Here is a 64,410-nt window from a genome sequence, read left to right as displayed (position 1 = left end):
CATTACAGAAGCAGCTTTTCCTCTCCTGGAATTGACACCTCCTCATCTATTATTGGGAGTGGACTACATCCACCCTGATTGAATTGGCCCTGTCAACACTGGTTCTCCACTTGCGAAGTAACTCCCTGCTCTCCATGTGTCAGTATATAATGCCTGCATCTGTAACTTTCACTCTATGCATCCGAAGAAGTGAGGTTTTTACCCACGAAAGCTTATGCCCAAATAAATCTGTTAGTCTTTAAGGTGCCACCAGACTCCTTCTTGTCAGTGTTCATTCAGTAAGAGGAGTGAATGTCAGAGGGATTAGACAAACATTTATCTCCTCCTCCCGCTGCCACTCAGCTCTTTGTTATTTGTCCAGGTGGGTAGGAAACTTCAGATCCATTACACTCCTGTAGTGGCTAAGGGAATGATTGTGTTGGTTTTAATCAATGACAACATTAACTGGCATACTTTAAACAAACACAAAAATGGAAATCCAAAAACCTTCAGTTTATTCACTACTATTAAAAGGCTAATTACTATTTTATTTCAAGAGATGACAGATCAGACCGAAAGAACAAGCTGTGTGAAATGAAGGAAGTAGTGCAGAGATGTATTTTGGAAAGCAGAAGCGACTCTCTAAAACCTCACAATTTGAGAGGAAAATACTCGTTTTAGGAGTATAGCTTGTCCCAGATGTGTACCACCCATTTCCACCCCTTTTCTGTTTTAAAGTATCTGGAAACGATTCTGATCTCAAACCAAATTAATATTGTAATTGTGTTTACTTGGGTGAAGTTACTCTTGTTTACACTGAGGCACAGTGTAGGCTAGCAGATACAGCACTAGACCCTCCTGGAATATAACATTGTGGCAGTTATCACCAGATGGTGCTGTTACACAGAATCTTACAAGATCATCGTCCAGTGTGCGAGTAAATGTTCAGTCTTAGGAAGATGTGTGTGATGTTCGTTTTGTTATGCAAGGTTCTGGCTAGAGGGAGCTGTGAGAGCAGCCTGAGCATTTTCTCTCTCCCTTTGGCTCTGCTTGAAGTCAATATTTGAAGCAAAGTTGCTTCCTGGAAACTGGGCCATGGTTTTGGCTGAAATTCCTGAAAAAGGGGATTACTCTGCATGCTGTTTGTGACCATCACTGCTCCAGGACTGGAGTATATATGTATATAAAACATGTTACACTTAAGGCTTATCTACACAGACACACTCAGGAGACCTGAGTTCTATTCCTGCCTCTTCCACCAGCCTGCTGGGTGACATTGGGCAAGTTACTTTCCTCACTGTGCCTCACTTTCCTCTCTCTGTAAAATGGGTTGATACTGCCCTCCTTTGTAAAGTGTTTTGAGCTGTATAGATGTAAAGCACTATGTAAGAGCTAAGTATTACTTATATTATTGCTGACAAGACAGGTGAATTAGGCCCTTTGGACCAAATACTTCTCACACAAGTGCATTTTCCTTTGGCTTCAACAGGAGTTTTACCGATACAGATCAGACCATTTAGCCTTCTGTCTTAGGGCACGTCTTCACTAGCAATGCTAAAGCACTGCTGCGGCAGCGCTCCCAGCGCTGGGGCACTGTCTACACTGGCGCGTTACAGCACTGAAACTTGCTGCACTCAGGGGGGTGTTTTTACACATCCCATGAGCGAGAAAGTTGCAGCGCTGTAAAGTGCCAGTGTAGACAAGGCCTTAGTACCACTTTTCACTACTGTCAAAGCTTGAAGTGGGCAACACAGGAGTTTAAGGAACACGTAAACCAGCATAATCCAAATCCTAGAATGCTAAAAAAAGACCCACAAATTTGCAAGAGACAGAAATGTTTAAAGTGTGCCCAGAAGATTTCAAACACCTAATAATGCTTTTAACTTCTGTACAGTTATTATAGGCTAGTGGTGTTCTACCTTCCTCAAAGTGTAATCAGTATGCCAAGTGTTTTCAAGTAATGCCAGAGAACTGACATTCAGAGAGACATGACAGCTTCTGATGGGAGCTAAGATCAGGCCTACTCAGTCAAAGGGGCAAGGAGTGTCATAGCCAGGGGAAGAAGTGTTACAGAAGGGCTTTGCGTGTGGGGCGGGGCCGTCCTTACCCATACGCAAAGTACGCAGCTGTGTGCTGCTCCAGCCCCTGCTCTGCCTCTTCCCCATGGCCCCCGCCCTACCTCTGCTCGGCCCCAGCCCCGCCCCCAGCCCCGCCCCCACTCCGCCCCTTCCCCTGAGGACTGCAGTAGGGGTCGGGTCTGCACTCACGGGGCAGCGGTAAGTGAAGCGACCCAGCCCCAACCTGCTCTGCGCTGCCGGCTCCCAGCCGCGCTGCTGGTGAGTGCTGGGGGGCGGTTCCCCCCCAACCCCCCAAGCCCCAAGGCTGGGAGCCAGGGGAGCAGAGCAGAGCGGGCTGGGGCCGGGTGACTCCACTTCCTGCTGCCCCATGAGTGCGGGGTCGGGCCCGCCTGCAATCAACGGGCAGCAGGAAGTGAAGCGACCCGGCCCCAACCCACTCCGCTGGCTCGTGCTGGGGGGTGGTTTCCCCCCTGCCCCCAAGCCTGCTCCTGCCCCCCCCGCAGAGGCCTGGGGCCAGCCCCCCCTCCCCCCCTGGGGGGCCGGGGGCCCCCCCCCCCCCCCCCCGGGGGGGGGGGGGGGGGGGAGGGGGCTGCGTAGGGCACCAAAATGGCTAGGGACGGCCCTGGGGGCAGAGATAAGGCACATGGGGAAATTCCAAGTACTGCCCAACAAACAAACAAAAACTGAAAACCAATCCGGCAGCCTAGACATAGACAGGAGGATTTATATGTGGAGAAAAGGGTCAGAGAGAAGTGTTCTCACAACAGCAGGTATTAGGAACATTCCATAGCTTTTCCCATCAACCTAGATGGCAAAGCTATAGGACACCAATGGTAAACCATTGCTTTGGCCAGCACCACGTAATTTTAAATCAAACTATTTGCCAGTTTCCAGGGAAGAAGGATTGAATGGAGAAACCATCATCCATACCAAGATGAGCTTTGTATTTACTTCAAACATGCTGGTTCATTGAAACATACATTTTGCAATCCACTTATAGCCTCTTGTCCCAGAATGGAATCTTACTTTATCACCAGAGCGCCACTTAGCTCCACTGTTGCTAACGGCTGGTCAGCATTTTCCACCCTCACTTTGTTATATCCCCCACCCAAAGACAACATGGCATATACATAAGCTTGGAAGGATTTGATTTTTATTGATCAATGTCTGTAAATGTCAATTTTACCATACACAAACATATGAAAAAAATATTTCCATTGATAACTGAAATCAGCAAAGTAAGTTCTCAAGCAGCATTTTTCTTATCAGGGTTTGATTTAAGGATATTTATTTTGTATATTTCAACATATGATGTTGACAATTTATTTTAATGGCTATGAAGCTTTAACTTTTTGATTCTCTATGTCTACTCTTGATTATTGTCTCCCCTCACCCCCATTTTCTGACCCACCCCCATAATTTCCTGCAATTGTCAATATTTAAATCTATAGAAATCAAAAAATGCTTAAAACCCATAATTTTGTGCACCTGTAAAAAATATCACTAAAGTAGGAAAAAACACAAATAAACATCAATATTATATAAAAAAAAAAATCAAATTCTGCCAAGCCTATGTATGCAAGAACTATGGCTTGAAGCCATAGTTAACATTGTCAGTGTAATTAATTAAAGCTAGTCTTGAGTTAAAGGGGAACATAAGACCAAGTGGGTTTACTCCTTCATTCTACCCAGGAAAAGCTTCCATTGACTAGGGATCAGGCCCACTGTAAGTTCAGTGACTTCAAAAGTAACTGAAAACCAGTGTTTCTTTTTTAAAAAAATGAGGTTGCTGCAATTCATTAGTAAAGAAATAAGGCTCTTAATATTTTCTAGTCACAATTTAAAGGAGACAAGACAGAGAACAGCAATGCAAATGACAGTATCACTAATACATATTAACAACTTCTGCAAGAATGGTTAAAGGGAGACGTTACAATGTATGCCACATATGCATACCACAAACACAAATTCAACTTGATCTTGGTCTGCTGATGCAAAATCAGGAGCATGAGACCTCATATCTTCCTGCAGATTAATAGCCCCCCCCCCCCCAAGTAACCACCATAAAAAGTAATAAACAAATTAAATTATACAAAAAGCCAAAACCAAGAGAACATTACATAGTATTAACAAGACGGAAATTTAGTGTTAAGGCTGAAATTTTCTCTTCCCCCTCCCTACAGAAGGGGTATCGATATCAGGTGATCTTACATGTCACATATGCTACAATACTTAAGCAGGCATTGGTTAAAATCGAATTTCAGCCTTACCTCTGAATTTCTATACATTTGTGGGCTAGTGTCAACCTCTTTATGGTGATATTAACACTGATTTTTGTGGTGTAACAATTGAAAAGATCACACAGAACAGACAGCAAACAGAACTCTGAAGCAAAATTTTCTCCATTCTTTCACGGGATGCCAAGCAGGATTGGATTCACCGCTGACTTCCATATCAGCTGAACAACTTTCACCCTGAAAAAGAAAATCAATCATAATCACAAGGACTCTTCTACACATAGTCATGGTTTCAGCTGTCAAGAAAAAGAAAAGCCTTTTGAAATCTAATACATTTTAATAACAACATGTAGGTTATAAAATACTTTTGAAAAGCACTTCATGAAATCCAGATTCCTCGGTGAACACTTCTTATTATCCAGTTATGAAAGCAAACCATGACTGATGGGTCTTAAAAAATATATAATTAGCCAAAACCTTCTCTGTGAAGTGGCAGATATACCAAATCCATCCCCTCACATTTTTCATGATTTCATACATCAAATAAATACCTGGGATGAAAAAGGGAAAGATTTACAGTGGGGTTTTTTCTTACAATTATCTCAGAACTCCTTGGACCTGATTCCCTGTTATATTCCACCAGTATTATGCTAATGAACTCAGGTGATTCTAATGGAATTATATGGGTGTTCCGTTGGAGTAAAGCGGTGGTGAATCAGGTCCTTCCTGTCTACTTCATGCACATACAAAACACGGCAGAACAGCAGTGCACGGAAATTAAGTGCTGGGTTTTGTTACAAATCCAAGAAGTGCTAGGGTTCACCTAACAAGGTTTTGGGAAGTCTTTGGATAATTTCTATCCCCATATCCACACTCCCCCCAATGGGCCTGAAGTCCTAACTGACTTTTAGATTTCTTTTGTGATAGGTGGGGATATGAGATGCTCTCCCCTTCTCCTTCAATCTCTCCAGGAGATAGCGAGCTGCCTGCATGGCTATAGCTACAATGGTAGAAAGGGAAGGGGGACAGGGAGAGAGGGTCAAACACCTCTTTCACTGACAGGAATTATGGGGGAGAGTCACTTTATTATCTAGTGTACTGGATGGCATCCCGACTTGAAGGACCAGATTTGTTCTTTACTGGGGAGCAGTTCTGGGAGTTGTTTTGTGTACAGACAAGATCCACAGGCACAGGGTACCGTGTGTGCAAGAATAAGATTAGTTTTAAAACACCAGTTTCCAAGTGGAGCTGATGAATTTAATGAGCCCCAAAATGAAGGGCTCATGAAGATTAACAGATTTTAAGGTGAGAGAAACATTTATAATCTAGTTTGACTTCCTGCATAACACAGGCCATAGAATTTCATACAGTGATTCCTGAAACAAGTTCAATGGTTTGTTATTGAACTACAGCGTCTGAGGCAAGCCAGGAGGATACCAAATAGACTACTGTTTGGACCATCTTTACTAACTGTCTAGCTATGACAGCATACAGCTGTCTGATACAGACAGCAGCACCTGTGTGCCTACACATATTTTGGTTTGCAGCATAGACAACTCTATTACAGATCATGGTCATGACATAGGCTATAACATATTTCCTTTACCTAATTCTATAACCATTTTATCCCACCCAAAACAACGGTATGAGAACACAAATACACTATATGTGCCAGATGACTGTGGACCGGCATCTTAGACAAGAGGTTCCTAGAAGACCAATGGCTGGCTAATCCAGAAAGCCACACCCATTAATGAGGTGAAGGGCAGCAAATGCGGAAGCCGATGCTCACCATGATGGGAAATTTAAGGTGGGGGTGTGTCAGGGTTTCCCCCCCACACACACACTTTGAACTCTGGGGTGCAGATGTGGGGACCCGCATGAAAGACCCCCTAAATTTATATTCTACCAGCTTAGGTTAAAACTTCCCCAAGGCACAAATTCCTTTCCTTGTCCTTGGATGGTATTGCTGCCACCACCAAGTGATTTACACAAAAATTCAGGGAAGGGTCACTTGGAATCCCTACTTCCCCAAAATATCCCCCCAAACCCCTTCACCCCCTTTCCTGGGGCGGCTTGAGAATAATATACCAACCAATTGCCTTAGAAATGTGAACACAGACCAGACCCTTTGTCTTCAGGACACTGAAATCAATCAGGTTCTTAAAAGAAGAACTTTATTATAAAGAAAAAAGTAAAAGAATCACACCTGCAACATCAGGATGGAAGGTAACTTTACAGGATAATAAAAAGATTTAAAACACAGAGGATTCCCCTCTGGGCTCAGCTTCACAGTTACAAAAACAGGAATAAAACTGCCTTTGTAGCATAGGAAAATTCACAAGCCCAAAACAAAAGATAACCTAACGCATTTCCTTGCCCTACATACAATTTCTGTGGTTTTAGATGGATTATTCCAGGCATATTTTCAGGAGATATTGTACCTGTGTGGCTACTCCCTCCGTCCGGAGAGGGAATAACAAAAGAGAACGACAAACAAATCCTTTCCCCCCAGATTTGAAAGTATCTTCTTTCCTCATTGGTCCTTCTGGTCAGGTGCCAACTAAGTTATTTGAACTGCTTAACCCCTTACAGGTAAGGCGATTCAGTACAGCTGCCAAGGAGGGATTTTATGCTACTCTTCCCTCTATATTTAGGACAGGGTGGAAATTCCAACTCCTGTTTCCCCCCAATAAAACAAATTTATTGTGCAAGAAACCTTCAAATGAGCTTTCATAATGAAATAATTAAAAATGGATGGAGGGAGAGAAGGAGGTGTAATGAAATATTTTTTTAAAAAACCCAAAAATTAAATGGACTCTGTCAGCTAGGTCAACATGAGAAACTTAAAATACTGGCTTCTGCAGATAACTCAGTCGTCTTTCACCTTCATTTTCCTGTTTGTTCATAATCTGGAAAAGAAAAACAAGCTTTCCTGCTTTTTCAGGTCCCAAACGATTTCTCAATTTGGAATGAATTAGTCCAAAGGAAGAAAATATTCTTTCTACACTGGCAGAAGAAGCTACTGCTGTTAAAAGTGAGATTATCACTTCAACAGTCTCTGAATCCAAGTGTTTAAGTGACTTCCACCAGTTCACTGGTGTGACTTTCTTTAAAACATCAGCAGCAAACATATATTTCTTGAATGGTTCTTATTCCCAAACTGGGTCTCTTTTATGGCCTGCTGCCATTATAGGTTTTCCCTTTTAGTGAGAGAATGGTATGGTAGATCTCAAATCAATGAAGGCTACACTCAGAAAGACCTCAAGACTTCTGGAATATGCTGCTCAAACAGTTTCATTTTTGTTTCTAATGCCTGTCCCTCCCTTCTCACATTTATCTCCAGACTTCTTCTCCTTGTCCAGATCTATTCCGTCCCCAACAATCTTCTATTCATTGAACTTTTTGAAACTTTTCACTTTTAGAGAGAGGTAAGGGATTGACTCTGTGTACACAAATTTGCAGAGGGACAAGAGGGTTGAGGTCTGTTATTTCTCACCTTTATATAGTTATTTATTTATTTATTTTAAAACATTTTTGCTGTTAACAACCATGTTATCTCTGGAGCCACAAATCCACAGTTTGAGAACTGCAAAACTAAGCATCTCTGTTGGTATCTTCTAGACTGAGCACTGAGTCCCATTAGGTAGATAGAAAGATTAATCTAAATAATCAAAACAGAAGCCCATGGAACCCCATAAGATTAGGTCCCTAATCCATGAACTATTGGAACTCATTTATAAAACTTTTCTTAACCATTACATGAATATATTGTCTGCTACTATAGAATTAGATTTTATAATACCTATTCCAGGATATCTTTGAGCTATAATGTATCTTAATTAAAACTATCTTTAGATAGGTTTTTTCCTCAAAAAGTATTTTATCAAAAAAATCCGATTTAAATAAAATAAAAAAAATAAAAAAAATAAAAATCTAAGAATCATTGATGTTTATCCACCCTGAGCAGTGTCTATTCAGCTATCCATACAACCTCACACTGGACAACGAGGATATATAGGGCTGAACCCTCAGCAGTTCCCTCTCTATCCGAACATCAAAGAACTGTCCAAATCAGAGGAGAAGGAGGGCAGGTAGTGGAAGAACTACAATTACTATACAGGGTGAGTCACCTCTTCTTCTTCTTAAAGTAGTGTGGATGCTTCACTTCAGGTGACTCCCAAGTAGTATTCCCAGAGGGAGGAGGAAGCGAGCTTCAGAATGGAGTCCACGACTGAAGACAGTACTGCATTACAAGCGCCACATCCAATCTGGCAGCATGGATCAAGGCATAATACTTAGAAAAAGCATGCACTGAGGCCCATGTAGCAGCTCTACATATCTCAGACATTGGAATGATTTTGAATAAAGCTGTGGGTGTTGCTTCTGATCTCATAGAGTGTGCTATTATCCCCAGGGTGGACAGAGCACCCGCTGTGTCATAGCAAGTTACAATACACCCAGAGATCCATCTTGAAAGTCTCTGGGTGGAGATTGAGAATCCCTTGGTTCTCTCAGCAATGGAGACAAACAGTCTAGGTGATTTCCAAAATTGCTAGCTCTTACCTAGATAGAAGGCTAATGCCCATCTAACCTCTAAGGTATGAAAGCAGGTCTCCAGCTGAGACTTATGTGGTTTTGGGAAAAACACCAGTAGATGAATGGACTGGGTAAGATGAAAATCCAATAGCACTTTAGGTAAATGGGGGTGGAGGGCTGCCATCAAGGCCCCAATTTCCCCAACCCTACAGGCCAACATGATAGCTACTAGAAAAGACCTTCTTCATAGATAAATGAAGTAAGGAGTAGGTTGCCATAGGTTCAAATGGAGGTCTTATGAGATATTTGAGTACTAGGCTGAGAACCCAAGTTGGAGTGGGATCCTTAATCCGGAGGTAGAAGCTCCTCAAAATCTTGAGGGCACAAGGTGGGTAAATATGGAAAGTCCTTCTAGTGAAGAATGAAATGCTGATATTACGGCCAGGTGAACCTTAATCGAGCTAATTGATAACCCTGATTTCTTTAGGTCCAGCAGGTAATCCAGTATGGCTGTGAACAAGGTGGATGTAGGCACAAGTCGGCGATGGTGACACCACTGGTTGGATCTTTTCCATTTCTGAAGATAAGTTATTCGAGCTGACTCCATTCTGCTGTTTAGTAATACTTGTGGTATCTCTGTTGAGCAGGTGGACTCCAATCCTATAAACCACATAAAAGCCATGCTCAGAGGCGGAGGACTCCTAGGTTGGGGTGAAGCACATGACTTGCATCCTGGGAGAGGAGATGAGGAGTGGTTGGAAGCTTGAACAACAGATGGACACACAGGTAAAGCAGGTAAGGATACCAAGCTTGGCTCAGCCATGTCAGTACTATAAAAATAAGCCTAGTCTTGTTCTGTCTGATCTTGTTCATCACTCTTAATATTAGCAGTATTGGAGCGAATGCATGGAAGTCCAACTCCCATTCATAGTCTCGGGAGAAGCTCCTCTGAGCACATGGGCTGTGACATTCTGGACTCCAGGAGAGTAAACAGCTGAGATCTGAATCTGATGGACTATATACCAGTTCCATAAATTTATAGCATCAGCGCACAGGGTGGGGGATCTTGCTCCTCCCTGTTTGCTGATATAAAACATGCAAGCCACATTGTCTGTCATGATCCTGATAGATTTGCCCCGATGAGGGGTAGGAACTGAAGGCAGGCATCCCTGACTGCCCTGAATTCCAACAGGTTGATATGGAGACTGGTTTCTCAGGCCATTCAGGTATGCTCCCCAACCCAATAGTGATGCATCCATTCACAATTATTGTTGGACCATGGCAATGAAAGGGATGTCTGCACAGACACTGAGTTGATTTTTGCACCAATCTAAGGAGTTCTTCAACTGGAGGGGAACCGTGATCTGTTTGTCTAGGCTGTGTCAGGTTGACGAATAGGTCCTTCTGAGCCAGCCCTGGAAGCAGCGGAGGCGTAGGCTTGCATGCTCAGTCACAAAGGTGCAATCAGCCATATGATCTAGGAGCTGTAAACAGTTCCTTATTGTACAGGGGCTTCCTTGAACTGTCCCGACCAACCAGATCAGACACAGTTATGAATCTGTCTGTGGGAAGGTAAGCCCTGGCTGCCGACTAATCCAAGTACGCCCCTAAGAATTGTATTCTCTGTACAGGTGCTAATATGGATTTTTTTTAATATTTAGCTGAAGACCCAATTCCTGGAAGAGAGAAAGGGCCATCAGGATACAAGTCAGTACTGCTTCATAAGGTCAGCCCTGAGTAGCCAATTGTTCAAATATAGGAAGACTAAAATCGTTTCCCACCAAAGGTAAGCAGCTGGAATCTTTGAGAACAGGGATGTACTCAGTATTGAAAATTATCCTGGCCCATGGTAAAACGCAGGTAATTTCCTGTGGGGAGGGTGGTGTATCACTATACGGAAATAGGTGACCTGTAGGTCGAGGGCCAAAAACCAATCTCCAGCCCCTAGATAAGGAATTATAGCTGCCAGAGTCAGTATCCTGAACTTCTGAGACTTTACGAATTTGTTCAGTAGTCTTAGATCCAAGAGCCATCACCACCCTATGTCCTTCTATGGCACGAGGAAATACTTTGAGTAAAACCCTTTCCCCATGTGAGGAGATGGACTGGCTTTATTGCTCCTAAATGAAGACGATAGTGCACTTCTTGTCTCAGTATAGTCTTGTGAGAGGGGTGCCTGAAACTGGTTGAAACTATAATAAAGAACAATATTGTCAGACATATAGATGAACACAATTTGTTGAGCAAGAGTCAACATGGTTTTAGTAAAGGGAAATCATGCCTCACCAATCTACTAGAATTCTTTGAGGGGGTCAACAAGCCTGTGAACCCAGGGGATCCAGTGGATATAGTGCACTTAGATTTTCAAAAAGCCTTTGACAAAGTCCCTCACCAAAGGCATTAACGCAAAGTAAGCTGCCACTGGATAAGAGGCAAGGTGCTCTCATGGATTGGTAACTGGTTAAAAGATAGGAAACAAAGGGTAGGTATAAATGGTCAGTTTTCAGAATGGAGAGAGGTAAATAGTGGTGTCCCCCAGGCGTCTGTTCTGGGACCAGTCCTATTCAACATATTCATAAATGATCTGGAAAAAGGGGTAAACGGTGAGGTGGCAAAATTTGCAGATGATACAAAATTACTAAAGATAGTTAAGACCCAGGCAGACTATGAAGAGCTACAAAAGGATCTCTCAAAACTGGGCAACAAAATGGCAGATGTTGATAAATGCAAAGTAATGCACATTGGAAAGCATAATCCCAACTATACATATAAAATGATGTTACCACTCAAGAAAGAGATCTTGGAGTCATTGTGGATAGTTCTCTGAAAACATCCACTCAATGTGCAGCGGCAGTCAAAAAAGCGAACAAAATGCTGGGAATAATTAAGAAAGGGATAAATAATAGGACAGAAAATATCATGTTGACTCTATATAAATCCATGGTATGCCCACATCTTGAATACTGGGTGCAGATGTGGTCACCCCATCTCAAAAAAGATATATTGGAATTGAAAAAGTTTCAGAAAAGGGCAACAAAAATGATTAGGGGTATGGAACGGCTTCCGTATGAGGAGAGATGAATAAGACTGGGACTTTTCAGCTTGGAAAAGAGACGGCTAAGGGGAGATATGATTGAGGTCTATAAAATCATGACTGGTGTAGAGAAAGTAGATAAGGAAGTGTTGTTTACTACTTCTCATAACACAAGAACTAGGGGGTCACCAAATGAAATTAATAGGCAGCAGGTTTAAAACAAATAAAAGGAAGTATTTCTTCACACAACGCACAGTCAGCCTGTGGAACTCCTTGCCAGAGGATGTTGTGAAGGCCAAGACTATAACAGGGTTCAAAAAAGAACTAGATAAATTAATGGAGGATATGTCTTATCAATGGCTATTAGCCAGGATGGGCAGGAATGGTGTCCCTAGCCTCTGTTTGCCAGAAGCTGGGAATGAGTGACAGTGGATGGATCACTTGATGATTATCTGTTCTGTTCATTCCCCCTGGGGAACCTCGCATTGGCCACTGTCGGAAGACAGGATACTGGGCTAGATGGACCTTGGTCTGACCCAGTAAAGCCACTCTTATGTTCTTATGTCTTTATAACCTCAGTACACAAAAAGCATGCTGATAACAGCCCTTTTACTTAGACAGCCTAAAATGCTTCATTAGAAAGAATTCTCATTACCTTTTCTTTGGGAAGTTCTCACAACTCCATTGTTTGCAGCAGGCCTTTGATATTCAGCAGGGGAAAAGCCTTCACTCTTATAAAGTGCCTTTTCTTTGGCCCATGAAATTCCATTTAACTTTTGCTAAGATATAATTTGTTAAAAGTTGCAGTTTCCCTTCTCTTGCTTGCATTCTACAGAACAGGTCAAATGTTTAATATTTCATCATAGGGAAAACATCTTCTGCTCTGAAACGTGTCAATTTCTCTTGAAAATTATCACCCAGCTTTGCAGCTACTACAACAGCAGTGTTGTACTTGTTTATGTAAATATCACATAAAGTCTTTATACACCCCACTAAACCCTTTGTCTCAATGCTACAATCGATCATTTGTGTACGAGAACACATCCTTATGCATCTGCCTACCACCATGGCATTCCTACACGAAGAAAGACTCAGTTCCTATTTTGTTATCACAGGCATGATACTCACAGGGATTGTTACTGTGTGTTTCTGTCTTCCCAGCCTTGGCAAGTTTGGTTGAGTTCTGCTGTGCTTTGCTTTGCTCCTCTCCAGTTAGCAAGGCTTTTATTTCAGAGGGGATTTTCCCTTGGTCCATTGCCATGCACCACTGCTTGTACTGAAATATGCAAACACATTAAGCACTAACAAACTGGCAAGATCACATTAGCAGACAAAACAAAGCTGTAATCTTTACCTTCTGGTATCTTCATTTAAGGTCTACATTTACTAGTCTGGAGCCTTTTACATGATTGCTGATGAGTCAAGCACGTGTCCGTGATTGCATACCTGGCCTGAGTAAATCTTGCTTCAGTTAATAAAACTACTACTGGTGGCTGTGCTACATACTACAATACAGTAATTATTTAACTGTAAAGAACAGTGTGTGCATTTACTGGCATGACAATAGGCAGAATACTCTTCCAGCTCAGCACCTTTAAAAACAATGATTTCACATCAATCTAATGCTGGTGGATACTCAGGAGTTCTTTTCTGGTACTCTGCAAGCAAGAATTATGGGACGCTTCCCTTCCTTTCAGCCACATCATAACTGATTAAAACTTCCTCATTAGTGGGCTACAAAACATACAAACTTTTTTGGTTTTGAGGGAAAATAGAGGTTACCAACCTAACCTCTACTGGTTAAACTATAAATAAAAGCTACCAATCAAAGAAGAGAAAGTAAAGGATTGTTGTTTGACTATCAACTGATTCTTAAAGTTGATTATTTTGGGTAGCTCAGAACACAGCCTAACAAAGACTAAATTTCCAACCAATGCCTCAATTTTTCAAGCTCACTTTTGCCCACCAATTTACTGTGCCTGCAAAAGTGTACATACACCCATTTTGTGCACACAATGAGAACTGGACAGCTGAGCAACCAACTACACAAGCTACACATACAAATACTATTTTGTGCATGGAGAGTCAGCTACATGCACAAAAGCAAAAGCTGGCTGAACATGTCTACAAACTACAGATGACTCTACATATCAATATTTCAGTATGCCCCTTCCCAGCCTTTGAAATCAGACACTTTCCCAGATATAAGAAATAAGACTTTAAGATGACAAACTCATGCACAGCAGTCACCTTGCTTACCTATATCTAGTACAAATATGACTAATCTTGTAAACCTCTTCTTATACCAGGATCATATTCAACATGCAAACCAAGCAAGCACTCAACATATTTGTTCTTGTGATTTTGACATCGTATGACCTAATCGTGCTCTCATTTAAGTCAATAGCAAAACTCTCAATGACTTCAATAAGAGCAGGATCTAGCCCAAACCCAGGTTTAGGTTAGAAGAAAATTCCTTACCATTTCCAGCTCTTCTCTAAGTGCACAGATTGCTCTCTCTCTGCTTGATACCAGCTCTTCCAGATACTGGTATCTCAGCTTCTTTCTCGCTCTGCATTCTCTTGCACTCTGACGACTTCTCTCAAGTTTTGCCTTCAAATCTATTTTGGCTGGTTTACGACCTCGTTTGCCTGGTTTCTTTACTTTGCCTCCGAGCACCTATAAGGTGGCAGTAAATTAAACTTGGGGGGGGGGGGGGGGGGGGGGGGGGGGGTTAATAAGCACGAACCTCCTCCTGTTGTGGGGAGGGGAGCCTACTGCTGGGAAATTTATCGTGAAGGAATAAAAGTGGTATATAAAATCAAAGCAGCAATATTCCATCAAATTATCTGATGCCTCAAGCGTAGAACTTAGCTATTTTAGTTGATACTGGATAACAGAGGAAGAAGAGTTTACTTTTTATTTTGGGGGGCTGATGAAAGAAGTTATAAAACAGCAGCAGCAGAACAAGGACTTCTTAATGTGAAGTCACTGCTCAGGCTACCCCAATATGACCTGGAGAACCATTTTGCAGAAGCACAAAAAGATCAGTCAACTCATCAGCCAAGTCTGAGAGCCTGTTTGAGCATCAACTGCCATTATGAACCATTACATGCAGTGAGGAATCCTGTCCACTAGGGAAGTTACAGAACCCCAAAGTCAGTATGGAGTTTAGCATCTTAAATTGGCATTTATGATTATAATAATAATTCTAAAATTATTTTGTTTAATAAAATTACAAGGCTGATTTCCAAATTCACAAAATAAAAGTACTAGCCAGAAAAAAACAAATCATATACAAATCATGGCTGCAGCCAAGCTTTCTAGGGTCTCATGTAGACATAAGTCTAAATAAATAAATAAATAAATAAATAAATAAAAATCTATTCATCAATATGAGATAGCGGCACTTCTTGTTTGCAAAATACACTTTACAAAAGGAATCTCAATCTATATACACAGACTTGTGCATCTTTAAGATCAGCTCTGCAAAGTCTGACTCACGCATGACAAATTTTTGTTTTTTCGATAGATGACAAAAGTATTGTCTTCATGGAGATAGGCAGGTACAGTAGATTGTTTGTGTTGGTAAGTTTTCATGATTTTGCAAGGCTGATCTTAAATGCTTTACTGATACACAAAACAGCAATATTGTAAAAGTTAATAAATTGAGAAATATTTCATGTTACAGTTTCTCTATAATCTTGACTCCTCTCTCTCCCCTTAGGCTTTTACCAGTCCATCTAACTGTATATTCGGTTTTTTATTCTATAGATCTTCATTAAAAAGACAATAGTGGTAATGACTATGAGTTACCTAAGGCAACACAAAAGGCTTGCTCCTCAAAATCTAAAATACATTCTAAACTAAAAAGTCCTCTAACCATTGCCTCACTATAACGTTACATATAGCAACTTGAAATAATTGTATAGAGCTACAGCATATTCTTAGTTTACAACTGTATACTGTAGCATCTTCCATCTCAAAGTATATACACTTATGCTCTTTGGAGCAGGCACGGTCTTTTTGTTATGTGTTTCTACAATATCTATTATGGTGAGTTGGGGTTTCTAAATGTTACGGCAATAAAAAAATTAATAAAAAATAGTAATCATGCAGTACCACCAAAGTGCAGCCACCTCGGTGATGCAGATTATGCTACACGACAGTGAGAAGTAGTAAACGTTGGCCATGGATACCAGAACAAAGCTCTATTCTTTCAAAGAGTACCACAGAATCGTTGATGTCCTTGCAAAACAGGCAAAACACCTCAGATGTTAAAGTTTCATACCTGAAAGCACACACACATGCACGCCCACAGCAAATTATGTGACATTCTACTTATGTGCTACAGAAGAATGAAGGGCCAAGTTGACCCTGATGGGATTCGAAACCATGGTTCCAGGGAGTCTATTCTAACCCTAGTCCATCCCACCCGCATCCTCTTAGTTCTGAGTCATTTCCAAAGGAATCTATGACAGATTTTAGTTAACTGGTAATTTGGTTACATTTCCATTCTCAATGTCCTTCGTTTCTATTCCACTCCCTCTCCTGTCCCAGCACTGCCACCTCCACAGGAACTGAATGTGTACTCCATGTAAAATACCCAGCTACCATTACTGAATTAGGAGAATCTATTTTAAAATGTACATTTCAAATACCTCAGTGTGCAGAAAGGAATAATTTTTCTACCATTTACTCCTCAATTCCCCTCCCAACATATTTTGCTTCTAATGCAAAAGGCGGCACCTAGACTTCTTTCAAACCCAGCATTGGTGCTATTACATGGAGTTGCCCTGCAAATGTTTTGCTAGGCATACAGTCCACGCTACCAACCAAAGAGAAACTCTCACTGTAGGGTGATTAGAATCCTTCAGTTTGATGAGCAGAGCACTGGGGGTTTCCTCTACACCCAATACCTTCATGGATCACTGGTTTGATTTTCCCAGATTTCAAAAACCTGTGATGAATACACCAGTTAGTACTGCACCTTTAGCTTGCGATTCAGACATAGCAACTTACGCACGCACTGTATTTTTCTTATAGGCAAGTGTTCAAATGTTACAGCACGTTTTTATTGCACAACACAAACATTGTAGAACAAGTGATATCTGTGATTATCAAAGCAAGTTTGTTTTGCAGCATCACGCAGTAAAAACAATTTATCACTAAGTGAACTCATGTTCTATAATGAAAAGTGGATTAGACAATAGAACTCATTCTTTATGTAGTGAAATGATTCAGCGATCACTTGGCAGCCTAATCCTATCCCCTCATATACTGCCTTTTCTAATTTATTCAGAAGTGGCTGCCTGCCCTGAGCAAACAGGGGAACACAGCGTACTTCATGAACTTCTATTGATTTTGAAACAAATATAATGCAGTCATAAGATCAGAAGAAAATTCAAACCCTTTGTCAAGTTTGAGCTGCAGAATGTTATTTTAATTGTAAATTCCCTGCACCCTTCCTATGACAGAAGACTCCAAAGCATATTATTTAAGATTTCCTATTTTAAATTCAAATAAAAAATGCCAATGGAACAAAATTCATTCTCACATTCCAACATCGATCTCACTAGGCTATACCTGTGGTCAATTTGGCCCAAGGCACATAAAGTTCTGCAAGCACCTTGTCAGACACATTTATAATAATTGGCTGGTTTCCGTGCAAACTAAATGTTTTGCTCTACTGCAATAACTAAGGCTTGGTTGCGTATTCCAATATGGGTTACTTGTATAATGCTTTATATGTTTAAATTGCTACAGGAGTTATATATTATATTAAATAAATAAATAAGAAGGGCCCCAGGCACTCAGAGTACATTATCTTTTTTATCCATCATCCGAAACACGATCATGGGACTGGTACATTAATCTTCCCAAAGGAGGTTCCACAGTTTCTGGATATTACATTATCCCAGAGATCACATCTTAATGATCTAAGCATCAGGTTTGAAACACTTAAGACTCTATGGAACCATGCATTTAGATCACTGCAAAGTTGAGAGAGAGAGAGAGAGAGTGTCTGTCTCTCTTAAATCCAAGGTCCTGTCTGCTCTGAATGAACATTAAGGATCCCCTGATTCTTTCCATAAGAAGAGAGATTTGCCTTTGTGTTCTTAAGCAAAAGCTCACCTCTCACACTGTTGTGCAATGTGCTACTTGGCTGCTGCCATCTTTCCCAGGAGTAGCTGCATTCAATTTCAGTGACACTGTACATCAGGGGTAGGCAACCAGTGGCATTCACACTGCCCGGGTCCTGGCCACTGGTCCGGGGGGCTCTGCATTTTAATTTAATTTTAAATGAAGCTTCTTAAACATTTTAAAAACCTTATTTACTTATATAACTTAACTATTGTATGTAATTATAGACTTCTAGAAAGAGACCTTCTAAAAATGTTAAAATGTATTACTGGCACGCGAAACCTTAAATTAGAGTGAATAAATGAAGACTCGGCACACCACTTCTGAAAGATTGCCGACCCCTGCTGTACATTTACAGTTTATGAAGCAGTTAGCTTATCCTTTCACCTTGACGGACCTCTACTCGCGCTACACAACACTTTTTATATTTTGGTACACTATTTGCCCTCCCTTCCAAGTTCTCTGATGGCTTGAGCCGCCCTATACACAGGGCTCTATCCACAGATGGGAGGGCAGCAAGCTACGCCTTTAAGGTCACTACTCCCCTATGAGTTAATCGCCACGACTGTGGTAATTTAAATGTGAAGCATCCTCCACTCTGATTTGAGATTGATATCAACAATTCCACAATATTCTAATCTCCACACAGCCCAGGAAGAGTCTCAAGGTTTCAACCGCAGGTTCTCACATGATTCTGCTCCACTTTGCACATAACCAGGTGATTTAATACAATCCTGCTACCACAACAGGTATTTTTCCTGGGAACATGGGACTTTTGTTCTTTACTGTACATTTGAGCAACATGGCTAGAAAAAAAATCTTGGTTAAATCCTTTGTATTACTGTCTCTTCCTTGACTTCCAATCATGTTTGCTTAGTTGGTTGCTATGTTGATATGAGAGCAGAGAAAGACATAAGGCAGTACGGCAAGCTGAATCCAGGCATGGATGAAAGAAAAAAATAACTCCTAAACTCCCTTTCTATTTGCACTGGAATTATTAGCATTCAGCAACTGTCTTTTTAAACAGTCATATGTGATCAAGAGCCAAAAGAGAAAGATCATCATTAGTAATGATAATAATGACATCTGTTTGTCATATGCAGTGTTGTTGTAGCCGTGTTGGTCACAGGATAATAGAGAGACATAAGGTGGTGAGGTAATATCTTTTATTAGATTAACTTCTGTTGGTGATAGACAAGCTTCCGAGCTTGCACAGAGCTGGAGAAGAGCTCTGTGCAACTCTCTCACCAACAGAAGTTGGCCCGATAAAAGATATTACCTCACCCACCTTATCTGTTTGTCAGAAATCCAAAAGAGTTTATATTTCAATTAATTTTTTTTGCAGATTTCAGAAACCAAGGAAAAATGTCTTCTCCCCTTTCTAATACCATACCGAGATCTTCATATCGCTCTTGCTCATGCAAGGTATCTGAGTTCAGGGCATAGCTACTTGGCTTGGGAGGGATATGAAGACAGCAATCAGCTTTCTGACAGGAGGAAAAAGGGCAAAAGAGCAATGGGAAGAGACCTGGCAGAAACCCGGAGCAACTATGATAGACTCCAGAGGGAACCATGTACCAGAATCAGATTCCTCATTGGAAAGACAGATCAACACGACATGGAGAATATGAGCACTGGTGGGGAAACTAAGGGCTGAAGGCAGGGTGGATAAAAATCAATGATTTCTTTAAAAAAATCAAAATAATTGGATTTTTTTTTATTTAAATCGGATTTTTTGATAAAATGTTTTTTGAGGAAAAAACCTATCTAAAGGTAATTTTAATCAAGATACATTATAGCTCAAAGATACCTCATCATGGAACAGGGATTATAAATTGTAATTCTATAGTATGAGACAATATATTCATGTAATGTTTAAGAAAAGTTTTGTAAATGAGTTCCAATAGTTCATGGATTAGGGATCCAATTTTATGGGGTTCCACAGGCTTCTGTATAGATTATTTAGGTTAATCTTTCTATCTACCCCATGGGGCTCAGTCTAGAAGATACCATCAGAGATGCTTAGTTTGCTGTTCTCAAACTGTGGATTTGTCTCTCCACAGGTAACATGCTTGTTAACAGCAAAAATGTTTTAAATAAATAAATAAAATAAAATAAATAAATAAATGGAGGTGAAGAATAACAAACCTCAACTCTATTGTCCCTCTGCAAAACCTCTCTTTAAAAGTGCAAAGTTTCAAAAAGTTCAATGAATAGAAGATTGTTAGGGGCAGAATAGATCTAGACAAGGAGAAGAAGTCTGGAGATAAATGTGAGAAGTGAGGGACATATGCTTTTTTGTTAAAATATTATGTTTGCTGTTGAAGAAAAAAATCCAGAATACTTAACACTGTTGTTTTAGTGAAATAAAACAATTTAAATGTCTGTCTGGTGATGTTCTCCTCCTAATACAGCCTGGCAAGAAAATCCTCCAAATATTAACGATTAACCTGTTGAATTGGAGATAGTTCACCTCCCAATGACTTCATAAATATCTGCTTCAATTACCTTTGGTAAATGAAATAACCAAACAATCATTCATTTTCTGATATAGCTGTAAAACTAATCTGAAAAGTTTTCAAAATAAATCACTGTTTAAAAATATATAGTGTGTGCCTTCTAAAAATGAAACCTACATCTATCTCTGAGTTGGGAAGAATATGTATTAAGGTTATAACAACGAACAAAAATGCACTTTTATGTAGAAAACCATGATTAAATCGAGTCTTCCTGACTAGTGATTTAAATCAATTTGATTAAAATCAAATCCACCCTGGCTGAAGCACATTGATAGGGTAATGTGGGAAAGTTGGCACTGCTGCTGCATTAGCATGTATTTCCCAGGGTGATGTTTTGGGGATCTCCCAAACTAGTAAGAGGTTCTGTTGCCACCTGCTCTGTAATCTTGGATGCCTTCATGCTATGCTGCAATGAATCAGAGCCCCGACACCAGTAGCCACCCAAGTATAAAAGTCTCACCCTAGCTTCCACCAGCCTAGTTACTCCTTCCAGGTTGACACCAACAACCTTTCCAGTCCTGAGTCTCCCCAAATCTGTCCACCTCGAGTTCTTAACTACCAGGCACTTGGACTTTTCCCGTTTGGCTCATCACCCCTGAAGACGTAAAACCAGCCCCGACACTAGCTTTGCTTTGGCACATACATTCCACAGTTTGCACACCACAGACCTGCTTGGGTTAAAAATAAACAAAAGGTTTATTTAATAGAAAAAAGGTCACAGATTCAAAGATAAAATAGGAAAAGCAAAGATATACGAGTTGCACAGAAAATAAACAAAGATGCAACCTCAGGCTTTACACTTTCAAATTAGATCAACTCCCTTTTCTAATACAAGTTGCCTATTGCCTCTGAACAGTTTCCCAGTGTATCATGGACAGCACCTGTCAAGTGACTGTCCCTCAATTTCTGGATGCTGTTCAGTTCAAACCCCTTCCATTTTTAAAGGTTTGCAGTTTTGTTCACTATAGATATTCAAAGTGGGGGAAAACGCCCCCCATTCTTAGTTTTCCAAGACTGGGTTTTTCTTTTCCGTTTCAAATTGTTTCAATGTTTTCCCATTAACTTTAATGGTCCATCATTTGTCTTTTCCTGGATTGTACAATCCTAGATGTTCAAAGCTACTCTCCTCTGATTGGGGAGGCGGCCCCTCCCTGCCTGGCTGCTCACCATCCCACTGTGAGGTGGAGCTGAATGCTACACCACAAATTATGAGCACAATTTTATACATACACAAAAACAAATTCATAACCACAGTCTGTACACATATCTCATAATGATCATGATCATTACCAACGTTCATAAAAGACCTTACTTTACATTTTTATAGCACAATAACATCATATTACTCCTGAGGGCATTCTGCACCAAACAATTAAAAATTCTGCACACAATATTTTAAAAATCTGCAAGTTTTATTTGTCAATAAATAAATGCAGAGGCCCAAGCATGGCAGTGGGGAGCACAGGCTACTGGCTGCATGAAGGTGGGAAATCACCCTGCAGCCCTCTCACCTTCCACCCCCGGGACACGGATTCAGCAGTGAGGCTGCACCCGACCCTGACGCAGCACAAGGCCTGGGCCCGCCCCAGAAACACCCTAGGGCCCTGCCCCTCTGCACCAAGTGTGGGGCAGGCAGGCTCAACCACACAGGATCCAAGTATGGAGGGGCTCAGTGTGGGGGGATCCAGATGTGAGGTGAGAGGATTCTGTGTGGGACAATCTGTGCAGGCAGCTCAGTGTGGGGTCTAGGTGTGGGGGGATCTGGATGCACAGAGGCTCATTTGGGGGGGGGGGGAAGTGTTCCCAGGTTCTGGAACAATGGGACTCTGCAGGGGCTTCCAGGTGAAGGTGGTTGGGGCTCAGTGGAGGGGTGTGGGGGTCTCAGCAGGAGGGTCTGGGTGCAGGGGGAGTGGGGCTTGGTGGGGTGGAGGTCTGGGTGCAGCTAGTTGGGGGTCAGTGACATGGGGGTCTGGATGTAGGGGCTCATCAGGGTGGGGGCTTGAGTGCAGGGAGCTCAGTGGGGGGTGGTCTGGGTGCAGGGGTGGAAGTCTGGAGGCAGGGGGTAATGTTCAGGTATGGAGGGCTAGGGGTGTGATGGGTGTATGGGGTGAGGCTTGGCAGGGATGTCTAGGTATGGGAGGTCTGGATGCATGGGGAGCAGCTCCCCGTACAGTGACCCCTCCTCCCACAGCTGAGGAGAGAAGGGGGCAGGAAGCAGGGGAGGATGACGAGCTTCCTGCAGCTGGGGAAGCTTTCTGGGAGGTGGGTCTGACACAGCCCCAGCCACTCCTTGCAGGGGAAGAGGAAGTCACGTCCTCTTCTACCTCCAGCCCAGCCAGGACTAGTAGCTGATCCCGGCTCAGGGTAGGAGCCACTAGCTGGGGTGTCCCCAGCCCTGCAGTGATTTACCTCTCCGTCGGCTGCTCTGGGTGCCTGAAACAATGTACCTGCACAGCTAGGGGAGTGGTGCATGACTGCTCTTGCAGCTTCCCTTTGCTTCCCTGTCAGAAAGTCATATTTCTGCAGGGACGCAAAGAAATCTGCAGGGGACATGAATTCTGCACACGTGCAGTGGCACAGAATTCCCCCAGGAGTAAAACTGTATACTCAACTGCTTATTCTATAGGATTCACACACCCCATTCACACCACAGGGTGTCTGGACCCTGACTCTCACAACCAGCTCTATGGATTAATACAGGATTGCACTCCGCATAGCTATCAATATCTCTCAGCAGCTCCCAATTCACTTGAAAAGAAGTTATTAGTTACTGAACTGTGCAAACACCCCCATTTCAGCAAGCAGCACTTGAGGTTAAACTAACAGAAAGGTTTCTTGTCTGTTCAAGATCTCTGCATACACAAAAATTATATTCTCTAGAATGGGGGCAGTGTGTCACACAAATACCAGAGACTACATGAAAATTAGAAATTGCATACATACAAGCAGAATGTTGTAGCTTATATGGTGATTCAGGTACTTGCTCTTATAAAGTAATGGCTGAAGGTATACAGACATGTCAACTCTCGCAATCAATTCTTAGTAAAATTAAGCCTCACTCATGATCTCGCAATAAAACTCTCAATGTCAGGATTTTTTTTCCCCAACGAGGCACATTCTAATGTGTTTCCAGTCAAACAAGAGTTACCCCACCCTAAAAAAAGGAATGCAGCTTCTCCACCTGGCAGTTAATTCCAAAGTACTTTGAAAGACAATGAGAAATCATTTACCTATCAGATAAACAAAACTATCCAGCTAACAGGTGGCTACACTCCAGCAGGGAAACTTCAAATAAGCAATTGAAAAAAAAAAAAAAAAAAAACTCCTGACATTTGAGAGTTCTAAATGTGAGGCTTAATTTTACTTAGAAATCCTGTCAGCCCCAGGGGCTGCTCCCCTGCCAGCCTGGGAAGTGGGAGAGGGGACCCCACTGCAGCCCCACCAGGCCTTGGGAGGATGAAGAACTCTAAGGAGCAGAGGTGAGGCTGGCGGCAGCAGGGGAGCTGAAGTGAGGAGGGTGGAGGCTGTTCGGGTAGGGGACTGTATTGATGGTGGGTTCTACGCAGATCGGTTGAGTGCCGGGAGGGTGAACTGAGGGCGGTGAGGATCGATGGAGTAGGGGAGTTGAACTGATGGGGTGAGACTGAACTGAAGGGGGGCTCAACTGAGGTAGGTTGGGTGGGGAGAGAACTGATGGGAGACTGGGGGACAGGATTGGGCAAGAGATGGGCAGATGTGCTGGATAAGCTGATTTTGGCCCCTGCTGCACACTCCCATATGTGGGCAACACTAATTGTCACATGTACACACCCTGGGGATGGACAGGGGGAGTTCAAATATCAAGAGACCTAAAAAAAACACAATATAATCTTTTATTAAAATGTCATGATTTGGGGGCCAATCTCATGATTTTAGGGGTCCGACTCATGATTTTTAATTTCTTGAAGTTGGCAATTCTGGGTATAGGTCTGCAGTTTCCTGGGTAATCAGTCTTTTCCTAACCTCAGGCATATACATTGGCCCACTCTTATATGTTAAAAGTTAGAGCTTAGATGGATGCCATAGACATATATATGTTAAGCAAAACTTCAGTCATGAGACGTAAAGAATTCATTTAAATACCTTAGGTAGGGATATTAGTGAAAATTATATGGACCCAATGCAGTTCTATCTGCAAATGACAAATGTCCCTAAAACACCTGGGCTAAATTATGGCTGCCCTTGCACAGATGTATGAGAGTCTGAGAAGACCCTGTACACTTTCTCCTCCACCCTATCACTCCCACAATTTGTCTAAGGACTCTGGACCATAAGGGGTGAGGGCACGGCGATGACCTTATACCTCCCCACACCCAAATCATCATCAGCATTTTAGTGTAGGAGCATGTATTACATCTTTTCTATCGGTTCACCAGGGGGCCCCATCATGCTTTAAATGGGCACTACAATTAGGTATGCGAGTGAAAGTGAGATGTACCTCCTTATCCTCCCTTTTGCAGATCTATCTAAAGAGGTATAATTTGGCCCTCTGTGAGGCAATGTATTGGAGAGAACATAACTTTGGTTTCATGATCCTTGCCACACTGTACCACATTAACAGCACTAACATATAGTAAGGCACTGATTATTCATCTACAGATTACCGTATATACTTGTTCATAAGCCGAATTTTTTTTAGTAAAAAAGGGAAGCACCAGAGAAGGGGGTCGGCTTATGAACGGGTATAGAGAGGGAGAGGTGGGACACAGCCCCTCCCCCCAACAGAGGGAGCAAGGAGAGCAGCACAGCCAGCAGTGCCAGAAGGAAAGAGGCAGGGCCAGAGTTTCTCCGCTTCTGGCCACGCTGTTCTCCCCCCAGCCTCGGAAGCAACTGCAGCTCCGGGGCTGGCAGGCTGCAGCCATGCTGCTCAGCCCCGCCCCCCAGAGAAGGCTGTGGCCACGCCGCCCGGCCCGCCGGAGCACGCTGTGGCCGTGCTGCCTGGCCGCAGCCCGCTGGAACATGCTGCGGCTGCGCCTCCCAGTCTGGCCCGCTGGAGTACGCTGCGGCTGCGCTGCCCAGCCTGCCGGAGCAGCTCCAGCCAGGTCAGAGACATCCTCCCCTGGCCCTCCCCAGATAAGGTGGGAAGGGATGGGATGGGGAGGGTGTGGGGGTCCTGGGCTAGGGGTAGGGTCATGTGGGGGGTGGTCACAGGGGTTACTCCCCTGACTCCCAGCTTCTCCCCCCCAAAAAAATTTCCCCACTAGTTGCTGTCCCAGCCCATCAGGGTAAGCAGCTGGCGCACCGGGACACTTTGTTTACTTAGGTTTACCTCCGTGCCTGCGGACGCTGGAGATAAACAAACCATCTCGGCCCACCAGTGGCTTATCCTGATGGCCCGGGAGCCAAAGTCTGCTGACCCCTGAATTATAGGGTCAGCTTATGAACGGGTTATAAAAATTTTCCATTTTTACTTATGCATCTTGGGGGGGTCGGCTTATAAACAAACCGGCTTATGATTGAGTATATACGGTATGTTTTATATCTATAAACGCTAAACACACCACACTTGTAATGGTAGGAAAAAAATTCTATCCATATTCGCAAGCTTTCTCTCTGCAATGGTAATCAAAAATGTAATAAGCCACAAGCCCTAAAATAAAAATGATGATACCTACCAAATTGCAGTATATCACTTACATTAATACAATATAACCCAACTGCACACAATGCAGGAGATTCTGATATTATGGTACATTTACAAAGTTTAAGCATTTTTATAATGTAAAAACCTTTATAGTATATATTTACACAGAACCCCCAATTCTACCCAGCATGCTTTCAGAGACACCTATTCTTTAAAAAAAATAAAGGATTTATATTAAAATAAATACAAAGGATATTTAAAAAGTTAAAAACTTGGGCCAAGCACTACAGTGTTACGCTTTGTCTACACTGACAAGTGAATGACAAAACTTTCATCGTTCAGAGGTGTTAAACCCCCCCCCTCCAAAGACAAAAGGGTTTTTTTTTTTAGAGAAAAAGCGCCGGTGTTCGTAGGGGGTGGAAGTTTTTTGTTAGTGGGAGAGCTTTCTCCTGCCGACAAACAACAGCTACACTGCGCACTTTCTAGTGGCACAGCCGTGTCGCTAAAAGCTGCGTAGTGTAGTCACAAAGCCTTTGTGTTCTGTACTGCCCATCAGGAAATGAAGTAGGTTCAATTTCAGTACCACTATCTAAACTGTCTAGCATTACCCTGAGTGCTTCCTATTGCTCAAAAGTCAGCAGCCGCCTTCTGACCACTAAGGAACTGTGGCCTGACATCAACATATGTTACACTACAGAGAGTACATACTGATTTAATTGCATATCTATTCTAAACAAGCCCAGGCATTTTTTTAAAACCGCAAGTCAAAGCTACTTGATATTTGCTTTGAGATTAAAACCTAAATGTAAACAAGAAGAATATTTTAATGTTGCTATAGGTTCCTTTCATCCCGAACAGCAAAAGGGACTTTACAATTTACTATGGCCCCAAAAGTTAAGCTACATACCATGAAAAAGCTCCAACTGGTAGGGAACACAGCAGCCCATCTCCTTAACACAGGTCACTATGAATACATATCCCAATGCTTCATTCCCCACACTGACTGCTCAATGAACAAGAGTCCAGTTTGAATGTCACACAACAGGTACCTCTAAGTACTTCATAGGACTGGCCTTAATTGCCTGGGAGATCACCTCTCTCTCAGTGACCACAGCCTCCCACAACAGCGAGGTACCACAGCAACAGAGAAATTGTTAGAGGGAGTCTCATGAGTGACCAAGACCAAATTTTCATAGGAGCTTGAACTAGACTATGTAACCCACTTCCACTAAAGATATGGATGACTGCAGGCCTCACTATTTAGAGACAAGCACAAAATTAATTTCACCAATTTTGCTTCCCCTCAAATTCCTCACATCTGTTCATACCCAAGCATAAAGAAAAAAATCCTATAAATTAATCAACCTATTTCACCGAGAGGGTAAAATGTTATTGTAATTCCTATTTGTAAATACTTAGAAGGCACATAGATTCTACAGTGATGGGGACTATATAAGTAAGCACCTACTAAGATCCTTCTTCCTGTACAGACTCCCACTGAACTCAGCTTTGTCGTCAATTATATTATACAGTGTGCTACACAGATTAAAAAAAACAAGTAAGGTCACAAAAATTAATAGGATTCTGCACAGGTCCACACCTATGTTCCCTTTTGCAGGATAGGGGCCTACAGGATTTACATACAGAAACACAGCCAACTCTGGGGTATAGGGCAGCAATCAAGGAGTACTGCACTTGAATACTGGAACAAAACCTAATTTAATAGAAGCATCACAGGAACTAATGTCTATGCAAAGTAAACAAGATTTTGGTTTTTATGGTTCCACTGGTAAAAACTATGCATCACCAGAATACTTAACATTGTTTTATTTCACTAAAACAACAATTTAAATGTCTGTCTGGTGATGTTCTCCTCCTAATACAGCATGGCAAGAAAATCCTCCAAATATTAATGACTAACCTGTTGAATTGGAGATAGTTTACCTTCCAATGACTTCAGAATATCTGCTTCAATTACCTTTGGTAAATAAAATAACCAAACAATCATTCATTTTCTGATATTGCTGTAAAACTAATCTGAAAAGTTTTCAAAATAAATCACTGTTTAAAAATGTAGTGTGTACCTTCTAAAAATGAAACCTACATCTATCTCTGAGTTGTGAAGAATATGTATTAAGTTTATAACAACGAACAAGAATGCACTTTTATGTAGAAAACCATGATTAAATCGAGTCTTCCTGACTAGTGATTTAAATCATGATTTAAATCAAATCCACCCTGACAGAGACACTTCAGTTTAGTTTCCCTCTATTTACTGACATGTCATGTATTTAATTTAGAAATTTTTCATTTGCATTTAAATATGCTGGAGCTAGAATGTGTTGATACACTTCAACTTACAGTGGTACACATTTAATTAGACTCTTATGCAACATAAACCAATCAGAAATTGACATGCTTTCATTAGTTATCTTGATTGCATGCTGCACAGTACTTTTCTGGGAGGTGAAGGGTGAGACGAAGAGATCTAATGTTGAAAGTTCAGGCAATAAAAAGGAAGATTAGATGTCCATTTCTCATGAGTTTAACTTCTAATTTTAATTTAATAGTTTTAATATAATTAATACTAATAGCATGCTGTTATACAAGCATTACAGTGTATTAGTATAATTATTTGTTTACAGGATTTCAATGGAATATTTTGAGATTATTAAATACAATCTGGCACACCACTCTTGAAAGGTTGCAACCTCTTCGGAGGAAGGATCACTAGACAGCAAACACCCGAAGAGCCCTTTGGCCCACCAACATTTGGATACTGCCTTATCCGCCCTCCAGAAAATGTAATTGAATACCATTGTTATACACTGAACAGCCTCTGAACAGGAGATGTCATGGAGCATACATTTTCCAGACTTGATATTTAGACCACTATGCCTCTCCCTTTCAGTACTTCCAGAGTTTCCTATTTTAAATCATATACATTGTCAAACATAGAAACATAAAATACATCTTAAGGTATTAAAAGCAATAATCTTTTATAATTTATAAATACAACTGTAAACTAAGGGAATATTTTGCTTAACTCCAGAATTTGAGCCTATATACATACATTCTATTATATATATACATGTACATACACACACACACATACACACATTAGAGATGTAAATATGGGTTAAAAGTCATTTAACTGGTTAACCGTTAACTGAGGTCCCTCTAGACAGCCAGCGTGGCCAGGGCTGGGGTGCCGCCGACCCACCTGGCACAGCAAGGCTGGGACTGGGGTCCCCCTGGCTGACTAGCTGGGATCCCTCTGGCCAGCCAGCACGGCGTGGCTGGGGCTGGGATCCCTCTGGCCAGCCAGCACAGCGCAGCGAGGGCTATTCTGGCCGGCGTCCCTCCAGGGTTAACGGTTACAGCCACTTAACCTTTTACATCCCTAATACACACAGAGTAGGGGCACAGAAAACAAAATTTATCAAACAGAATGACTGAACTCTGGTGGATGCAGCTATAACATGACTACTCCCATGCTAATGCAACTTTATCATCTCAGCTTTTATAAGGAAATTCCTTCCCCAGGCATAGTTGTTCAAACCACAGATAAGGCTGGAAGTGAACCTAAGATCACCTACTTCAGCCCCTGCAAGAAGTAGGAAAACATGAGTCAGTGGAACTTTTAGCAGATTACAGAGATCAAACTATGCTGGCCTTGAACCACATCAAACTGCACACCTAATATGATCAGGTACTATTACAGTGCTTGTCCCACACTGACACAGCAGTCTCCTGTTGTACAATTCAGTGAGAACACTCCCAAACACAAGATGGGATCCACTGAATTTAGCCACCAATGGTTCTGGCTAACCTGCAGTGTGAAGAGTTGTTGCTAAGGGCGTCAGAGCCCTTTAAGATCGTTATAGACAATAAAACCTTTCTAAGTAGGGTGCTCAAATTCAGTAATACCTAGTAATACCAGTAATGCCTGAAAATACTAGTTTAGTGTCTGTTCCCATTCAATTCTTAGCCTTTTCAGATGAAGTTATTGTTGCTTGATACCTCCCAGGATTAGATCCTAGAGATAATCTCTTATGGACAGCACTTCCCCTTCCATTTAAAATTGTTAAACATCCCCACTGCAAGTATTTACATGTTTACATAGAAAAGTAATACCAGGAAAGTGTATTTTAATCTGAAGGTAGGAAAGCCACCATATATTTGCTTTCCTCCTCCACAAGTAGAAATTCCTTCCAGGAAAATTCTGGATACATTTAACTTCATCTAAGACCTTCTTACTTATGGGGTGCTAAAACTCAGTTTATTTAGTGAATATGGGCAGTAGCCCTTTCAAAGAAAACAGATTAATGTGTATGTTGTTTATCATGTGACAATCTTGACACCTCACAAAATACACTTAAAGCTAAAAATTTTAAATATACCACAAATCTGAAAGATCTTCAAGCCTTTGAGAGTTAATTCTGTGGCAGGACAGAAGAAAAGATTTTCCAGGAAAAAAAAAATAATTCAGGCAACACCATTTTGCCTTAAATGCCTCAAGGACCAAAACCCCCATGACCCTTGTGACCCTTCATAACTACAGACCTGATCCCACAAGCAGCTTCACACAGGCAGACCCTTGCACCCACACAGAACCCTGCTGATTTCAATGACAGTGCACCCATGCGGAGTAGCTTGCAAAATCAAGGTCTAACAGGGCAAAATAGTATATACTAATATTAAAAGCTTAACATGAAACCCTTACTGAAACAACATATTTATCAACTTCTATAATAACTTAGCTGTAGTTGTGACCCTAAGAGTCCCTGAATGCCCACTGACACAGGGTCTACCATACTGTAACTTTCAAGGCCTGACACACTCATTTCCCCTAACACGCTGTTGTTATATGAACCTAAAAGGCATCTTGTAAGTAATTCATATGTAAACCGGTGACACGCTGGTTCCGAAAACCATCGCTTGATATATGTACTGGTTATGTATAAAAATAGGGTTGTCAAGCGATTAAAAAAATTAATCGTGCTTAAACAATAATAGAATACCATTTAAATATTTTTGATGTTTTCTACATTTTCAAATATATTGATTTTAATTACAACACAGAATACAAAATGTACAGTGCTCACTTTATATTTATTTTTTATTACAAATATTTGCACTGTAAAAAACCAAAAGAAATAGTATTTTTCCAATCCCCCCATTACCAGTACTGTAGTGCAATCTCTTTAACATGAAAGTTGAACTTCCAAAAACTGCATTAAAAAATAAAACAATGTAAAACATTAGAGTCTACAAGTCCACTCAGTCCTATTTCTTATTCAGCCAATCACTCAGACAAACAAGTTTGTTTATATTTGCAGGAAATAATGCTGTCTGCTTCTTGTTTACGTCACCTGAAAGTGAAAACAGGTATTCACATGGCACTGTCGTAGCTGGCGTTGCACGATATTTACATGCCAGATACACTAAAGATTCATATGTCCCTTCATGCTTCAATCACCATTCCAGAGGACATGCGTCCATGCTGATGACGGATTCTGCTCGATAACGATTCAAAACAGAGCGGACCAATGCATGTTGATTTTCATCATCTGAGTCAGATGCCACCAGCAGAAGATGGATTTCCTTTTTTGGTGGTTCGAGTTCTGTAGTTTCTGCTTCAGAGTGTTGCTCTTTTAAGACATCTGAAAGAATGCTCCACACCTCGTCCCTCTCAGATTTTGGAAGGCACTTCAGATTCTTAAACCTTGGGTTGACTGCTGTATCTATCCTTAGAAATCTCACATGGTACCTTCTTTGCGTTTTGTCAAATCTGCAGTGAAAGTGTTCTTAAAATGGAACAACATGTGTTGGGTCATCACCCGACATTGCTATAACATGAAATATATGGAGAAGAATGCGGGTAAAACAGAGCAGGAGGCATACGATTCTCCCCAAAGGAGTTCATTCACAAATTTAATTAACGCAACATTTTTTTAACGAGCATCATTTGCATGGAAGCAAGTCTTCTGGAATGGTGGCTGAAGCATGAAGGGGCATACGAATGTTTAGCATATCTGGCACGTAAATACCTTGCAATGCCAGCTACAAATGTGCCATGTACATTTTCAGGTGACATTGTAAACGAGAAGTGGGCAGCATTATCTCCCGTAAATGCAAACAAACTTGTTTGTCTTAGCGACTGGCTGAACAAGAAGTAGGACTGAGTGGACTTGTAGGCTATAACGTTTTACATTGTTGCATAACTGCACTCAAAAACAAAAACAAACAAAAATCTACATTTGTAAGTTGCACTTTCACAATAAAGAGACACTATAGTACTTGTATGAGGATAATTGAAAAATATTATCTCATCATTTTTACAGTGCAAATATTTGTAATAAAAATAATAATATAAAGTGAGCACTGTACACTTTCTATTCTGTGTTGTAATTGAAGTCAATATATTTGAAAATGTAGAAAAATATCCAAAAACATTCAATAAATTTCAACTGGGATTCTATTGTTTAACAGTGCAATTAAAACTGCGATAAATCACAAATAATTTTATTAATCATGATTACTTTTTTAGCTAATCGCATGAGTTAACTGCGATTAATCGACAGCTCTAATAAAAAATGATGTGTATGTGCTGGGAATATGTTCTTAAAATGCGGGCTGGAGGCAGTACATAAATCCAGTCTGTCCTAGACAAAGGAATGTGGATTCATCTGTGTAACCAGCTTCATTACAGGCAGGGGACAGCGAAAGTACATTCACCTACAAAGTAAACAAAGCATTCAAGTTGACAAGCAGCAGCTTAGCAAGTTCAAGGGGGGCCCAGAATTTGCACCCAGGAATTGTCCCTGGCACTTGAGGCAGAGACAATGGTCTTTGGGTACTATAAGAGGAGCAAAAAGACATTTTAGTTATCCATCACTCAGGGGACATTGGGTACAGCAACCTCTGAACCTGTGAAACTTGGACCCCCCTGCCTATAGGGCTAGAGATGCTGGCGACTTGATGTAAGAAAGAAAATTGCTGAGGCAAAGATCATAACTTGCTACAATTAAATTTTAGTCATGAGACAGCGTTTTGTTTTGTTTGTAACTATACTTGTCTCTTTTTCTTGTGCTTAATATCACTTAAATCTCTGCTCTTTGTTAATACATTTATTCTTGTTTTGTTACAAACCACCTCCATGCTGGGTATTAAAGTGACATGTGACTCCACAGCTAGCTCTGTCTCTCTGGGGGCAGCAAATTTAGTAATTTTTGTGTGTTCAATGAGAGGGACTAGACACTCCAGAGATACATCTCTGGGGGAATTTGGGTTCACTGTATGTTATCTGCAAGGCAAGGTTTAGACTGGCAGGAGTTTGGTGGTGAAGCAGACAGAATGGTGTGGCAGCGAACACACAGTCTAATCCCCAGCAAAGCTCTCACCTGGTAACGCAGTGGCTTACAGTTCTGGCTGTCCTGATCAGAACATCACAGTTGTATCTTATAATATAAATATGTGTTTTTAAAAGAAGTGATGCTATGGTGTTTTCTTATGCAATTAAGACAGATTAGCACAGGTAGTAATAAAAGAAAAGAAAGAGAACTGGATGGTCTCAGAATTCGTAATGGGATATGTGCCTTTCATTTCTCCATTACTGGTTTTAACCCAACCCAGGTCAGAGTTTAGCAAGTGCCTGACAGCATTCTGGTAGCCTAACAGCAACTGTGTTGCTGATCTCAGTCCAGTTCCTAGAGAACAAGTGTCCATGGCTCAAAACTATTACAGCCAGCACACAAATGAATCAAAATACCAACATTCTGCTGGCCATCTCAGGTGAAAAGCTAAGGATTGAATGGGAACAGAGACTAAACTAGTCTCTCATCCCAGCAATGGCTCTCTAGCTCAGGTCTGAGGCACAGTGGTACTAGCAAGTGAAGGACAAATTTGTGCCACTGTTTCTGTGATATTTGCTGTGTGTGACTGAAGGATCTCACTCTCCAGAGTCATCATCATGTTTTTATGAGTGTGCCACACAGAAAGGGAAGGGACAGTTCTCCCTACTTTTTGACACCTCTATCTTCTTTAAATTTGCTACTACAGTACCTTGCCTTTATTATAATTTATTTACACTGAAAAGACAGATCATCACAGGAACACAGAATTAACCATACCACATCAGGCCATTGGTCTGGAACCAGTGGCCCATATCCGAAGCTTTACAGGTAGATTAGAAAGCAAGAATTGTGCAATGCAGCACATGGTGGGTGGGGTGGAGAAAGGGGGAGGCCTTCCTCACACCTACAGTGAGGGTGAGCACGGCAAGCAGGAGAGATCAGCCCCCTTTTCCCAATATTCACAGCTACAAATGCCCACCGGAAATGGCTAGAGACGACTGTAAAACAGCAAACCAGGTTAAATCCCACCCGCAATTCCCGCGTGATGCTGTGTCACACCCCCACCGCTTGTTCCCCCTCGGGCCCGAGGAGGGGGGCACAGATTCAGGGCCCAGCGGGGGGGGGGGCACATCACTGTGACACCTACGTTTGGCCAAACCCAACGAACAATCACGCGAACCCCGCACGAGGCAGGGCCGCTGCCGGGCCCCAGCGGCCGCCCCAGGCTGGCGGGAGGGGGCGGGCAGAGGGCTTGGGGCGGGGGGGGTCCCAGGCTCACACCGCCACGCGTCAGCCGCGCCCGGCCCACCTTGCTGTCATCCATGGGAGCCGCCAGGCCTGGCCCCGGAACAGCCGCCCGCCCGCGACCCAGGCAAACGCCGCACGAACAGCCGAGGCCCGCGCCAGCAAAGTCCCCCCGGGCTGGCCGGTCACAGCGGCGCCAGGGCACCCGACACAGCTACTCGCCCCGCCCAGGAACAGGCCCCGGCCCGCTCCATAGCGCGCTGCGCGGTTTGTTTACAGCCCCCCCCCTTCTCCCCTCAGCGGCGGGCGGGGTGAGCGCTGGGCGGGTGCATCCTGGGAATTGGAGTTTTGTTTTCCGTCGGCAGCCTCCACAGTCTGGGCAGGCCTCTAGGCGAGAGAACTACAGCTCCCATGGAGCCAGGCGCGGCGCGGGACGCTGCGTGACGCGGTGCACCCTGGTAGTGGTAGTTTTGTAGCATTGGGGAGATGATAGGTTAGGAGGAGGAACCGCCCAAATGAAAACTACGTTTCCCAGGAGGCAGTGAAAGGGACCGGCCCGTACAGGGCTTTCGGGTCTGAATCGGGCAGATACCAGTTAGCTGTATGTCTGCAGCAGCTATCCTGGCTTATGGCTGGTGAAGAGCGGGGGGGGGGCTCCAGCAGGAATGGCTGCAGAGCACCCCGGGATGAGCTAATGGGTGGCATCTCCTGGCGCCACCTCTGCCAAGGCAGCAAACACTACCTGCACCACAAAGCACCTGGGAATCAAACATTAAATCCAAGTGAAGCTATGACACTGCAAACCACATCCCTTCCTCTCCAGCAATCTCTCTCTTTCTCACACACACACACACTCTCTCTCTCTGACACTAACCTCCTGGCCAGGGCAGAGCAAACATCCCCACAGAAAACCAAAAATCACTTGCGATGCTAGAGCAACACTGGCAGTCACACCGAGCTTTGACTCCTTGGGAAGAACAAAACAACGGTCAACTAGACTGCTATAGTGCCATACACAGAACTATTACGCTAGGAGACTGGCTCATGGCGGTGCAATGAAATGTAAATGTAATAAAACAGTAATAATAATGGGTGATTTAAATAATTTAAACTAATCACAATTCACATCAGTATAAAGTTTAGAGAAATATTTCTTTCTATTCTCACTGAATGTATGGATTATGTATTAGTATGTAAACTAAATTATGACCTATAATTGGTATCCTAGACACCTGGATAAATCTCATGACTGGAGTATTGGTCTAGAGGAATATAGCTTATTAACAAGGACAGGCGGGGGGAAAAGGGAGGAAGTGCTTCCTTATATATATTCTGATGTATATTTGTTCTGGGGTCCAGAGGCAGGTAAGAGGCAGACCAGTTGAAAGTCTCCGGGTAAAGATAAAAGGAGAAAAATTAGGAGTGATGTCATGGTAGAGGTCTATGATAGACCAACAAATCAGGAAGAGGAAGTGGATGAGGCATTTTTAAAACAAATAACAAAAATACCCAAAAAAACAAGACCTGGTAGTAACGGGGAACTTTCATTCCCCAGACATCCGTTGGAAAAGTAATATAGCAAAACACAAAATTTCCAATAAGTTCTTGAAAGGTATTGGGGACAATCTTGTTTCAGAAGGTGCAGGAAGTAACCAGAGGCATAGCCATTTAGACTTTATTCTGACTAGCTGGGAGGAATTGACTGTGACTCTGAAGGTGGACAGCAATTTGGGTGAAATTTCATGATTCTAGGGAAAGGAAGAAGTGAGAGCAGAAGAATAAGTACAATGGACTTCAAAAAAGCAGACTTAACAAATTCAGAAAACTGATAGGTAAGGTCCTATGGGAAGAAAATCTAAGAGATAAAGGATTACAGGAGGGTTTATAAAATTGGCGGATGACACCAAACTGGGAGGGGTTGCAAGCACTTTGGAAGACAGGATTAGAATTCAAAATAACCTTGACAAATTAGAGAATTGAAAACAACCAGATGAAATTCAATAAAGCCAAGTGCAAAGTACTACAACAAGTACAAAATAGGAACTACAAAATGCGAAATGACATCTGAAAAGGATCTGGAATTTATAGTGGATCACAAATTGAACATGAGCCAATAGTGTAATGCAGTTGCAAAAAGAGCTAATATCATTCATTGGTGTGTTATATGTAAGACACAGGAGGTAATTGTCCTGCTATACTTGGCAATTGTGAGGCCTCAGCTGATGCACCACACTTCATTAGAGATATGAATCATAGAATATCAGGGTTGGAAGGGACCTCAGGAGGTCATCTAGTCCAATCCCCCAGCTCAAACCAGGACTAATCTGTAGAGAGATTTTTACCCCAGTTCCTTAAATGGCCCCCTCAAGGATTAAATTTACAACCCTGGGTTTAACAGGCCAATGCTCAAACCACTGAGCTATCCCTCCCCACCCTGAACAAATTGGAGAGAGTCCAGAGGAGAGTGACAAAAAGTTTAGAAAACCAGAGCTAAGCGGCAAGGTTAAAAAAAACTGGGCATGTTTAGTCTTGAGAAGAGAACACTGAGGGCTCATATACACTGAAAACTTACATCAGCATAGGTCTCACAGGGGTGTGAAAAATCCACCCCCCTGAGAAACGTAGCTATGCTGACCTAACTCCCAGTGTACACAGTGCTAGATCAACGGAATAACTTTTCTGTTGACCTAGCTACCACCTCTTGGGGAGGTGGATTAACTACAGCAAGAACAGCAAGAGTCTACACTGAAGCACTACAGTGGTGCAGCTGCGCCGCTATCGCATTTTAAGTGTGGATATACCTTGACTGGGGACCTGATAACAGTCTTCAAATATGTTAAGGGCTGTTATAAAGAGGATAGTGACCAGTCATAATGGGCTTAATCTGCAGCAAGGGAGATTAGGTTAGATATTGGGGAAAACTGGAGATAGCCAGTCAGTGATGCCTAGGTTAGGTTTCTGTCCCTTTCTTCAGGGCTATGTTTATTGTCTTCACAACCAAAGAAAGAAAAGAGTGCAAAAAGCAACGCAAACAACAGTCTGGTTAGGAGTTCAGACTGGAGCCATCTGACCTCCATTAGTTACCAGGTAAGGGCGTCTCTGACCCAAGTGCAGGCGGGACAGCCCTGGTTACCAGGATGGAGAATCAAGCTGAGTCTTCCCTCCACCTTTTTGTGAAGCTGAGATCTTTGTTATATTGTCCAACTGAGATTCTGAGCCAGTCCGTGAGGTCCTGATCAGCTATCACTGTCAGCTGATTCCCAGTACCTGTCTGCTGGGCTTCACTGGGTTGGCTGCTCCCTGTTCCCCCCACTGGACTATTAAAGGGGCAGATTGCCATGTTACACACCTCCACCCCAAGCATGGCATCAGGTATACCAAATCTCTTCCCCTCCGCCCCATCCTGTGAAAAAAAGTCCACATTCCCATGGGTGGTTCCAGGCTGGTGGTGAACTGTAAACATATTTAGCTGCAGGGCTAGGTACCATTGTGTCAGCCTGCAATTCGTTTCCCACATGGCATGCAGTCACTGCAGTGGGGCATGGTCGGTGATGAGGATGAAGGGTGCTCCAAGTAAATAATACTTCAGGGCCTCATTGGCCCACTTTATTGCCAGGCACTCCTTTTCAATCACCACATAGTTTTGTTCATGGGTTAGAAATTTTCGGCTCACATATAATATGGGGTGCTCCCCATCCTCAGACACCTGAGAGTCAACAGCTCCCAACCCCCCATTCAGAGGCATCCAACCTATAGGATGAAATCACTAGAAAAGTCTGGTCCTATGTAAAAACAGTGTGCTGCAAAGGATTCACTTTATTTCTCCAAATGCATCTCCACACATGGGAGTCCAATATACCTTCTGAGGTATCTTGTTGAGCAGAAGATCCATTATAAGGAGCTGTGATTGTTGAGAACTGGGGTATAAACTACTAATAGTATTCAGCCAGCCCCCAAAAGGATTTCACTTGTCACTTAGTGGTGGGGACTAGAGATTCTGCAATGGCCTTTACCTTGTCTAGCATCAGTTTGATTCTCCCATTCCCCAGGGTGTATCCCAGGTATTTTGTTTATGCTCAGCCAATCGGCCATTTAGTGGGCTTTGTGGTGAGGCCTGCTGCCCTGAGGGATTGGAGTACTGCTCTGACTCGTTGGAGATGCTCTGCCCAGGTATTTGTATACCACTATATTACCCAGATAGGCTCCAGCATATGCTTGGTAGGATAGCAGTATCTTTATCCATTAGCCTGTGAACTCAGCACTGATAAGGCCTCAACTGGAACCAGTTCTGGGCACCACACTTTGGGAAAGATGTGGACAAATTGGAGAAAGTCCAGAGGAGAGCAACAAAAACGATAAACAGTCTAGAAAACATGACCTATGAGGAAAGATTGTGGGGGGAAATGGGTTTGGTTAGTCTGGAGAAGAGAAGATTGAGGGGGACATAGTTGTAGTCTTCACATACGTAAAAAGTTGTTATAAAGAAGAGGGTAATAAATTGTTCTCCTTAACCACCAAAGACCGGACAAGAAGTAATAGGCTTAAATTGCAGCAAGGGAGATTTAGGCTAGATATTAGGAAAAACTTCCTAACTGTCAGGGTAGTTAAGCCCTGGAACAAATTACCTACGGAGGTTGTGGAATCTCCATCATTGGAGGTTTTCAAGAACAGGTTAAACTAATACCTGTCAGGGACAGTCGAGATAATACTTAGTCTTGCTTCAATACAGGGGACTGGGCTAGACCACCTATCGAGGTCCCTTCCAGTCCTACATTTCTATGATTCTATGTTGCTGGGACCCCATGGAGACTAAATGGAAGGGTTTGAAATTGGGAGAAGACATAAGGTGTGGCAATTGCAATTGATTCCTTGGATTCTGGGGCTAATGGAATTTGACAATATACTTTAGTATTGGGCTCCCTCAATCCATCCAACATCAATCCAAGGCATAGGATATGTGTCAAATTTAGATTTACATTTACATTCATTTTACTGAAGTCAATACAAAACTGAATACTGTAATCTGGTTTTAGGACCAGCACAACTGGACTACACCATTCACTACGGGATTCTTCGGTTACCCCCAGATGGAGCATACTCAGCAGTTCCCTTTTTACAGTGTCCCTTAAGCACCCTGGCATCTGGAAGTGGCTGTTCTGGACTGAGCTCCCAGGTTTAAGATGAATATGATATTCAATCAAATGGGTTCTCCCGGGCCTGGTAGAAAAAACACCAGCAAAGTCCCTAACCAGCTCTCTGGCTTCCTACTGTTGTGCCAGAGAGAGATTTTCCCCAAGGGGTACATTGGTGTGTGGCTCTGGGACCACCATTTGGGATCCTAAGTCCAGTTCTTTTGTGAGGGGATGAACAAAATAAGCCTTTTGATCTTTCCGTGGTTTTAACAAATTAACATGGTACATTGGGACCCCAGTGCTCCAGTTTTCCCCAGCTCTTGTATCTGCCCTCCCCACTCCTATGCTCCTATTCTTCCTCCTCCCTGAGTCCTATCCCTGCTCCCTTCTTCTGGTCCTATCCATTCCCATCCCCCTCCCCAGTTCTTGGCCCTGACCCCTGCCCATACTCACCCTGAGCTCCTTTCCTTGTCCCCCCATTGCTCCTCACCCCTCTGCATTATATTCAGTTTCTTCCTTATCCTCCAGGCTGCCTATGCATCAGCAGAGACTCTTCCTGCTCCCAGTTCTGATGCCTGGCATCACAGCAGCCTGCAGCAGGTGTGAGGAGCAATTACAGAGGAAGTCCTGCTCATTCCTTGCATTCCCAGGATGGAGCATGCTCAGTCACTATGTATGGCTGGAACATGCACAATCTGGTCAGCATGTAGGAGCTGTGAGGAGTTGGAGCATGCCCAGTGAAGAAAGAATCTTTGGAGAATTTAGCTGCCAGACTCCAAGCACGTGTGAAATGAGATTTTCAAAGACTCATAACTTGATCAAATTCGGGTGAATTTCCCCTGCCAACTTTCAAGTCCTTGCTCCAAAACATGGAGCCATTAGAGCTTCTCAACAAAATGACTATAAAAATTTTTTAACATGGGCAAAACAACATATTTTTCTCTCCTCTCATTCTTGGAAATGACTGAATCTTTTTAGCCAAATCTTTAAAAAAAAAAACCAGCTGGAGGCAGATACCTGCCATGGAAAATTTCAGTGCAAATGGTTAAAGTTATACAAAGTTATAATAAACTGAAAATGTGCCTAGATTCAGACTTCCTAACGCCCTCCCAAAATGTGGCCTCTCTTGCCCTTTGTCATGCAGTGTGGGAAAACTTGACTGTCCAGACGACAAAGAAAGTCAGACTGTGGGATTGTGGAATAGTTTTGGCAGATTCCCAGAGCACAAGTCCAGTGGGGCTGTGTCTGCATTGTCAAGCAATAGGGCTTGAATCCTGGATCCCAGCTTGACTCAGGCCATATCTACTCTACAAATTTAAGTCAACCAAATTTATGTCGGCATACAGCCACTGCAGTAATTACATCTCTTGTGCGTGTCTACACTTTGCTCCTTGTATTGGTTGTGCATGTCCTCACCAAGAGCACTTGTATGAATTGTACTGTCGGTGTGGGGCATTGTGGGATGGTTCCTGAAAGCCAATAACAGTCGACATAAGCAATGCAGTGTCTACATTGATACTGCATCAACCTAACTACATTGTCCTTGACTCTACACTGCTCATGGAGGTGGAGTTATAAAGCCTGCGTAGCAAGGCAGTTACATCGGTGGGAGCTGCCTTGCATCGCCTAACTCTGTAGTGTAGACCAGACTTCAAGCTCAGCCTTTCCACCCCCTTGGGTCCTGAGAGCCTGGGTCTGAGCCCTAGGTTAGTATGTTTTGTGTGTGGATAGAAGGGGGGTTAGGCATGAACCTCAGTTCGAACCCTGGACTTACATTGCAGTGTAGACATACCCTATATGTACTTAAGAATGGAATCCATATAAGCCCGCACACTGGGCAGGGAGCAGCCTGAGCTAGCCAATGGGAGATGCTGACGAGAGGGGTGTATTCTAAGTCTTCCCTCCCCTGCCCCCCCAAGACTTAGCTTTAGGTGCCTAAATCCACACTGGAGGGAGGCACCTGTCTCTGCTTGAAATCCACAGGTGGGAACCCCTCTTCTGGAGTCCAGGAGGTTAGGCACCTAAGCCATTTCTTGGGTGTATTTGTAAAACACTTAGCACACTGGAGCCCAAATCCTGAGTATGAGGAGTCCGGTGGCACCTTAAAGACTAACAGATTAATCTGTTAATCTGTTGTCTTTAAGGCGCCACCGGACTTCTCGTTGTTTTTGTGGATACAGACTAACATGGCTACCCCTCTGATACTCAAATCCTGAGTGGGGCCTTTGGGAACTGTAGTTGAAGTAGCGGTGGTAGTAATAATAATAATTTGAAAATATTGAGTTTCATCTCCTCTCAGGTACAAACATCACAAGAAGGTGAATTTTGTGTGATTTTGATCCAAAACCATACATTGGCCCAGACTCACTAGAAACTAGGCCTCTGCTTGCTTGAAAAGTGCACGTGTTTTGGCTGACACATTCCACAAACGTAGCCTGTGTTTCAAGTTGGCAACGAAACGGACTGTAGGCGTGTTGCATTTAGCTGGATGGCTTTTTATTTGTGAACTTTTCACACAACTCTATTCACAATAACATCCCATAATTTAATTCTTCATGTCACTTTGTTAGGGCTTAAGAACAGGGGATTTTCCCATGAATTGCAGTCCTATTTCATGAAGGGGAGGCATATATACTTTTTTTCTGATGTGAGAGGCCAAGTGCTTTGTACAACGCTCAATGTTTGCCTCTCCAGAAATTCTGCTTACACCATCCCAACTCTAAGGAAATTCAAAGGGAACAGATGGTCAATGTGACAAACAAAAAGAGTATCAGCTGAGGGGGCACCAGGTCAAGCACTTGACCACACTTGGAGAAAGTAGTTGGACTATACATTTGCTGATTCTCTGTGATTGTGTGTACATACAGTCACCCCGCAACCTCCCCTGGGATAAGCTAAGTACATTCAGCTCCTTACGTCTCTCAGGTTTTCTAGATCTCAAATCATGCGTCTAGCCCTTCGCTGAGTCCCCCAGCCCCCGGGATTCCCCTAGATGTCTGATTCCCCAGATATAAAAATACTAAACTAACTGGTTTTCAAAGAGCAGGGAACTCTAGCTGGAGGACAAGGAATCCATTCACTCTTCCATCCATCCATCCCATCCATCCATCAATCAATCAATCAATTAATTAATTAATTATCCTTGGCCCTGTTCTGGCCATTTTACCCCACTCTATAAGTACCATGAAGGCTGGTGTAACAAGCCAGATGGGGATTCTCCTAATGGGAGGGGAATTACTGGGTGGCAGAGAGCCAACATACCCAGCTCTAGTCCACCCTACATCTGCACTGCACACTTCCTTCGGTGTGCAGGGTAGACACAGCCTCTGTTGAAGCACGGCCAGGGAAAGCACCATAGATTGAGTGCTGATGCATAAATGCCACTAGGTTTAAATTAAAGCAGCCTCGGTTCAGTTGCCTTCAACAGGCTCCCCCATGCTCCTTACACTGCTCCCTGCCAGCGAACCGCCCCCTTCAGAACTCAGAAGCACGGCCCCCAGCCTTAGGCCAGGCTAAGCAGAGACGCCCTGAGTGACTAAACTTCAAATGATTAAACTTTTCAGCGTTGAAAAGGTAAGGATGTTTTTTCAATGTGATTTTTACAGACCTGGATGTGTGTAGCGTGGTTGTGGATGTGCATGTATATTAAAATTGAAAAGGAGTTTGTCGTGGAGCTGAGAAGTTTGCAGGTGGGTTTGGATATTATGATGTTTAGGTACTATGGAATGTGAATTGAGGTTGATGTGTGTTGGGATGTAATTTTGCCTTAACTCATGCCATTTTGGTCAGTGCACCAGGGACTCAATAGGGACTGTAGAGCTAAAAGCACAAGTTTCTACAGCTTGAGCTAAACAGACAGACTCACATAGTGTGTGGATTGGACACATAAAACCCACTAATCAATAGGTTACAATTGCACTAAGAATTTATTTTGAGCAACGTTAGCTCCAAGTTAACAAAGATTTTTATGTATGAATTATTACTCTTATATATGGATTGCACATGGTGGTTATAAGCTAGCCAGAGTGATTCATACCAAACAAACATTGCTTTGCATTAATCCCAATGACACAAATGTCATAAGCAATAATTATTGTCAAGCTACTGCAGCTCCCTGTTCAAGTAAATTACATTTCCTGAGCTCAGAGTTCTGCTTTTCACTTAGGACTGCAGCTCTAAAGAGACTTTGAGGTATATAATTGAGTTGGGTTCAGCAGTGGTACAACTGTTTAAAATCATTACCTGTGTCAGCATGACTGAAATGAGATATAACTCATTGGGAGCTTTGCCACTGTGTGCTTGCATTGCCCTGACACTATAGAGACATTTTTCATCTTTTTTTATTATTATTACTATTCACTCACTTTTTTTTTTTAATTTGAGCAAATGGAAGGCCACATGTCCCTCACCTCAGAAACTGAAATAAGCATAATTCTTTTAACCTATTCATGTTAACATCCTGAACTTGATGGAAATCGCTTGTTCATGATGCCCCATTGTTGAGCAGAAACAGATTTTGAGGCCTTTACAAAAAGTACACAGATCCTAATGCCTTGAACAGAGGTGGTAACAAACTATACACAGGCAATCCTTGCGGCCTTTCTCTTTCTTTTCCTTGAAAGGCAATGGAAAATCAAGGCCATTGTTTTTCAGGGGACTGAGAAGAGAAGTTGAAATTTTGTATATCTTTAAATCTGATACCCTATGCTGGTTTCATTTTTGAACATAAAAAAATTCTACCTTTTTCACTTTTCAGAATCTATTGACACTGAGAAGATGGAGGAATCTTTGCATTTACTGTGATTTTTGTGGTTTAGAAGGTTCAAAGTTCATATTGCTAGTCACTCGGGAGTGGCACAAAAATATTCACACACACTTTTTTTTATTCATACAAGTAGGCTAAAAGGGTACCAGGCTCTTTAGCAACAGTAAGAAGACAAGGTCCCTGGCCCAATGAGCTAACAGTCTAAATAAACACATGTATAGTCCATACTGAAGGGAGCAGTGTGGGGGGGGAAGAGTGTGATGTGATTGGGCACCAAGTCGGTACTGTCAATAAGGGTTTCTACTTAGAAAGTAAGCAATTCGAGACCAGGGCCATCTTATGTGTTTGTAAAGCACCTACTTCATGACTGAGGCTCCTAGGTGCTACTATAATAAAATAAATAATAAACAATATTAATAATTAATAAACCCCCAGGCCTAGAAATATTAGTTTGGTGCCCAGAGGAGTATACCCTGCCAACCCAACTCAATATGGAAAATACAGGCAAATCAATAATTATTATGAACAGCATAAAGGGGTCCTCAAAAGAGTTTAGTTGCACTGCAGGCTTCTCACTTGGCAGGGTGTGTTGTGTTGAGGTGGGTCAGTAGCATGCAACGGTCCAACCAACCCAAGAAGATCATTTTGACAAAGAGTGAAATCGACTCAGCATGCAAATCAAGAAATGACCCCATGTTGGGTTTTGGCAAAATCAAAAGAGAGAGGCTGGAGGAAACTAATGCTCCAACACTGGAATGAGAGAAACAACAACACAGAGAAAGACATGATTGAGCATAGACTCACTGGACAACAGAGAGCTTTATTCCAAAGAAGAGAATTTACGCAAATGGAAATTGAAAGTTTGAAAAGGGTGATTAGTGGTGTTGAAACACATGTGAACATTTTGGTAGAAGCAGTGATACAGGATAAGCAAAGCAGCCACAAATGAAAGAAATATCAAGGACAAATTTGAGTGAAACAGCACCTGAAGAAAGTACAGGAAATATAAATGATTTGTTGATTGAAATCATGCAGAGTGTAAGAGACATTGAGCACCAACCAGAGCTACTATGTATTAAATTTGTAGATGAGCAAAGACTGGATGATACAGTGCAAGCATTGAATGAAGCGCTTAAGGAAGCTTAATGAATATTAGCCAGATTAATTATATAATTTATGCTACAGCAACAGTTACCCAGGGGTGCTGGAACTACGTGTGCTCGGGGTGCAGTACAACCTTCTGGCTTGAGGTGGTTTCCATCATATATAGGGTTTAGTTCTGTTCAATGGCTTTCAGCACCCCCACTACAAAAATTGTTCCAACACCCCTGCAGTTACAGCTCATCAGCTTAACATCAAGACAGCTGAAGAAGTGACCCATCGGAAAATTCCCTGTATTCAAAGAACCTCCATGGAAACAAAGGTTAAACCAGAAGATTAGGCTTTTACATCGAGATATTAGCCTAGTGGATGAATTTGAGAAAAATCATTTGAAGAGAGAACAGAAGCAAACAACCCTGGAGATAAAATATCCACTGAATGAATGGGATGTGAGAGTTGTAAAGCAACAATGTAAACAGAAACTGATCAGACAGACTCAGAGGACTGAAAGATATTCAGCAGAAAGCTGTAAGTATCAAGAGAACAGACTCTTTGTGAGCGATCCGAAGAGATTCTTTGATCAGATCAACAGTAAAGGCAGAATAAAAAAAAATTAGAGAGCCAATAAATAATGTGGAAGAGTTCCAGTGCTACTGGAAGGAAATCTGGTTGGAGGATGTACAACATAAACAGACAGTGGACTGGACTAACAATGTGAGAGAAAAATGTAAAAACCACACAGTAAGGGTATACGTAGGAATATCAAAGAAAGAAATAGATGATGTACTGAGAAGGATGAAAAATTGTCTAACCTCTTGGGGTTTAGAAAGCACAGCCCCTTTAAAACTTCATCCGGAGGCAAAGGAAATGCTGGTTGTTCCTGGAAAAGGGAAGTCAAGAGAGAGAGACAGTGACAGGGGCATGTGTGTGTCTATAGCTTCAGACAAGAGGCCCTTATGTAGTGAAGCCCCCGAGAACCAGCTAGAAGCCTGCGAGGGACAGAGCGACCCACGGGGGACACCCTAGAATGGGAGCCAGAAGGAGCACTGTGCCAGGAAAGAATCACCTGAGAAGGACAAACCAGAACTAGACCCAACGTCACAACCACACAAAACTGTGGGGTCGTGAGTACTGGGGCTTGTGACTCTGCATTGGAAATAAGGAGAGAGGCTGTAGCTAGCTCAGTGGGAGGTTGTCGCTCTGTGTGGGTTTGCAGAATGTAGCAAAAAAGGGCACCGGAGGGGTTTGCTGGGGAAAGTTTACTGGTGCCAAAGATGACCAGGAGCACCCAAGACTCACTATCGGATTGGAACTCTGCCTCCTGAACTCTGAATCTAGATGCAGTGCTCGGTGTCTATCCTTTTATATTGTGGAATCACCGGGCCCAGGGGTCCTTGTGTTGTATGTAACCTGGTTTTACCACTTCCCCCTCTGTTCCCTCCTGTTGTTTTTCTCCATTCATCCGTCTGTAAATACATATTTCTCTTTTCTATATTATTTGTAGTATTCTGGGATGTTTGTCTGTTTATTCTGGGGGGGTTGGAACAGATGCCCCTGGGGTTGAGGGGATTTTCCCTGCTGCGTTCCTGAGTGTGCCTTTTCTTGTCCAGAGATGCCCCACAGAGCAGACTCCATCTTGCCCACAAGGCCAATAGAGTTACAATTGGAAAGCACACAGACCAAATGGGTGGGGGGATTCTGGCTGAAATGCCTAACAACTTCCCACAATTGTTTACTTGAATAACTTAATAAATGTTTAAAGAACAGATGTCCAAGATGGATGGTGACAGGGACAACGGTCCTCATACAAAAAAAAGAAAGAAGGCCAGAGTGATCCTATGAATTATAGACAGATCACATGGTTACCAACTATGTGGAAACTTCTAACAGCAATTCTGGGAAAGAAGAACTAGATAGTGCTAGCTCACAATGGAATAGTGCCTCCTGAACAAAAAATGCTTCACAGCAAACATGAAAAAAAAAAAAAAAAAATCACCTCAAGTTGAACAGGAGGATCACAGAAGATGCAAAACAAAAGAAATATTCAGAGATGGTGTGGACAAACTACCAAAAAGTATATGACAGCTTCCCACATTTGTGGATCATTGAGACACTGCAAATGCACAAGATTCATCCAGAGACAATTTCCTTAATGCAGCAATCTATGACTAGGAACATTGGACTCTACCTGGAAGGGACTCTCGTTGTTGAGGTCCAAATTAGAAGAGGAATGTTTCAAGGGGACTTCATAACACCAATACTGTTCATGGTAGCGATGCTGCTGCTGACATGGAGGCTCCTTGAGATAAATTGTGGTTGTCATAACAGCAAAGAGCAACAAACAGGTAGCCATTTGTTATACACAGATGATCTGAAAATACGTGGATGGCCACAAAAGGAAATACAGAGATTGATAACATGTGTAGAAAAGTTTGATGAAGATACAAAGCTATGGGTTGGCTTGGATAAATGTATGTCGGCATCTGTAAAAAGGAGCCAGCTGCTACAGTCAGATGGCATACAAGTTAACAAAGGTACTATCCAAAATGTCTCTTAGCATAGCCCTGCAAATACTTTGGAATCAGGAAACTGCCAGTATTTCAACATAAGGAATTCAAAGAAGAAGTGAGGAGAAAATATGACAGATGAATAAGAAGTACTCTAAGGACAAAACTCAACTCAAATAATTTTATCCAAGTCATTAATATGTGGGCGATACCGGTAGTACATTACACGGCTGGAGTGATCAAGTGGAATCAAGAGAGAAGAAAAATGTGACATCCAAACAAGAAAACTCCTGGAGATGCATAGAGTAATGAATAGCAATTAACATGTGGACAGGCTGTACATCTCATGATGTCATGGGGGAAATGGTCTGTTATCTATGAAGGAAGCAATTCGCAGGGAAGAATATAACATCAAAATATAAGAGGATATAGCCAAAGTAAAAGATCATCTGATCGCAATAACAAGTGATGGCTGAGCATGCATCCCAAAGAAGCATAAAAGAAAGGAGAAAGCGAATCTCCAAAGAAAGACTCAAAAGATTTACACAGAAATCAATGCACAGACAGTGGTGGAGAGAAATCTAACCCACTGGTGATCGAAAATTAACAAACTCATGGCTGGCAGAAGGATACCTCAAAAGAGAGAGAGACTCATTATGAGTTCACAAAAGCAGTCCTTAAAGCTTAATTACGTTCAAAACAAAATTGACCAACGGAACTGCTCCGCGAACTGCAGAACATGTTCTGAAGGAGAAGAGATCGGGAAGCATGTGTTAAGCACCTGCAGGAGCGTGGCTGGGAGAGAATATATAAACTAACAATGAGGTAGCCAAGTGTCTGCTTTGGAGCATCTATGGCAAGTATGGATTTAAATGCACCATGCGGTATTAAGACCACTGAATTGAAAGTGCTCTAGAGAATGAAGAGGCTAAGATTTTACAGCATCTGGCAATTGTCACAGACCAGATGGTGCAGGCAAACAGGCCAGGCATAGTTGTTGTAGAAATGAAGACAAACGAGACCATGTTAATTGATATTGCCATACCAACAGACAGAAAAAACGAAAAGAAACAAGAAAAGAAGATGACAAAGGATGAAGAACTCTGCCACGCAGTGCAACAATTACAGAAAACTCGAAGAGAGACAATCCGAGTGATTGCTGGAGCACTTAGAGCAATCCCCAAGGGGATGAATGAGCAGCTCAATAATATGGTAGGACCACAAGACATCACCATCAGTGACCTTCAGAAGATAGTAACACTATTAGGCACTTAAGAAAAAGCTCCAAATATCGGGACTGTCCCTATAAAATCGGGACATCTGGTCACCCTTGGCACTGCGAGAATTTTCAGGAAAGTCAAAGGAGAACAAGTGCACGTGAGCACCTAAGATGCAGAAATTCTGCAGTGGGTTTAACAGAACACCTCACTACCCAAACCTGCAGAGTCAGTTCATAGGCAGGATTTATTGATAACTCATGGGGAGAAATTTTAGACAGTAGTCTTACACTTTGTATGCTTAAAGATCTTGTACATTGTAAAGGCTATTTGTTGTTTGTTTGGTTTTTTTGGTTGGTTGGTTGGTTTTTTTTAATCCCCATGATGTAAACTGAGAGATCCTAATAATAAATTATTTTGGTCTCATTTGTAGTGATTTTTCTGGGCTGTGATTTTTCTGACAACATAAACAGGGCTGTTGCAAGTTTTAGATTGTTAAGCAGAGAAATTACTTGTAAATTAAAATCTCTACATCCTGCAGCAGCAATTAGCTGGTTCACACTCACTAACTAGCTATCAGAAGCAAAAAAGCAAGGGTCAGACTCTCCACTATCTTGCACTTTTACTTATAGAAGTGTAAAGCTGGTGTAAACCACAATCATTCTGAGTGGTGGAGAATTTTGACAGTGGAGAATGAGGCCTAGCAGCTTTGGAGCTGTTAGAGAAAGACATGTTACTAATGTAGATTTTGTTAAGAATTGAAATTACTCAAAGATAACGAGACAAAGCAAAGAATAAACCAAATCATTGATGGAAAGGTTGGTGGAAGGGTGGTCTGAAGCTCAATGAGGTAGTTAAGGGAACAAAAATTAATCTCATTGCTGAAACTACAAACAAAGCAGAGCAGTACAATATGCCACATTCAGGAATGTCCTGGCCATGTTGATATGTGTATCTGGCACTCAAACAACAGAGAATTATTGCGGCTGATATGGTAATTGCAGAGGTATAGAAAAAAGTGGGTGGGTCATGTGAAATTCATGACATACTTGAGGTGAACTCACAGCAGAAGTATTAGTCACTTTTAAAATTGTGTACACGGATCTCTCTGTGTGACTTGTTTTGTAAAAAGCATATTGTTCATTCTCAAGAGGTTTAAAAATCTGCTCCATCTCAGTGTTGTTTTTTGTTCTAGAGATATTTTGCAACATGCTTTCACTCCTTTGGCCTACGCTGACAAATATGCCTACATATGCATACCTATTAGTGCCAGAGAAAGTCTGTGGTCTGTAACTGGCCCTTTCAGTACTAGTGCTTGTGGTTGTATTGTAGCCATGTTTAAAACTATTTTGAACACAGTTTTCCCAAACATGGTTTATGTAACATGGGCTGTGTTTACACTCAGAATATTTACAAAGCCTGAGTCTAATATTGCAATCCTATCTAAGGACACGTCCAAGATTTCTACATAGTTTGGAAAAAGAGTTAAGGCTCCCTCCACACTGCAGGATGGAACTGTGTTGTAACCAGGTCATGTCATATTAGGCATGCCTTCACTAGGAAATCTTATCATGTTTCTGTACTATTTGTGAGGAGTGGAGTAATGCGAGACTATGCTTAATGTAACTTGTCTTTGTCTATACTGATTAGTCCATCTTAATGGGTGGGCATCATGTCAGTGTGAACTAGACTCCTTGCAATCATGTTTAAGCTTGATAGAATTTCCTTGGGAAGCCAAACCCTCTGTAACTGTGTCGCCTGACATGACTGTAATTGTAGATGAGTCCTCATCCATGAGATTAAGCCTTGCTGACATGAGTAGTCCATTGACACCAATGGGGCTACTGATGCGAACAAGGATTACTTATATGGTCAACGATGCAGGATCAACCCAGTATTACAACCATCTCCCGAAAATGTATTGATTTCACTGCAAGTAGCATCTGACATTTAAAATCACCAGTCAATTCTAGCTCCCAAATTGTCAGATGAAAAAGGTAAGATACAAGGAAAATTAAGTATTAATGTGCATAAATATCTGTTAACTTTATTTTCTTCTCTTTTTCTTTTTTTAATTGGTTTTAGCCTCCAGACTGTCTGAACCTTGAAAGCATAACTAATTTGCTAGAGGTGTATTTTCAATTTTAGGGAGTTAAATGTAATTATGGTATAAGCTCAACATTAAATTTTTTTTTGCAAGCAACAGTAAAATAAACCATCTGATTTTTTTCGTCTTTTCTTATCTAAAAGGACCATATTTAAACCACAGAGTCAACTGTGGAATCACTTTTGACTTTTCAAAGTTAAAATACCCCTAACTGAAATTTCAGCCAAAGCTTTGGTCAAAAGGAGGACAGTAGGCTTTGCCAAAAACTAATGTAAATTAGAATAAAACTGCCTGGTTTTTGATTGGTGCTGTCTTACCATCTACTTCAGGAGAATTTAAGGAAGGTACATTTTATTGGTGGGAAGGGGCACAGAAAAGTCATCAAATGATCTTACTATGAGCTCCTAAAGGTGTCCAAGTTTAAGTACAAAAATATGCAGAGCCCGTTACACCCACACTGCCCACCGCGTGCCAGGTAACTGATGGTCAAATTGCACACTCTGCATCTGCCAGCGGAAGAGGCTCTCTATAGCATTTCCTCTGGATCCCATGGAGGGTCCAGGACCAGAAACTGCATATAGAGAAGCTTTACTAACTCCTGAATGGATCCCCCTGTGTATGGTGTATTCCTATACCTCCTCTCCTTCTGCCCCTACCCCCACCACACACCCCATAGGAAGGTACCAGAATTATTCCCCACAAGGAAATAGGGAGCTGGAAGAAAGCTAAAAGGTTCCATGAGACAGTGTAGAGAGGCACAGGGCCTGTGCATAGATGGCCCCTTTACCCAGAGACTCCCCTGAGACCCACACTCTGGTGGAAGAAATTGGAGGATGCTCCCACACTCTGATGGCAGAAATTGGGGGATGCTCCATGAATGGAACTCACTGAGTTTTCTCCATGGATCTTTTCACCAGTGTGGGGAAAGCTGGTCCTGAGGAAGGAGCACACCACACACATAGAGTGTCACTCAGTTGTCACTTCAAATCCTTCAAATGGCCAACTTAAGTGGATTGCCACCAGTCAGCTGGGTATTTTGCAGTAAAAATACAAGTAGTTGTTTTCTCTTTTTCAGTTCTTTACTCGAATGAGCTATTTATTAACCAACCACCTCACTGCTACAATGTCCAGTATATAAACATTAACCAAGGAAGTGATGAACAGTTGCACAGTTGACTGCTGACTTTTCAGCTTGAAATGTTCATCGTTCATACAGTATCTGCCAGGTAAAGATATACAGTATCTTCATCCTACCGAAATAAGAGCCAGCCATGTAGAGTTGCAAACTTTCCCATTTTCAGTGGAACCATTCCCTTTTTTTCTCTATCAACTTCCTAGAAAATCCTGTCTATTTTAGACAGGGAAGGTCCCATTGCTAAATCTCTAGCAGTGCTGCTATGGAAAATTCTCCCCTGACCCTCTCAGAAATGTCATTCAGAGTCTCTCAGATAGCTTTCAGCATTCTTAAGGGGGACACATTTCACCCTTTTTCCCCCCTGTAATATTTAAAGCAGACAGGTGGCAACCCAACTGGTGGCAAATTCCGAAGTATTTATATCTTTTAACTCACAAATGAAATGAAGATGTAATTGGAAATGTCATGCATTGAGTGCATGAGTAATGTGCCCACACATCAATCATCCAAAATAAACTGGGTTATTATGTGCATTTGTTTGTAGTGCACAGTAGCTATTTGCAGATAGACTAGCTGAAAGCACTCGCCTGATTCTCCATTGCCCTGCCCCTTGTGTAGAGATTTAGAGCCAGATTCTCTAGTCTGCCTAGTTCACTTTGTGCCGCTTATGCTTTGCTCAGGCACAGTGGAAAATCTAACCCTTACACCAAACTGGGCATAAAAAGCTTCCAAGTCAGAATTCTGTACTCTATTATATCAGCATTTTACACCCACTTTGGACTCAATACAAGTGTAAATGACTATGCTAGCTACAAGGCACTGGAGAATCAGTTCCAATGGGCCAGCTGGTGTAAACTGGCATAGTGTCTGGCCCAACCTGTTTAAAGAGAGTCAGGATTTTAAAAATGAAATAAAAACAAAAACCAAAAAAATCCCCATGCTTGTGTTGCTAATTTAATGTTAAATTGTTAAAATAAAAAGAATTCATCAAGTGAGGCTGGTGGTTTACTATTCTGCACCTCACTCAGTTTCGATAGTTGTCAGTTGATTTTATTTCTAGTCTCTTTTACTTCCTGCACTAGGAAAGTGCCATTGCCTTGATGTTCAAAACATGTCAGGAATATTTTTTTTTAATGTTTTCATTGACAATTTTAAAATATATATGCAAACATTCCTATTTGTATGATGTTTTGTAAAATCCTCTTTTGTTTTTTTTTGAAACCCAAATTTGAAGTCAATGGCCCTGTTCCCACAAACATGTAGGTGCTTCACTTTAAGAACATGAGTAGTCCCACTGCTGCCATTGGAAATAAATACTTAAAGTTAAAGTAAGTGTTTGCAGGATTGGGAGCTAAAATTGATAGATAATGTCTCTTTAAAACATTTAGAACAGGCTAACTGTCTTACAAAAATCATCTTCATTTTACATAAATATACTATTTTGTTGCTTCATGTTTAAATGTATTTAGCTTATAAAGCACACCAATAGACTGAACTCTCATTGTAAAACACTAAAGAAAGGGGCCATTTTCTAATTTTCACTAATGCCCTTCTACACCATGCCAGCAGTGTAAAGGGGCCTTAAAGTGAATGTAAATATATAAGAATTTTATAACCATTTTAAAGCGCCTTTATACTGCCAGAGCGGTATAAAGGGGCCTTCATGTAAATAAAAATTAGGCCCAGAAACTCTTTAGATATGCTAATGATGTCTATATTTTAGACTAAGTCCACTTTACACCTCTCAAATAAGGCCCTTAAAGGGGATATAAATATAATTTACTACCACTATAAGGCCCAATGATAGAATACAAGAAGTTATATTGGTCCAAAAAAAAACCCCAGGAACTACACTACATGGTAGAGATGCCACAAAGGAAAAAATATGGAAAAAAATCTAATGTGTCTTTAAAAATCAATTTACTCTAACCTGGAACCACTAATACTAAAATGGTTTATTTATCATTTTATGATTATTGCATAACTCACTTCACTACAGAGTTAAGATTGTCTAGCTGAGCCTTTCTTACCTTAACTTGTTTGAATTTCATTTATGTGTAGATTTAATTCTGCATTTTCTGAGTTTATAATGCTTGGTTTGGGGATAACAACATCATCCCTGCAATATTTTTTACTGTTGAGTTACTGGTACATACCCCCAACCTTAATTCCATCTTAACATTGTTTTTTGTCTGGAGAATATGTATATATCTCCTGTAACACTGCTGTAACATTTGGTAGGTAAATATTATTCCCATTTTCAGGTGGGGAAACTGAGGCATAGAGTGAGTAAAGGACTTGTCAAAGGTCACTGAGTGAGTTGGTGTCAAACGCAGGAATAGACACAGGAATCCAGACTCCCAGTCCCCTGCTGAAACCATTAGATAAAACTTTGTTTAGGATGCCAAACTCAGTTATAACAATGAATGTTTTTTTGAACTTGAAAATATGACATTGTTTGACCATAGTTCCTTCTATAAAAATAAGAAGTGATTCAACATGCACTTACTTGAAACTGATAATTAGATGAGACCATCCCAGACATTTCCATTAGAGAATTCTTTTTCCATTTACACTTTGGGAGCCAAATTACATTTACTTGACATTTACATTACTATTACTTTACCAAGTAAACTACATTTACTTTACTATTCCAACTGATTCGTACACAAACGGGATTTATCCCTATATGGGTATTCTTTGGTGCATCTGCTGACTGAGTCTAATTTTTTCAATGTCCACAGTCCCCAGTAAACACCTTAAAACGTCCTTATCCTCCAGCTGGAATTTCCCATCTTGGAAACTCCCCATCCACAGTTGATTTCATAGTACTTTAATTAGGATTTTTGATAATCACAGGGATATTAGTCAACATATTTTTATCTGGAACTCACCCTCATATGGTCAGTGGGCTGAAATGAATTTTCAGTGACTGGAGAGTCAATGGGACAAATTCAGATCTGAGGTAAGCATGTGTAACCCCAGTAAACTAATTGGAAGTCTGTGGAAGATCCAGAAATAGAAGATAGAGCTCCTAACTTCCAGTCCTGTACTTTAACCTTAGGGACATTCTTTCTCTTCTCTTTACACCCAAAACTCAAGCCAACTCTTTATAAGGGTTTTTTTTTTTAAATAAATAAAGATCTTCTTTTGTACCCCACTGTTTTTCATTTTTTAACACCTCCGCACTTTTTGGTTCTAGCCAGAGATGAAAATACGAGTATCAATATAAAACCAGAAAGACTTCTCTTGATATATATCTATAGTCTAACTGGAAGCAGGGAGTACTGAAAATCTCTTGATAAAGTCCATTCTTGTGAGATTTCCAACCCAGCTTTCTAGCCACTAGATAAGAGTATCTGTTTCTAATACAGAGGAGTAAAATAGTTCCTGCACATCTGAATGGCAATCAAGAAGAGAGAGTAAAAATAAATGATCAGTCCTTCACCCCACCTCCACCTTAGATTTTTGAACTCTTGAATGTTTCTAAAATAGGCATGAGTTAGCCTTGCACCCTGAGAAAAAAAATTCCAGGCTCCAAAATCTTCACAAGCTTCTTTTCCATGTAACCTGATATTTTCACCTGTCTTTCCTGACATGCTCTACTGTCTGTTATTAGCAATTGGTCTGGCACCAAATTGAAAATGTTCTTGCTGGTGCATTCACACAATGAGGTGCTCTTCAGAGAGAACAGTGACCTTTTCTTACTGTGTTTTTGCTGCTGAGGTCATAATACTGATTTTTGGGTGTTCTCTCCTTTATTGTTTATACAAATGAAAGCAAGTTACTGTTCAGAAGAATTCATGCCTTTCTTTCCCACATTAACCATGAACAGTAACTCACTTTTTTTTTTTGTTATAGATCTGAGGTTATGTCTACACTACAAGCACTGCAGTTGCACAGCTGCAGCGCTCTTGTTACGGGGCTGTAGTGTGGACACTTACTACAGCAACAGAAGGGAGTTTTCCGTCACTGTAGTAAATCCACCTCCTCAAGAGGTGGTAGCTAGGTTGATGGAAGAATTCTTGTATTGACCTAGTGGTGTCTCCACCAGGGCTTAGGTCAGCTTAACTATGTCTCTCAGGAGTGTTAATATATTTATCAGGTGACAGTAGATTTATTTCCATAAAGTACTTGTACATGCTGTTTCTTAAGAACAATTCTTTTTTATGCTGTTCTTTGTAAATAATGTTTGCTATACTTTCCACCTTCAAATGCCTTTTCCAGATGCAGTTGTGCAGTTATACCTACAAGAAACCATAATGATCAATGATGATTTGACTGTTCATCAGTCAGAGCAGATGATTTTATTTTATTTCTTTCTTTCAAAATCTAAGATAATAGGGAACCATTAGAAATCCCCATAGTTAACCTATAGAATCACATGATTTTATTTTCTTTAGCCTCATCCTCCCTCCCACCTGCAGTTGTTTGTCACACCTACATGTTGGTTCTTGTCTCAGATTGGGCCCTGATCCTTCAAGCACCTGTTTAAATGCTTCATTTTATTAACATGAGTAATCCTATCGACTTCAATGGGACTACTCATGCAAGTAAAGTAATTCTTCAGGGCATAGACTGTCTCTTACGGTGCTATAGATGCTGTCAAATATAAGTTGTTATAGTGTTTTAGATGAATGTTATTTTAAATGCCCCCAAAACACTGTTAACAGGGTTACGGTTGCCCAGTGGTGCCTCGTACCCTTCCAGAATGTGGATAGTGGCTAGACTTAAACCTCTGAAAACCAGGAAATGTAAAGTTAAGCTATACGCCACCTTAATTCCTCTCCTTGGAGCTGGCAGTAACCACTGGGAACAGGTCAGTAAGGAGAGTGCCACGATAAGTAGATAGGAGGAAATTCTAAGAGAATGTGCCATTATTTGCATGGTGCTCCACGGGTTTGAATTCCAGCATTTATCTGCATGCACTCCAACTGCCTTCACTGTGTTAGGTGTAGCTGTATGGAAGGGTGGAGGGATTAGTTGAAGCAGCTTGATAGAGCTGTTACTGTGACATTGCAAGCGGTGTATGTGCACTTTGAAGGATTGAATATTCCTTGTTTCAGCACTGAGTTTTGTAGATCTGCCGAGGTGATCTTCTTGCCATGGAGATTGGTGGCAGTCTAATGGCACACAGGACAGTGGTCTCCAGGGTTCAGTGATGGGTAAGTGAAGGCAGTGTCTCAGCAGGAATCCTTTAGGCAAGGGTGAGGGGATGATAACATTTATCAAGTCTGGGGTGGTATGTGAGGAGTAGGTTCAGCATCTGAATATAGGCCAGGTATAGGTAGCTCCTGTTCGCTATGCCTGACCTAAACCAAAGTTTTGCCTTTGCAAAGAGAAGGTGTTGGACTGTGTCCTACAGGGCTCATGTGCTCTGTTCCCAAAGTGTTATGTAACATCTGCGAGAGTAGAGTGCTAGCATGCGTGTTACAGGTGTGTTGGGGCATTGCTCAAAGAGGGCAGAGTTAAGGTTGTGTTGTGGAGGTGGCGTGTAACTTAACTTTGTATTTCCTGGTTTTCAGAGGTTTAAGTTTAGTCACTTTCCACATTCTGGAAGGGCACCAGGCACCACTGGGCAACTTTAACTCTGTGTTAACAGTTTTGGGGCATTTAATTTCCTTGTTTTCTAAAAAATTCTCTCTCAGCATCCCCATTTACCACAGCCCAGCTCTCCCGCTCCATGGCCTCTGGCTCCTTGGCAATGATTACCCTGGCCACAGAATGAACTGGCTGCATGTTAGTCCCTTCACCACCCTGCATTATCTTCTTGTCTCCCATGTCTCTACCTGTCAGGCACAGCCTGGTTCTCCCCTACCCCCAGCGGTCCTCCTCACTGACAGACAAGTGTCAATGTGGCATCCAGAGACTGAGGAGTGGAGGAGAGGCTGCAGGAATTGTGCAGGGAGTAGCGTGGAGTCAGTGGGCACAGTTTTTGAAGTGGGTGGGGGCAGACATCACAGGGGCATGAGAAGAAGGATGACCCAGTAGGTAGGACCTGGGGCTTGGAAAACTTGGGTTAAACTCCCTGATCTGCAACAGACTTCCTCTGTGACCTATGGGGATGATGGCACTTCACCTTACAGGGGTGATGTGAGGATAAATACACTACAGAGTCAGGTGTTCAGCTTCTATGGCACTTGGGGCTAGCCACCATAGAAAAAAGGAGTAGCTGTCATTGGTTGATGGTTGGATACGTGAGACCTGGGGGGACAGATCTGAAGCCCCTTCAACATCTCTGCACAGCTCTGACCACTTCCTTTCCACCCCACTCTTCCCTGCACTGTTCCAACACTCCCTGCCCCACACTGCTCCAAACCCTATTTGCCCCCAACAGCTCAGAAACCCCTGTCACTGCTCCAACTCCTCCAACATGTCCATGTCTCTGAGCCCCTCACGCACAAACTGCTGCTACAAGTCCCACTCCCACATCCCGAGTGCGTTAAGCCTTGCTACACACTCCAGCTCCGAACCCACCCATCCCCCAACTCCACTCTCCTTGCCACTCCATACCCCTGGTAAGCTTAGAGGGGCCATAGTGGTGTCCCTAATCCCCCTCACCACCCTTGCTATCACCCCCATTCTATCCCTCCCACTTCCCCTCATCCCCTGGCCTGAGCTCCCCCAACTCCTCTCCCTCATCACCCTTTCCAATTTATTCCTCTCCCCCTAATCCCCTTCCTTTCTCTGCAGTCCCAAATCCCTCTCCCCTTATTCCTTGCTACTCCCCCACTCCCAATGCCCCCCCTCCTCTCCCTGCTCTCTCCCAACCCTCACACTCTCAGCACTGGTCCCTCAGACACCCAGTGCTGCTCTGGCACTTCCATGTTCCCTAGCTTTACCCCAAAAAAAGTATAAGAATTTTAAAAGGTTATGAGCATCTCATGTTAAGGGGACTGCGTATCAGGAACCCCCTGACTCAGTTACATTGTTCAGGAAACATGATTGCATTTATCCTAACTGTCTTTTATCTACCCTCTAGTTAATCAGTGCTCAATTGATTAATCAATGTTGGCACTCTGCTACAATAATGCCCCAGGTGGAAAGTAGCAACATGCCCAGCAATGATTCTCATATATCTGTGTAGCGCAGGTGTTATTTATTAGCTTTCAGAAAATAGTTAGAGCCCCTTCTAAATTTGTTGTGCAAATTATCAAGGCACATTTTTTAAAATAAAATATTTTTTTTAAAAAGCCCCAAACCCTTAACAGAAACAGATAGTAGCAACATTCAGGCTACATCTTGTAGTCTTGCTGCACACGTACATTCAATCTCTCTGGTTCATGAATTTTAGCATGTACTGTTCTCAAGAGCCAAATTCTATGGTCAATAACATTTTCAATATTGCGTCCCCAAAGGGGCAGTGGCAGTGGCATGCACTAGTGAGATAAATGTCAAGCAACTGAGATCAATTGGGGGACAATGTGTGCAAAAAAAGCATTATAACTTATAAGAACCAATAGTTTTTGTAAAATTCTATTCTTTCAGGGGTTTTATCTCAGGAGCACCTTGCTCAAATGACCCCCCAAGTCTGGACTACTAACACTACTAAGCACCCCTAAGAGACAACGAAAGTTTCAAGACAATCCAAGTAAGCATGCAGATTTTAGAGTACTTAGAAGTATCTACCTCTAAACAGAACCTGCTGTTCAGCCTTGACCATACAAAGCTGTTGCTTCAGTATAATAGAAGATAAATCTGGCACTACTATTGATTCTTTGTAAGAACATAAGAATGGCCATACTGGGTCAGAACAATCATCCATCTAGCCCAATGTCCTGTCTTCCAACAGAGGCCAGTGTGAGACGCTTCAGAGAGAATAAAGAGAACAGGGCAATTACCTGTTGGTACATCCCTTGTCATCCAGTCCCAGCTTCTGGCAGTCAGAGGTTCAGGAACAACCAGAGAATGGGGTAGCATCCCTGACCATCTTGTCTCATAGCCATTGATGGGACCTACTCTCCATGAATTTATCTAATCTAATCAATGTTGCAAGAGACCATTCAAAGGTGAAACGACCAGTTAACATCTCTACTGTAGTAGGACAGAGGAGGGTTATTGGGTTACAAATTGTTGTAATAAGCCGTAAATCCAGTGTCTTTATTAAGGCCATGATTTTTAGTGTCTAGCAAAGTTATGAATTTAAGTTCCCAGGCTTATCTTTTGAATCTGTTGCACAGGTTTCATCTGAGGACGAGGACTCAGGGGTCAGATATGGAATGATGGTTTTGTGAAAAGTGTCCACCCACAAGTGATAGAGTGTTTTTGTCTTTTATTATTTTTCTGTATGAGTTCACTTGAGAGCATAGTGATTGTCTGGTTTCACCCACATAGTTGTTATTGGGGCATTTAGTGCACTGGACGAGGTACACCACACGTGGTGATAGGTATGTGTAGGACCCTTGGATCTTGAAAGCTGTCTTGTGGGGGTTTTGATCATCATAGCAGGGGAGATAAGTCTGCAGGTTTTGCATCTGTTCTTATAGCAGAGGCGTGATGTATAATTACTTTGTGTGATATAAAAAGTATATCTAGATGTTCCAGCTTAACTTTCTATTTCTTTTCCTCAAGGTTTTTGTTGTTGTTGTTTTAAATAAGGAATTTCTCTTTAAAGAAGAGTATTTCTAAGATCTTGGCCCTGATCTTGCAATGATGTCAAAAGGGCTCCCCGCAGACACAAGGGTGCTCTACTGGGAAGTCAGCTGAGGGACCAGGAGCCTTGTGGCTATTTTTCTGTTTTACTTACAATTTGATGTAATATCACTTTAAATTGATAAGAACACATTTTGAAAAGTCACCTGAAGCGATTATTGCCAGGTAGGACAATTATGATTTGTTCTCATTTCTCTAGCGCAGTGTACCGTGAGGTTATTTTGAATTTGTTCTGGGACCTGTGTCACAATAAAACAATTAGTTAAAAAAATGTGAAGAATGAACTGAAAGGGAGGGGTAATTAATTCTTCCTTTTAGGGCTTGATCCTTGTTCATGATGAGTTGTACTTTACTCCATGAGTGGTCCCATTGAACCAATGTCTACACCACCTTGTCTACACTTAACATGCTGCAGCAGCACAGCTGCGCCGCTGTAGTGCTTCAGTGAAGGCGCTGCCTATGCTGACAGGAAGGATTCTCTTGTTGGCATAGGTAATCCACCTGCCCAAGAGATGGTAGCTAGATCAATGGGAGAATTTTCCTGTCAGTCTAGTGCTGTCTACACCAAGGACTAGGTCAGTTTAGCTGTGTAGCTCAGGGGTGTGGATTTTTTAGACCTCTGAGTGATATAGTTATACCGTCCTAATTTCCTAGTGTAGACCAGGACTAGGGTTCCTGAGCATGGCCCAGTGGTTAGGGCACTGGTTTAGGACTTGGGAGTGTTTGGGCTCAATTCCTTGATCCACCACTGATTTCCTGTGTGACCTTGGGCAAATGACTTAGGGCTGATCTACACTAAGAACTTACATCGGTATAGCTGCGTCTCTCCGGGGTGTGAAAAGTTCACACCCTGGAGAAATGTAGGTATACCGACCTTACCCCCAGTGTAGACAGCACTAAGGTCAACAGAGGAATTGTTCCATTGGCTGAGCTACTGCCTCTCAGGGAGGTGGATTACTTACACCAACACGGAGGGTGACCAGATGTCCTGATTTTATAGGGACAGTCCCGATATTTGGGGCTTTGTCTTATATAGGCTCCTATTATCCCCCACTCCCTGTCCCGATTTTTCACACTTGGTGTCTGGTCACCCTACCAACCGGAGAACCCCTCCCATCAGTGTAGGTAGTGCCTACACTGAAGTGCTACAGTACCACAGTTGCGGCAGCAGCATTTTAAGTGTAGACATACCCTTGGTATTTCTATTCCTCATCTCTATGATGGGCTTAATAGCATTCCCTGGCCTTATAGGGGTGTTGTGAGCATATAATACAAGGGCTCCTGCTTGTGTTAAGGGTACAGTTGAATTGGGGCTGGGGCTGGTGGTAAAATTCCGTAATGTAGACATGGTGCCCAGCTGAGACTTAACAGGGTTGGTTTAAACTGGCCTGTAAGGGAGAAGGCAGGAAAGGGAGACAGAGGAGGATGGAGAAGGGGCTAGATAAAGCCCAGGAGAGAGAAGAGAAAGGAGACAGGAGAGGCAGGGAGAAGGTGATAGAGCAGTAGGAGGCAGGAGAAGCAAAGGGAAAGAAGAAAGCAGAAGGCAGGGGCTGGGGAAGAGAGCAGGAGTGAGAAGAGAAGGAAGGAGAGATAGCAAGGAGAGGAGGCGGGAAAGAGGGAGGGAGAGCAGCAGCAACTTATTTGAATAGCTGCCTCATTGTATCGCAGCTCTCCAGGCTCCTCCCAGGGGCTGCCTCAGAAACAAAGTATTCAAACAGGAGTCCAAGGGGAAGAAATGTGAATCCCGCCCCCTTTCAAGCCGAGAGAAAAAAGCCAGACAGCACTGGCGTGACACCAGCATTAGGTTCACTTCAAGCATGTGCTGAGGGGGGGACACAGCCAGAGTTGGGGGCTGGAGCTGTTGCTGTGGGGGGAGAGAGAGGAGCAGGGGCTGCTTTGCCAGAGGTGGCTGCTGCTGTCTCCTTACCCTGCTCCTCTGTCCCCCCTCCCCCAGGCTGAGTTCATTCACTGGGATTGGTTTCAAATGACGCCATCTCTTTATTTTTACACCAATGACCTCATCCCAGCAGCTTGAAGTTTACTGACCAGCAAAACTCTCTCTCCTCCTCCTTGTGTCTGTTTGTTCTAGCCATTTATTAGTAATTGTGTGGTTCCTTTTGGAAACCTCAGCCTTTTTAACTTTCTTTTTCCCTTCGCAGCTTTTTTTTTCTCCCCCCCCTTCATTTTCTCAAGCCATCGGGGGGGGGGGGAGAGAGAGGAAGAAAAGCTCCAAACGTTTCCTCTCTCTCCTCCCCACCCCCACCCCCCCTTTAAATAGATCAGAATAAAGTTTTAAAGAAGAAGAACAGCCTGGAGCTTCCCAGCGGCTGGAAGGAGAGAAAGTTGGGTCTGGCAGCAGTTCCAGTAGAGAAGAAGCTGGTGGTAACTTTTTTTCCTTCTCCAGGAAACAAACGGGGGGGAAGTGTTGGGAAGAAAGTAGAGGAAGGAGGGGGCTGGCAAAAGGGTTTGGGGGAGTTTTCTCCCCAGGTTCCTAGGGGCAGCCCCCCACAAACAAGAGTCACCCCCTCTTTCCCTCCAGTGCTATAGGGACACCACTCTAGGGTGTGCTGGAGATACGATCTGTGATCTCTTTGCAAGGAATCTTTAAAATCTCCGGGGTGGGTTGCTTCTCTTCCCCAGTGTTCTGCTTTGTAGTTTTCTTGACTTGTGTTCTTTTGGTGGTGGTGGTGGTGTGTGTGTTTCAGTGTGTAGGCCCTAGGAGCAGAGGGAGATAGCAGCTAAATGAATTGGGGTGAGGGAAGGTGGTGGAAGCTGCTAATAGTGATGGGGTTATGATATTATTCCATGCTCTCTCCTCATCTTCCCCACAATCCTTTTATTTCCCCCCTCATTTTTTATTGGAAGGTTTCTTTCTCTGGCCCTGACTAGTCTACAGTCCCTTTCCTCACCTCATATGGGAAGAAAGGGGGGGACAGATGAGCTGCCAGTGTGAGACACTTTTTAGGCTTTAAAAAAGTACCAGCTCGTAACTGTTGTGCGTTTTTGATTCTCTTCAACACTGCAAGCTGTTTTGTGGT

At 42.3% G+C, this 64,410-nt stretch overlaps 2 protein-coding genes across 4 annotated transcripts in view; one reads left to right on the top strand and one right to left on the bottom strand.

The window, feature by feature from the left end:
- Positions 1–3,860: 3,860 nt before the first annotated feature.
- CREBL2 (cAMP responsive element binding protein like 2) lies at positions 3,861–35,050 on the bottom strand. Of its 2 annotated transcripts, none has more exons than XM_026652294.1 (4): positions 34,821–35,050; positions 14,349–14,546; positions 12,996–13,143; positions 3,861–4,531 (listed from the first exon to the last, which is right to left on the bottom strand). In XM_026652294.1, exons 1-4 carry the CDS (start codon positions 34,833–34,835, stop codon positions 4,527–4,529), a joined length of 366 nt encoding a protein of 121 aa, XP_026508079.1. In that variant the 5' UTR covers positions 34,836–35,050; the 3' UTR covers positions 3,861–4,526. The 2 variants fall into 2 exon arrangements, with proteins under 2 accessions (XP_026508079.1, XP_026508078.1); XM_026652293.2 differs by lacking the exon at positions 34,821–35,050 and adding an exon at positions 15,372–15,482.
- A 28,527-nt stretch (positions 35,051–63,577) lies between these two features.
- The window catches only part of DUSP16 (dual specificity phosphatase 16), a 96,419-nt gene continuing 95,586 nt past the window's right edge, over positions 63,578–64,410 (top strand). For both annotated transcript variants that reach the window (XM_024202872.3, XM_024202880.3), the window contains exon 1: positions 63,578–63,754. The gene's annotated coding sequence lies outside the window, so the exon portion shown is untranslated. The remainder of the gene's footprint in view (positions 63,755–64,410) is intronic.

This window comes from Terrapene carolina, unplaced genomic scaffold (assembly GCF_002925995.2).
Source record: "Terrapene carolina triunguis isolate 2854851 unplaced genomic scaffold, T_m_triunguis-2.0 Scaffold112, whole genome shotgun sequence".
NCBI classification, from domain to species: Eukaryota; Metazoa; Chordata; order Testudines; family Emydidae; genus Terrapene; species Terrapene triunguis.
Note: the sequence above shows the minus strand (reverse complement) of the source record. Positions and strands in the feature narration are given on the sequence as shown.

Bases quoted from the DNA above. Each gene is read 5' to 3' on its own strand.
- CREBL2 (XM_026652293.2), bottom strand. From the start codon at position 15,467: ATGAAAACTTACCAACACAAACAATCTACTGTACCTGCCTATCTCCAT. The intron at 14,547-15,371 runs GTGAGTCAGACT...GCCACCTTATAG, and splicing joins AAAACAAAAATTTGTCATGC to GTGCTCGGAGGCAAAGTAAA. The intron at 13,144-14,348 runs GTAAGGAATTTT...TGCATATTTCAG, and splicing joins TTAGAGAAGAGCTGGAAATG to TACAAGCAGTGGTGCATGGC.